At 38.4% G+C, this 72,089-nt stretch overlaps 1 protein-coding gene across 3 annotated transcripts; it reads left to right on the top strand.

Annotated features, from left to right (window-relative positions):
• Positions 1-54,824: 54,824 nt before the first annotated feature.
• LOC143032021 (uncharacterized) lies at positions 54,825-64,628 on the top strand. Of its 3 annotated transcripts, none has more exons than XM_076196490.1 (2): positions 54,825-55,706; positions 61,873-64,628. In XM_076196490.1, exon 2 carries the CDS (start codon positions 62,061-62,063, stop codon positions 63,045-63,047), a length of 987 nt encoding a protein of 328 aa, XP_076052605.1. In that variant the 5' UTR covers positions 54,825-55,706; positions 61,873-62,060; the 3' UTR covers positions 63,048-64,628. The 3 variants fall into 3 exon arrangements, with proteins under 3 accessions (XP_076052605.1, XP_076052606.1, XP_076052607.1); XM_076196491.1 differs by lacking the exon at positions 54,825-55,706 and adding an exon at positions 55,768-56,222; XM_076196492.1 differs by lacking the exon at positions 54,825-55,706 and adding an exon at positions 56,233-56,509.
• The last annotated feature ends 7,461 nt before the right edge of the window (positions 64,629-72,089 follow it).

The raw sequence follows: 72,089 nt of genomic DNA, 5'->3' as shown, positions 1-72,089 counted from the left end.
TATGATTGAAGCCAGTTTACAGAGTATGGGGGTCATGGAGGTATATGACTCTCAATAAATACTAATTACAGATTGCCGACATCGGCATCCTTCTCATACCCACTTGCTCCTCATGACGCTCGTATGTAGGCGGCACCGTATGGAAGGGGTATCAACATTGTCATTAAACCTACATTAGTTTTTGACTTCGATCGTCAAGGAAAACTAAATTGGAAATCTATCATCAGAGATGCTAAAATCGAATATCATTTTAGAAAGTAACCGTTTGATAAATGATAGCCAACATGGTTTCAGGACGGAAACGGTCTCTTTGCGTGACTGAACTTACTCTCGAATTCTACAACACAGTTGTCTCGAATTACTTGACAAAAGAAACAATATAGATTTAATATATCTCAAGACTTTGCAAAAGCTTTTGATACCGTCCCACAATCGAAATGTACTACTTACTAAATTAGCTTTGCAAGGAAAAAGTGGTAGCCTATTAAGAGTTGGACTAGTAATTGGTTGAAAAGGTCGAATCAACAGAGAGTTGTTTTACAATGGAATCAAACTTCTACTGGATGGAAAAGTTCTGCAAGTGGACTGTCTTCCTCCAGGGGTTTCCGTTCTAGGGCCACTTCTAATAAAATATCCATAGTATTATATCAATGATATCAGAGCCCCACCCATGAGACTAAAATGCTACTTGTTACGCAAATTTGCTGATGATACAAAGACTGTATCGGAGATGGCAAAATGAGATCACTCAAACCAAATTAGATTATTCAAGAAGATTTTAGATAAATTACAGCAATGGTCCTGAAAAGTGTGCTAATGAAATTTTAACACAAGTAAAGATGCAAGGTGAATGCACAGACTGGATAAAAATAACAGCAAGTACGATTACAAGTTATTTTTGGAAATTCCGTTCTATCAAAAGTGGTCATATTGAAAAAGATCTTCGGCGTAATTATCAGTAGCGACCTCAAATCCTCCAAGCAAGTGTATTTCAGCCTCTGAGAAAGCAAATAAGATTCAGGGACTAGATTGCGCGATCTTTCTTGATTTTCAAAAGTCCATCACTCATTAACAAGCTATATAAAATGCTTTAGTATTCGTACACGATTTGAGTGGAATATGCTGTTTATTTTCCGTATGGTCACCGAAATCTCATAATAAGACATTGACAGACTGGACAAAGTACAACGGCGAGCCACAAAACTGATTCCAACTAGCAACCAAAATAAATCATAGAGTCGAAAATTTCGACTTAGAACACATGAATCTGTGTATTTCCCTATCAAAAGCGTAGACTCAGAGGTTGACATTATGATAACAGGTCTTTAAGATTTTAAAGGGAATTAGACATACTATCAATTATGTCACCCAAATTTTCACATTGAGATGAAGAAGTCAGACAAGAAACAATGTGTCTCAAACGGTATCCGGAAGTAGATCTCTCACTTATTAGGACGTTCTATAGTAGGTCTAACGACTCGACCGTGTTTGTGCTCAATCGCGTTTTGTAGATTTAATCTATGACAAGGGAATGTCGAGCACTGACCTTCAGCTAGTCTAGTTTATGGCGATGATGTAGCAGTTACAGGGGTGGTCATAGTGTAGATCTTCAAGAATCATGTTAGCGAGCGTAAAGTGGAGCCACTACGTAAGGTGACATGCTTGTACTTATTATAATTCATGTTATATTATTTGTTTTTTGTTTTTTTTATAATTTGTCCTGTCTGATTTTCATTTAGTTAATTAGTTATATGTTCAATTTTTATTTATCAGTTACTATTTACCTGAGTTTGTTTGTTATTCAACTATACGCAATGCATTTATTTTATGTAATTTAATTGTTATTAGCATTGTTATAGTTTTTAAAATTTATTTATTATAATAAGGCATTTTATTTTTTTTTTTTTTTTTTTTTTTTTTTTTTTCTTTTTTTTTTTTTTTTTTGCTATGTCCGACCTAAATATGGATCAAAAGGTCTCCTGTCGGCATGCTTTTGCCTTTGTTAATCCTTTGTAACCCTATCTCCCAACCCCCCTCCATCGCCGCGCTCTTTTCCGTCAACACGACATTTCTCACTCGTATCCAAGCCGGCCTACACCAACTCCCACCATTACTTCTCAGGCATTTTCATCTCAAACACATTTAAACTCTTTCTCACTTATATTCCTTGTGTTTTCGTACCCCACACAGAGCTGTCACCCCACGACCACCACCATTCATACAGTCGCATCCCTGCATCGCACTTTTCCAAATGTCCCACCTCCCATCCTCACTCCCCAATCTCCCAATGGCATTTACTTTCTTCTCGCTCAATCTACATTCTATCTATCCACCTCCACTCCTCCCATTCCTGCCATATTCAACCCCCAAGTATGCTATCCACTTCCTCCAGTTCTATCCCCGATTAATAGTCATTTCCAATTTGCTGCCATCCTCTCCCCTTCTATCCATCTCCTGATATTACTTGTACTCTTATCTTCAACTTTCTTCTTCTCAACACCTTCCCAAACTCCATCAACTAAGTTCCTTAATCCCATTTTTGATCCAAGGCAGTGTTGTCAGCAAATAACAACTAGCTTATCTCTCATTTTTCACCATTTCCTTAACCACCAACACCAATCTCATACCCATTACCCGAGCATTAACCACTCGTGCCTACCCATCTGTGTATAAATTGAGAGAACAAGACTCATGGCAACATGACACATCACTGGTGGAGGTCCCACCTTTATCTCAAACTGAGTTTCACCTCTCGCCAGTTTCTTAATTCTAACACAGGCTCTACTACTTCAAAAAAAAAAAACCTCTTGACTGCTCTTAACAGGCTTTCCTTCCCTGTTCCTTCATATATCTGCAGTACCTCGCACAGTACCTTTCTGTCCTACCCTGTCATAAGCCCTTTTTCAAATCTCATTTAAAAGCCCACAATAAATCCTTTACCTTTTCCTAAAGCTTTCTCACATAATCTGGCCTTAACCTTGTAAATCGGAACCCACGTACAACCCGTACCTTTCCTAAACCTACATACATTGTTCCTCTCTCCACCATTTACCAGAGCTGGGTGCATTACCCTCGGACAGGTATTGCATTAACAAAAAATCTGGGGTACATATCTGACAGTGCATATTATATACATATATATGTAAGATACATATGTATATACAATGTGTAATATGTGCATACAACATATACTAGATTTATTGGTAACACACTACCTGTCCGGCGGTAGCGCCCCCCACCTCTGGCCAATTACATCTCTCTAATTCTTCTCCAAAACCTCCTAATCAATCCCTCTCATAAGCCATCACAGCTACCAAAGCCAGCAAACTGAATATCCCTCTGAAACTACTACACTCATACTTGTCCTCCCCTTTCCCTAATAAAGAGTGGAATTATAACAGATGCTCCCTCCAGTCCCTTTGGAACATTATCCGTCCTCATTCATCACAGGTCATTTCCTTAGCATTTCCCACTGCAACTGCCTTTCCTTCCTTATCCTCATTCATATTTAGCAACTCTCTAAAAGACTCAGCCCAGTCTTCCTCTTACTGCCATCTCTGTCTATTATCATCTCTATTTACCACCTTTTACCTTTTCTTCTCTACTTGAATCTTTGCTCCTCATATGGCAAGGTAACATATACAATTTCTTTTCTTAGACCGATATATATTATGTTTTGCTAAAATAATAACACAGGTACACCACGTACCAGTGTATCTTAAATGATGTGACTTGCAGTGGTGGATCCAGGATCAAAATTTTGGGGGGAGTGGTGCCTAACCATGAATTTGGTAAATGTAGATGACACTTGAGGTTGGGTGGCTAATCTTGAATTTTGTAAATATAGGATGACACTTTTAAAGAGAGTATACTCTGCAAGCACAAATAAAATGATTTTGAATATAAATTGCAGTATACCCTCCTCTTTTTTTTTTCAAAATTGGTGGGACAAAATAGTAATACAACAACTTACATTTTAAAGATTTACCCTCAATATGATGTATTGAATGTACTTCTGAGCCACTGTAATACTGCTTTGTGCCATGTACTGGTGTCCACATGGTAGGGGATATCTCAATCTCTGCAATGAGCCATGAAAATAGACTGAATAGAGTAGGTCCATATTTAGATTGCAAGTGTCATGTGAGTCAAAATGTGGGTATGTTACGAGGAGTTCTATTAAAATGTGACAGCTGTGGCCGTTTGGGCCTATTCCTTACTTCCAAATCTCATGATTCTGAGGAAAAATTTTTGAGCAGTCATTTTTTTGGGTCTAAGGTTGGTGAGTGCTACATGGTAGGCCGGTTGGATTGGTTTTTCGCTAGTGGCAGCGCTGTCTCTATGTATCTGAAAAAGAAGAATAACACTGTATCAGATCAGCATTTCTTCTACCTATATTATGTTAGTACCTGATGGCATGTACAAAGGGACTTGAGTATGGAAGAGAGTTTATTGTACAAAATATCCATAATCCTAATTACAATGTATTATACACATATTATGTATATATATATATATATAACTATATTTTTTCCAGGATGAAGGTAACTAACTCAACATATCATTGGAAGAGTAATCCATAGATTCCATACATAGTGTTTTGAATGAAAAGGACCTGGTGTTATATCTTGTGGCATAGCTATATCACAAGTCATCCTTGATATTGCATGGTGACCTACATAGGAGAGAAGCCTTTCCAGTGTGACCTGAGCAATTCTGCTTTACTTTTAAAAGGGTTCTCTTCACACAGCATAAGAATGACTCACATAGGATCCTTTTCCAATGTGACCTGTGTAATGCAGCTTTCTCACAAAATAATCACCTCAGATTTCATACAATGACCCACACTGGATAGAATCCCAATCTAGTTGTGACCTGTGGGATAACATTTACACAAAAAGAGTGTTTCTTCAAAGAAACACATGATGACCCACACAAGCAGAAAATCCATTCCAGTGTGACTTGTGTGATTCTGCTTTCTCAGTAGAAGAGTTCTCTCATCACAGCATATGAGAATCCACACAGTAGAGAAAGCCTTTATCCAATGTGATCATTGTTGATTATGCCTTCTCAAAAAAGGATAATCTCACACAGCATACGAGGACCCATACAGGAGAGAAGAGCCCCTTTTCATTGTGACCTTGTGTGGATTCTGTCTTTCTCACGAAAGGATTATCTTGCACAGCAATATGAGGACCCATACAGGAGAGATGTCCTTTCCAAGTGTGACTTGTGCAATTCTGCTTTCCCTCACAAAAGAGTAAATCTCAACAAGCAGCATTATGAAGACCCACACAGGAAACAAGCCATTTCAATGAGACCTTTGTGAAACTGCTTTCCTCACAAAAGAGTACCTCTCACGCACAGCATATAAGGATCCACACACTGGAGAGAAGCCTTTCCATTGTGACCTGTGTGATTATGCTTTCTACACAAAAGAGTTCTCTCACAGCAGCATATGAGGACTCCTACAGGAAGAGAAAGCCTTGGTCCAATGTGACCTGTGTGATTCTTGCTTTCTCAAAAAAGAGTTCTCTCATAGAACATATGAAGACCCACACAGGAGAGAAGGCTTTTCAGTGTGACACATTTGCGATACTGCGTTTTCTCACTAAAGTGGTTTAATCTCAACAATACATATGAAGACCCACACAGGAGAGGAACCCTTTCCAGTGTGACCTCTGCAATTCTGCTTTCTCACCGGAAAGTAGAGGTACTCTTCACATGAGGGCATATGAAGACCCACACAAGAGAGAAAGCCATTATCCAGTGTGGCCTTTGTGATAAAGCTTTTGCAACGAAATGGTTATCTCCCAAAGTATATAGCAACCCACACAAGAGAGAAGCCTTTCCAGTGTGACCTGAGTGATTATGCTTTTTCACAAAAGTTGTAAATTCTCACACAGCATATTGATGACCCATAACAGGAGACTGAAGCCTCACCAATGATGAACCTGTGTTGATTCGTATGCTTCTCTCACAAAAGAGTAATCTCACAAAGCAATATGAGGAGAACCCCCCACACAGGAAAGAAGGTCACTTTATCCAGTGTGACCTGTTGCCATAGAGCTTTCTCACAAAAGAGTTGTCCTCATAAAGCATATGGGGACCGCACAAAGAGGACTAAGAAGTCATATCTGGTGTGATGCAGCTTTTCTCACAAAAGAAGTGCCTGAAATATCACTTGACCCAACACAGGAGAGTAGCCTTTTCCTGTTCTTGACCTGTGCATTCCTGCTATTCCTCACAAAAGGGTTTCTCTCAATCAAATCATCCATCAATCATTCACATGGTGATCTCACACTGGAGAGAAGCCATTCCATGTGTGACGACCTGTGAAAGGAAAAGTGGTTGCCTGTAATTTTTATGTATGATGCAGACACACACAACGTTTTGCAATGAGTCACCCCAAGGGAAAAAAATGTGGGCACACTATAGTTTTCAAGATGAAATTAGGAAAATGTTTTAATTCAAATTCAAAAAATTGAATTGTATAAATTTCATAATGATGAAATTCAAAATGAAAGATGTGATTTTTGAGAATTTGTCTATGACCTATTGAAATGGAAGTGAACAATTTCATTATTTTACATGTAGTTTTGAGATTGTCAACTGTGTTCCAGCACAGCCATTTATCAACCGTAATTGTTCATTCAAGTGAAATGAAAATCAAGGTAGCTATGTTATCATTCACTCCCTCTGCCTCAACTTAAATGCAGTCCAGATGAGGCCTGATTAACAGCACAAATCTAATAAGAAAAAAAAAGAAAAGAAACAGTGGTTATGTTGCTATACAGACCTACTCTTCAAAGGAATAATGAAAAAAAAAAAAAGAAATAGAAAAAGGCTACTAAAAGAGCTTTGGAGTCGACCAAATTTTATGATAAAAAGTGGAACGCTGAAACAAAGCCAAAGCAAAGATCAGAAGTTGAAATTTATGATTAAAGGAAAAGGGAGCTATTGGAAAGGCCCATTCTGATTTTCATACTTGCCTTTTAATACCTAAAAATAAAACAAGTGCAAACAACCATAATCAATGAATACAAGCACACAGACCTGGCCAATTCTTTAATCTGTAGCCATTATCTAAATATTACAAAACAAACACAATGCTAATAAAATTGCAAAAAACTGATGCATGCCATGTCAAATTTCAAAAGGAATGTGAAGGCATAAACAAGCTGGTAGTGCTGCTAGGGAATAGCTAGATGAAATCATGAAAACTGGTTTTTTTTATAAATTTTTTTTTTTTAATTTTTTTATTTTTTACCTATACCCATCTTACAAGACAGATTTCCCTAAGGATGAAGCTACAAGAATGGTCAGTGTTTGTATATCTCGTCCTATTTTACATGATTTTTCATTTGGTAGGTCTGAATCATGTTAAGAGCCCTTTGTCTTGAGTATTAATGATTTTCCTGGTGCCGATACGAACAGAAATAATTGAATAATTTTCCAATTTTCATGTGCAAAGACTACAGATCAATCCATAATCATAGAAAAAATTTATACAAATGGAGGAACGTGCCTCAAGAATGGACACGTCTCATGTGATCTTGGCAAAGTTTGATGGATATTGGAGGAACCTTTCTTGAGTCTAGTACTGACTATGAAGTTTTAGTCAAATGAAAAACAAGCTAAGAAACCGCATAGGGTAGAATGTAAGTTTGGGGATGATTATAAGAATGAAAAGCTACAAACTAATTATGGAAATTCAATCTATTTAAATAACGTTGTATAAAGAGTGGGTAAGAGCCAAAGACAAAAATCAGAAGAAATAAGAAATATGACAGCTAGAACTAAACAAAGTGAGCATATGTAATGGACTTATTTTCATATGTATAAGGATATGTATATACCTATCTTGTATTACATAGGGAAGGGAACTATGCTTGTGTGTGACCTGTCTTTGTATCTCGTCATATCTAGTATGTTCTGAAATTAATGTATGGTGTTTGCACACACAAGTGTTGCGTCCAAATTTGTTTTCCCAACATCCTCTCACTGTGCGTGGAAAGCTTTTTTTTTTTCATTTAAGATTTTTCTATTACTGATGAGCCATGATTTTAGTTTCTTCTCATATTCCCTTGTTTTTCTTCCATCCCAATTTAATCAAGCTCTTATATCAAGGACTTTTCATGCCTTTCATAATTTCTGTACATGGACAATATATCCCTTCTTTCTCTTCTTTGTTCTAGGGTAGGTAGTATCTAGTTTAAACAATCTTTGCTCATATGTTAGTTTTGACAATGTTGGGGGCATTTTTGTCATTGCTCTTTGGATTCTTTCTTAGTCTTCCTTATATTCTTTTTTGAGTACTGGGTGTCCATAGTGGTGATTGCTGCATGGCTCCAATGTTGGTCTTATCAGTGTAACTAATATTTTTCTCCTCGCCCATTACCTCACTCCAAGTAATTAAAAGCCAACCTTTTTTTATCTTGATAAATTGTAAGGTTTACCCTGACAATTTTTGTTTATATCTGCTTGTCAGGGGACATGTCATAGGTGATAATTACTCCTAGGGATTCCTTTTTCATAACCAACTTCCTGTACTTCCTGTGCACTCACAACCAAGAACGCATTAAAACAACACCCAATCTGACCCTGTATCACAGCACAGATACTCTCCTCACTTCTTCCACATCCACCAAATACCAGCCTCCGGAAACATATACTCATAATCATATCACTCACCGAGCTCCATTAACACACTGAAAGACAACACACCAGCTGCATGCCAGACCCCCTGATAGCCACTCCTTCTGAATCCTCTCTCCCACGAAAGGACAGAGTCCACCTGGGCCAGACTGTGGTGCGGGCAGCACCTCGCACTTCTAAGCTACCAGAAGAGGGTGGATGACCACATTGTTGAACAGCTGCCCAGGATGTAACACTTCACCTCCATACCATACAACACAATGGAAGACTGCATTAAACACAATCAACGCACGCAAACAACACATACATACACTCAATAAAAGGATTTGTGAGAAAAACCCAGTTTACGAGCTGTGGACATTCCTTGGGGAGACGGGACTGCGCTCAGGAGCTCGGACAGACAGTCTAAGGGAACGACAAAACACAACAGTCCTTTCCCCCCTCCCTGCGACTCCTCCTTCCCCATATAGCAACTCCCCTAAAATACTCTGTTCATCTTCCTCTTATTGCTGTCTCCTTCCATTATTATCTCCAACCTGCACCTTTTTACATTTTCCTTCTCTCCTTGATTCTCCTCCTCTTCCACTCTAAATTTTCTTTCCAAAACTATCTTTTTAAATATACTTATTCACATTTTTCTGGTCACATCTCTCACTCTTTGCCCCCTTCATCTTATGCTTTACTTCATTTTTTTCTTTTCCTTGTACCTCTCATATGATGCTCTCTATCCTATTTTGGGAACCAGTATGTTGATTACTTGCTGCTTCTTTACTACAACCTTCTTTGCTTCCTCAACACCACCACTCACAGCCCTTTAGTTCCCGTCCTGCCCTCCTTGTGCCACAAACCATCCTTGCACACCTCTTGTGAACGTCCCTACTTGAACCATCCCCCATGGCCTCCACTATCCAATGTTCTACTCTATCCATCACTTCCACTTCTCTTTCGACTGCTTTTTCCTGTACTCCTTTTCTTGATCTCGCTAGGTTTAAGCTTTCATTTACTTTAAAGCACCATTATCCGCTGCGCCGGGTTGCTCTTGTTCCTTTTATCGGTCTCTTCTCTCTATTACTACACTTCTCTGTGTGCGGCTGCTCACTCTCAACTTGCGCGCGATCCACAAAAAAATGATCTGATAATCTCCCAACTCGTCCTAGTGTGAATGAATATGTACATCGCTAAGCAGAGCTCCCTGGGTCAAACCACTAAATTGAATATACAATATGAAAGAGAAAAAAATAAGTGGTGAAAATATGAACATCCTATCTACCGACCCCTGTCCATCCACCACCTCTCGTCCCCAGTGTACTTGATTGATTGACTTTCTTCGCTACGCGCACTATATTTGACTATCATGCAACTCTCTCGACACGCATATCGACGAACCATCAACTCTGCCACTTCGAAGAATTTCCTGGAGCTCCACACTGAGCCCAACCACTCTGTCTTTTGTGTTCCTTTCCTACCGCGTAGGTAATAGAGGTCGTCGCATGATACCACCACCTTTAGAGTCGATTTCTCCCTAGAACGCCTCTATGCACTCATGTTAAAATCTATTCATAAACCCTCGCCTTTGCTCTACACTCTTCTCAGCTACCAGGCCCATATGCAACTTACAAAAACCCACATCTCCTCCTTCCCAGTTTCACTAGTTCCATCCCGCATTCAGCCTTGAGGAAAGCCTCCTTCCACTCCACCACTACACTTACCTATCTATTCAATTACCAGTTTATATGCCACCTCTTCTCTCCCTTGTCCTCTCTTCACGGGGTGACCTGAGGCCCTCCCCGAACTACGACTCCGCAAACTGCAAACTCTCGCCGCTCTCTTTCGCGACGAGTTGTTCCACTGCCATAGCCGAGACACATCCATTTGTTTTCTCACAAACATGACTGTCTATCACTTATCCCTGTTACTCTCATGGCTTATAGCACCACATCCACACACGATTTGCAGAGAAGACCACGCTATGCAGGCTTTTTCCTTGTATTTACTAGACACTTTTTCTTCCCTTTTCATTTAAATATTATTTCGTCTAGAGCTCCGTCCCCCATCCTCTGATTCCTTTTCCTCTCTCTGACATCTAGCTCCTACACTCTCGACTTACCTTTTCACCAAACAAAGCGAATTATCTGATATTCCCAAACCTCCCACCTCCTCAGAATAATTACATCCAAAATTCTCCCAATTTGTTCCTCCTGGTGTACCACTAAAGAGTAGAAATAGAATTTGAAGAGATAAAAAATATGAGGATATGAGATCAAAAAATAAATATAAGTTAAGAGGATAACGACGAAAGAGATAAATGAAATTGAATATAAGCTATAAATATAGGAAAATATAGATATAGTAAGTAAAGTGTGAAACAGAAATTAGCAAAATTACGATGAACATGTAAAACAAATTGGTAAATTATGAAAAGATACGGAGTAGAAAGCGACTATGGAATTTAGAAAGAAAAAATAAAAAAACAAAAAAAAAAGAACAGGAAACTAAAATTATTGAAAATGGAAAACTTACGTCTCCACAGGTTTGGTGTTAGATATGTATTGCCTGAAACTCATTTACATAAGCTCACACTGGTCCCAGACTTTTCCTCATCAAAGCAGTGAACTATACAGGTGCTGCCTCCAATCCACTCTGGTTAGTCCAATAGCCCTCTTTATAGACAAACATTAATCAAACCCTCACCAGCCAGTCCCCACCATCCACTGTACCTCCCCTTTTAGCAGACACTTTACATGACAACCCTCTAATCCAGTTGTCCGTTACCTGCTCTCTATCACTTTTAATAATTGGTTTCACACCACAATCTTTGACTTCACATTTTCCCTTAGCGCACGTTTGAGCCTCATTCATCGACTGCCCATTTTTATTTTAGAGTTGTCCTACTGCAGACTACCTTTATCTTCCCCATGCTCGCTCTCATATTTTGCGCGACTCTCTAAAATACTCTTAGCCATCTCCGTCTGACTCGCCGTCTCTGCTTCAATTATTATCCTCTCTGTCTGCACCATTTACATTTTCTTCACTGCCTGAGATCTCTGATCCTCATATGGCAAAGTACAGCTACGAATGTTCTTAGATCAATTTTATTTATTCTGTTTTGCTAAAAATGCATAACACTGATTTACTCATCACTTACCCTAGTTTATCTTTAATAATGTATGACATGTGCAGTAGTGGCAGATCAAGGATCAAAATTGGGGGGGAGGGGAGCTAAACCTGAACATTTTGTAAATGTAGATGACATTTGTGGGTTGGGGGGGTGCCTATCCCTAAATTTTGTAATATATGATACTTTTAAAGAGGAGTGAAATCTGCAAGCATCATGAAAAAAAAATTATTTTGAAATATGAATTGAAGTATAGGTCTTCTCACTTTATATTTTTCACCCAGAATATTGGGCAAAAAGTAATACAAAGATCTATTACAGTGTTAAATTAAAGATTTACCCTCAATTATGAGAGTTGAAATCTACTTAAACATGAGTGCCACTCGTGAATACTACTTCTTCTGCCATATACCAGTGTACAACATGACCGGTTTCTCAGCCCACTTCAAAAGAGGTAAAGAAAGAACAAAATAGGGGGCTAGAGGGGGGGGCGGGATTCAGCCTCCTCAGCCCACCCCTTTTGGATCCACAATTGGTGACTTGCATCACTTTGTTTGAGTCGATCTATGAGTGAGATGAACTGAATAAACCTTCCCTGTTTAGATTGAGGTTGTTTGTGAGCCCAATCATGGAATTGTTATGGAGATGTATTCACAATGTGACTGCTGTGGCCAGTTGGGGACAGCGCTTCCGTTACTTCCAAATCTCATAATGTGCAGAAAATATATCAGTAATTTTGGTCATGGTGGAGAGTATATGCATTTAGCTGATTGGATGGTTTTCAGCACACATTTCTGATGAGAAAAAGAGTAGACTACAGCGACCATATCTGTTAGTATTTCTACCTAATTTTATTTTATGAGATGGATATGTACTAAAGGGTCTGTTAGAGTACAAAGGGACTTCTGAGTATGAAATAAAGATTTGTGTATCACAATATCTACAGTCCCATTACAATGTATTACACAATATTATATAGATTTTCGCAGGATGAGGGTAACTATCAACATTTCTTTGGAAGATAATTCTATCCATAGACTCCATACATGACATAGTGATGAAAAGGACCCAGGTGTGATTTTCTGCAGCAGTAGCTTCAATCACAAGTCATCTTGGATGTTTTGTGTGGTGACCCACACTGGAGAGAAAGCCTTTCCAATGTGACCTCCAGTGCAATTCTGCTGCTTTCCTACGTGGGGAAAGGTTTCTCCTCGCACAGCGTATGATGACCCACATGAGGAGAGAATCCTTTTCCAATGTGACCTATGTAATGCAGCTCCTTCAGATTTCATATGTATGACACCATACTGGAGAGAATCCATTCCAGTGTGGCCTGTATGATAAAGAGCTTTCACAAAATAAAAAAGTGTTTCTCTCAAAGAACACATAATGACCCACACAGGATAAAAACGCTTTCCAGAGTGACCTGTTTCATTCTGTTTTATTAGTAAAAAGTTCTCTCATCACAGCATATGAGCATACACACAGAGGAGATGAAGACTTTCCATTGTAGTAATTAGTGATTATCCTTTCTCTCAATAAACTGGGTAATCGAGCACAACACAGCATAGGATGACCCCACCCATGACAGAAGAGAAGACCTTTCCAATGTGTGACCTGTGTGCTTATGGTGCCTCTAAGTGCTGCCCCAGGGTTAGTGTCCCCCCTTCCCAGTGGCGGGTATGAATAAAAGGTTCTCTGTTCTAACAGACGGATCGTGAATATGTAAAGATGACATCTGGGGATTTTCATGTTTGTAGAGTTTTTGTGGGTGGAGGTGTAAGTGGGTTGATTTTATTAATTTCATAATCATTTTTTTGCTGACAGGCTAGAAGAAATGATGGCTTTCCCTTTTTGTGTCATTTTGCGAGAAAAAAATGGGCGTAGACGGAGGATCCCTGCTCAAGGTCTGTCCGTGACCTTGGTAACAGAAAGGTCAGCTAACGTTGGGAGTTTTGCCATTGAGTATTGGTAGTAGTCTCCATAGAGGGCTGCCAGTGAGATTTTGGCTCACTATTCTAGCATAATAGCTTAAGTGCCGCCCCCTAAATGTTCCGCCCCAAGCAATTGCCTCCCCCCCCTCTCCCCCATGCTGAGGGTCATGCCTGTGTTGATTTTTGTGCTTAACGAAAAAAAAAAATTCAGCTCAGTATATAAGGAACTCCACACAGGAGACAAACCATTCCCAATGTCGCCTACTGCATATAAAGCCTTCACACCGAAAAGTGTCGCCCACAAAAATCATGAGATGACTCACACTTGGAAGGAGGAGCCATTCCAGTGTGACTTGTGTGGTAAGAGCATCACTCGACAAAAGTGTTTTCCCCTCAAAAATCAGATACATGACATCACACACGGCATGAAGCCTTACGCTAGTGTAACCTGGTGCGACTCCTTGCTTTCTCAAGAAAAGAATTCCTCTCACACAGCACATGAGGACCCACACAGGAGAGAAGTTGCCTTCTTCCAGTGTGACCTATATGATTCTCCATTTCTCTACAAAATGGGTGAGGTCTCTACAAAGCATATGAGGACCCACACAGTGAGAGAAACCTTCTTCTTCCAGAGTTAACCTGTGTGATTCTGCTTTTCTTCTCACATAAGGGTTCTCTTACACAGCAAATGAGGATACCCACCACAGGAGAGAAGATGCCCTATACCACTCGTGAACCCTATGGAACTCTGTGATTCTTGCTTTCCTCAAGAAAGTGTTATCTCACACAGCATATCTAGGACCCATCACAGGAGAGAAGCCATTCCAGTGGTGGACTATGCAATATTAAGCTTTCACACACAAGTTGTCTCACCTCAAAAAATCGATGGGATGTGATGTACTCACACTGGGAGAGGAGTCCATTCCCAATAGTGATGCTGTGGTGGATAAAGATTCAACTGAACATACAATATTGTTTCTTCAAAAATCACATGATGAACGTCACACAGGAGAGAAGCCTTTCCAGTGTGACCTGTAGGTGACTCTGTTGCTTACTCAATGGAAAAGATTCTCACTCAGGTCACACAGGCATATGAATGGTCACCCACGAACAGGAGAGAAGCTCTATTCCAAATGTGACTTTTGTGACATTCCTGCTTTTATCTCTACAAAAGGGGTGGGCTCACTAACTCAGCCTATGATGACGTGCCTTCACACCAGGAGAGATGAAAGCCTTTTCAGAGTGACCTTTGGTGATTCTACTTTCACACAAAAGGAGTGGTCTTGTAATGCCTTATGAGGAATCACACAGCATAGAGAGAAGCCTTTACCATTGTGACCTGTTGTGATTTTGCTTCTTTCTTCACAAAAGGATGGTCTTAAAAACAGCATTATTAGATGAACCCACACAGGAGAGAAGCCTTTCCAGTGTGATCTGTGTCTGATTCTGCTTTCTCGCAGAAAGGTTCTCTTTACACAGCATATGAGGACCCACACAGGCGAGCAAGCCTTACCAGTAGTGAGACTTGGTGATACTTGCTTTCTCAAAAAAGGGTAATCACACCACAGCAAATGAGGACTTCCATACATGAGGGAAGCCATGTCCTGGACAATTTGTTTTTTTTTATGGCGGCTTATAAAAGTAGTTCTCTCACAAAGCATATCATGAGGACACAATGGAGGAGAAGCCGATTCCTGTGGATGCAGTTTTCTTGCTAAAAGAATCACCTTAAATATAATGTGATGACCCCCACATAAAGTAGCCTTATCCAACGGTGATCTGTGCAATTCTGCGTTCTCCCAAAAGAGGTCCTCATCAGTCAACACCATCGTATGATTCACACTGGAAAATCACCATTTGTCCAGTGTGACCTGTGAGATGAAGAATTTTTGCTCCAAGTCTTTGTTGCATGTGTGTCATATACATGATTTACAACTAGTTTGCCATATACAATAATATGAAATGACATGGATGAAGGACTTGGAGTGTTTATATAAATTTCTTTAGTAGATGACACAAAAGGTACAAAAGGTAAGTAAAAATAAAGAGGAAGAATATGGAATCATTACAGTTAGACCTTAATACAAATCTGGAAATGTGACCTCAAAAGTGGGTAAGTAAACTTTAGTATCAAGAAGTGTAGTAAAATGGAGGTTTGGAAAAAAGTAAAAATAGAATATCAAAATTTATAAAAATTGGTGTAGTATAAAGTCAAATAAGTGCACTCGGAAAGAGCCCCTTGGAGTATTGATCAGCAAAGACATGACACCCGGACAAACACATTCAATAACAATAGTCCAGAGAAAACCTTCCAAACCTATTAAGGAGTCAATGGAAGTGAGCCTTGACTACTTGGATGAGGAAATTATTAAAAAATATTAGTTTACACTAATAAGTACAAGCACACCGGAGTATGCTAGCAAGCAACACAATGGACAGCCCAGAGATTTAAAAACTCAAAAAAAAAGATCGTATAAAGAAATTAGCAGGAATACACAGAGCAACTACAAAGTATTGGCACCAACTCTCCAAATTTAACCTATGAAACAAAGAATTGTCCAAATTGGAGCTACCAACTCTGGATACAAAGAAGAATAAAGAGGAGATCCTACTGACTATATATAGAATCAAGGAAATCGAATGGTAAATTCCCTAGATAGAGATGATTTATTAAAATGGGACAATGGAAAAAGGCAAAAAGGTATAAGAATAATAAGACTAAAAAACGAATCAACTATAGAAGAGATCTGAAAAAAAAAAAAAAATAAAAGAAAATATTATATATATATATCATATATTTATATTATTATATATATATATATATAATATATAGTATATATATATATTATTTAATATAATATATATATAGCATCCCACCAAGAAGTGGAGGATACCTGGAGTAAATTAGATAAGGAACCCAGAGTATTCAAACACTATTCAAGATTTTAATGAATAAACCTTCTCCATCATACTATAACTAGTAAAATACATGGTGGATTTCTCAACCTCTTTAATTAGGGAAATGAACATCTTTGGAGGGGTGGGGAAGCTTCGGCCCCCTCAGCACACCCCCCACCACCCGATCCACTGGTGAGGTTCCATCACTTTTCACAAGTCCTTATTTAGTGTGAGGTTTGTGAGTGAGCCCAATACATAGAATTTTTATGGCGTGATATCAAAAGATATAACTGTTTTGGCTAGTTTGAGGACCATTCCCTTACTTTCCCAATCTCATAATGTGAAGAAAAATTTATAGAGTTCACTGGTTGTGGGTGGGATGAATATAGATGTCTAGATGTTGAGGATGGTTCTTAAAGCACAAATCTGACATAAATAAGTAGATCCTAGCATCTATATCTGATTAATATCACTCTACTCCTATTCTATGTTAATGTGATGGCATGTCTACACAAGGGTCTGTTTAGGTACATAAGGGACTTGAGTTAACTTGAAGTGGGTTTGTGTGTCAAAATATCCCACAAGTCCCATTACATTGTATTACACATTAATATATATATTTTCTCTTTCTCCCAAGGATGATAACTATCAATATTTCTTTGGAAGAGATTATCTGTAGATTCCATATGATGTCATATGCTTAAAAGGATCCAGTGTGACAATCTGTAGCATATGGCTATATCACAGTTTCATCTTAGACATTGACATGATGACCCTCACAGGAGAGAAACCTTTCCCAATGGGACCTTGTGCAATTCTGCTTTCTATCAAGAACAGATTGCTCCTGCACAGCATATGAGGACCCACACAGGTCAAGAAGCCTTTCCAGTGTGACCTGTGCGATCCTGCTTTCCTCACGAAAAGAGTAACTCTCACAGAGCATCTCTTGAAGACCTCCACACAGGAGAGAAGCCAGTTCCAGTGTGGAGGTTGTGTGATAAAACTTCAACGAAAAAAGGGTTATCTCCCAAAGAGCATATAAGGACCCACACTGGAGAGAAGCCTTATTCAGTGTGACCAGTGTGATTGTGCTTTCTTCACAAAATAAGTGTTATTCTCACAAATGCATAAGAGGATCTACCACACGAGGAGAAAAGCCTTATCCGAGTTGAGACCTGTGAGAAATCATCTGCTTATCTCAGTGAAGGAGTTCTCTCCTCATGCAGCATATGAGAATACACATCAGGAGAGAAGCTCTTTCCAGGTTGATAATTGTGACTATAGCTTTCTCACGCAAACTGAGTGCTCTCACACAGCAAATGGAAGACCCATACAGGAGAGAAGCCTGTATAAAGATGTGACCTGTGCAATTCTGCTTTCTCACGACAAATAGTTATTCCTCAAACGGCATCTGAAAACCCACCACAGGAGAGAAGCCATTCCAATGTAGATCTTTGTGATACTACTGCTTCTTCTCAAAAATGGGTACTCTCACACAGGAGAGAAGAGCCTTTACAGTGTGACGCTGTGTGCTTAGTTGCTTTCTCTCACAAAAGGAGAATCCTCTACACAGCATATGAGGGACGCATACAAAAGTGAAGAAACCTTTCCACGTTGTGCACTGTGCAATTACTGCTTTTTCAAAAGAGAGTTCTCTCGAACAACATTCAAGTTTAAGGCGCATATGAGGACCCACACCGGAGAGAAGCCTTCCTCTAGTGTGACCTGTGCGATTCCCGGCTTTCTCACAAAAAGAGTACTGTCTGCACACAGCATATGAAGACCAAACACAGGAGGGAAGCCATTCCAGTGTGGCTTGTGTGATAAAACTTTGCATAAAAAAGACGTTATCTCCCGAAAGCATATAAGGATCCACACTGTGTAGATAAGCCTTTCCAGTGTTAGACCTGATGTGATTAATAGCTTCCTCACAAAAGAGAGTAATCTCACAAAGCACTTATGAGGATGCGCAGACACAAGTAGAGAAGCCTTTCCAGTTATGACCTTGTGCAGTTCCCTGCTTTTTCAAAAAAGAAAGATCTCACACAGCAGATGAAGATCCACAACATGAGAGAAGGCTTTCTAGTGTGACCATTGTGATTCTACTGTCTCACTAGAGAGTAATCTCACAAAGGATAATGAGGAGCCACACAGGAGAGAACCCTTTCCAGTGTAACATGTGTGACATTGCTTTCTCAATAAAGAGTTCTCTCAAAAACCAAGGTGATGACCCACCCACACAAGGGAGAAGACTTTCCAGTGTGACCTGTGTGATTCTGCTTTTCTTAGAAAGGATATTCTCACACACCATATGAAGACCCACACAAGAAAGAAGCCATTCCAGTTTGGCCTGTGTAAATGAAAGGTTTTCTCATGAACGGGTTATCACCCAAAGCATATGATGGAACCCACACAGGAGAGAAGCCTTCTCCAGTGTGACTCTATGTGATTATGCTTTCTCACAAAAGGGTGATCACAGCATAATAATAAATTTACTTGGGAGAGATCTCGTTCTAGTGTGATCCTTTGTGATACTTGGTTTTTTTTTTTTTCACGCAAAGGTTATCTCACACAGCATATGAGGACTCCACTCAGGAGACAAGCCTCTCCATGTTTGACTTTTGAGATTCTGCTTTCCTTGTCCTCAAAAAAGGGTCATCTTACACAACATATGAGGACCCACACAGGAGAGTTAGAGCCTTTCCAGTGTTTACCTGCACACAACTTCTATATCTGTCTTTCTCTTAAAAGGGTAATCCCTACCAGCAGTATTAGGACCGCACACAGTTGAGGTCGACACCATTTTGTGTGTGACCTGTGTACTGAAGCTTTCTCGCAAATTATCCATTCACAAAGCAAGTCGGACTGAGCACAATTTGATAAAAGCCATTCCCATGGAACCTGTGCAATAGGAGCTTTCTCAAAAAGTAGCTTCTCTCACAAAGCGTATGAAGAACCCCCAATAGGACAGAAGTACTTCTGTGTGATGCAGCCTTTCTCTCACAAAAGAATTGCCTGAAATATCACCTGACCCTCACAGCGAGACACAGTAGTCTTACCAGTCTGTTGGACCAGTTGTGCAATTCTACTTCTTCTCCTCTCTCATCTAAGGGGTATCTCCTCAACACATGGCTGACTCTGCTACATGGAGATTCTCTGCCATTCCACTGTGACCAGTAAGGTGAAACATTTTTCCTCTAAGGTTTTGTTCACATGTGTAGGCGCACACACAGTTTTCTCTATCAATTAGCACACAAAGGAAAACTCATGGTGAGCAGACACAAAATTTTGAAATAGTAAGTGTACAAATTTCAATCATTTTACTGATGTAGTTTTGAGATAATTTGACACTGTGTTTGGGCCTTCATCACTTGTTCAAGTGCTTCCAAGTGAAATAAATCAAAGAAGCATGTTAGCATTGATATTACCCCCCTCAAAATATATTGTCCTGAGGGCCTTGATAACTGAAATTGGTTTATATATAATATAAATCTTTATATGACGTATATATATATATATATATAGTAGGAATATAAATTATAGCAGAAGTAAAACAAAATAAAGAAACAGATGGAATCTTGCTACTCAATACCTACTCTTCAAGAATAATGTAAGCAAATAGCGAGATACTAATTGACAAAAAAAAGCTGCAGGAAGAACCTTAGCAGAGTAGAAATACTGAGAACTTAAAAGAGGCAACACTGAAACAAAAGTCACTCGCAGAGATCAGACACATTTCAAAATTTATGAAAATGGAAAAGGGATAGGCCATTCGAAAGGCCCATTCTGACTATCTGACATTGATTATACATTGAAAATAAAACAAGGCAACAACCATGATCAGTAAATATGCACATAGACATGGTCTATTTTGTAATGTGTAGCCATTTGTTAAATTTACAAAACAAAAAAAAGCAAAACCAGTAGGCTGCTAGTGAATGGCTACAGTATGAAATAGATGAAAACTTAGCCACCACATTTACAGGATAGTCATTCCTCTGAGAATCAAATAACAAGAATAGGTCAGTGTTTTGATAGCTCAGTCTATTTTACATTTTAATTTTTTTTCATTTGATAGTGACCATGTTAATGCGCTTTGTCTTGAGTATCATGATTTTCTGTCTGATGCTACAGAAATTAATTATTTTAATTGCTTTCTCCACAATTTCTGTTGTATAGAAAAAATAAATTTAAAAATAATTGTCAATTTTCTCTACAAGTGGTGGAATTCTGCTCCATTAGAATGCAGGAATAGACCATCTTCTGGTAAAATTCAGCGGCATACTAACGGACTGGTACATTAATATTTGTGAAGCTTATGTGGTACTTGGGTTTAGATCCATGTCGTGTCCGCTAAATTATATCCTTTAATGTTTCTCTTTAACTGCTTTCAAGAACTTAAAAAAAAAAAAAAAAATTACATCATTTGCGAAGGCAGAGAAGAAAGCGAATCTTGCAGAATCCTTTGCATAGTTATCAAATTATGGACCACTTAGAGATGAAAGAACATTATTAATGTGTCTCTGAAGGAAAATAATCGAAAATCTTGTAAGAATTCACTCAGAGAAATTGACTGATACGAGGGATTTTAAATAAGAACCTTAAAAGCCTCTTTTAGAAGGATAACAATCGATTTGATTAAAAATATGTGTACAATGTGTCTCCTTCACCTTCCGTATAAACCGTATGTATGGTTTAATTGAAAACCATAAAGTGAATAATCCAGTCCATCCTCCATCACTTGGTACAATTTGGTCATGCAGCCTAAATGTTAATCACTAAACTGGCATAGTAATCCAATTTTTAGGTCTTTCTGGTTGGAACAATGTCCCATTTGCACATTAAAGATACTATGAGTTGTTGTTTGTTGTATCCCTAGACTGTCCGAGCAGACCTCGTCACCCCAAGGAATGCCAAATACAGAAACTGGGTTTTCCCTACAAATCCTTTATAATAGTGTATGTTGTGTTTGTTTAGCGTGTGCATGCAGTTGTGTAAAATGCAGTCTTCCATTATGTGTTGTATGGTATGAAGAGAAGTGTTACATAATCCCAGGGCAGCTGTTCACAATGCGTTACCATGTGTTCTTCCAGCCTCATCTAGTAGCAAGAAGTGCTGGGTGCTGGCCGCCTACCACAGTCGGGCCAGGTGGACTCTGATTCCTTGTTTCGTGGGAGAGAGGTATTCAGACGGACGGGATATCAGGGGGTCTGGAGCATCAAGCAATGTGTATGTCTTTCAGTGTGTTAATGGAGTGTGTGAGTTGATATGATTATGAATATGTTTCATCGAGGCTGGTTATGTTGATGGTCTGTGGAAGAACTAAGAAGAGAGTATCTGTGTGTGATACAGGTGCATTGGTGTTTTCTGGGTTTTTAAATGTTATCTTGGTGTGGGAGGTGGGTGAATCTGCTCTAGTCAGTTGATAGCGGGTGTGAGATGTGTATTGTTGATTAGCTCTGCGGCAAGTGTTTGTGACGTGCCTCTCATGTCGAGGTGGTCCTCTGACTTTGAGGACTTATTTTTGTTTCACTGGTGTAAATGGTCTGGTAAGGTGTTGTCAAGATTATGCATACCATGCAATTGTTTTTAGAGGGTTTCCTTTATGTAATTATTTTTGTAAGGGTGTTGTGGTGAGTGCTCACTGAGATTAGGAGCCCCATACGCAGGACTCGCATAATTCATCACTGAGTCGTTAATGCCATTGTTTGTATATTGTTGTATTAGTTTGTTTTGTCGCAAAAGTTTGTTACCAGTGAATTGACTCGTAAGTGCGTTTAATGTCTAGGTGATGCATTTGTATTTTTATGTTTGTGATTGTGTTTGTTTGAAAGACATGGATAGTATCATATGTTACACCAAGAATTTTATGTGTTCTTTTGTGTGTGGTTGTTACGAGTGTTTGTTTGATGTAGAGATGGAGGTATGTATTTTGTGTTTCTCTTTTGTCCAGTTGTGCTGAAAAGTGTTGCTGAGTAGATTTCTGGTATTGGCGCTATTTTGAGCCAGTCTTTGTATTGAAGCCCTGCATTGAGTGTATATACAAGGTATTGAGCTGGATTTATTTCTGCAGTCTTTGTACTGTGATATGATGTGTAGCAATTGTGATTGAGTTATGTTCGTCCACTGTAGGTAAGAGATTTAGAGTATTTCTGAGGGTGTATCTGGGGTGGGTAATTCATTGCATGTATAGATTAAAGAGCGTGGGGGATAGCACAGAGCCCTTTGGTACTACCCATTCTTAATATTTTCTGATGTGCGATGATTGGCCATTATAACGACATCATATAGCATTTCTACCTGACCAGATAATTGAGCCAACACAACTTTTGGTGTTATTGATGCATGTCTGTTGTTTATATATTTAATTTGTTAGGTTTGGGAGCGGGATGGATCAGCATCTAATGCAGTCAGCAAAAATGTCTAAAGTGAATATAAGACTATGTGTTCACTTGGTAGAGGGGCCTAAACTGAATTGATGCCATCATAAAATTCTTTACTGTGTGAGGTTTATCAACAAAAGAGTGTTTTTGTGGAGTGATAGTGGGCCTAGATAACCATGTTCCGAGTCAGCAAGGGGAATTATGTTGGACTGTGACAAGTTTGAATGTATTTAGGCATTACATGACTTTAGAGGTGGTGTAAGAGAAGTGTGATTGGGCGGTGCGAATGTTGGGTCTTTGCTCGGTTTTGGAGATGAGTGAGTGGACTATTTTTACACCTGCATCCAGATGCCGGGTAATCTAGAGTTTTAGTGAATCGTGCTGTAGTTTGCACAATGTTTGTGAGTGCGTGGTATACCTTGAGGACCACTAGTGATTTAGTGTGAGATGTTAGCTTATACTATAGATCAGGAGGCCACAGTGCAGATGAGATGCATTGATGATTATGTATTATGTGTTTTTTGTCCAACTATGTTTACTATGAACGGTGTATAGTCTGAGTCTGTTGGAGGAAAGTCTTCCTTACGATGAATAGTGCGTCGGTCGTCAGGGTGGAGAAGATAGATGGCATATGAGTCTGATGACAGAGACAGATTTATGAGTGTGCTTGTTGTCTGTTATGAGGTTAGATGTATGCCTGTTGTTGAGAGTTATTGCTTGTGTGAGAGCATGTTTGTGTATAACTGGTTATGGGAATAGTGTAAGAATGCTGTTGAGATGTTTTTGTACAGGTTGCCACCGGCATCTACGCATGGTGGCACTGATCCCCAAGAGGAGCAGACAACAGCCTTGGGGGAGTCCCACCCTCCGTTTTATTGAACAGATAAAATGATTAGGGTGGAAGAGTGTAGTGTGAGTGATCTCTTGAGAGGTGAGGTTATTCTGTGATGCGATAGTCCTATGCGGTTTCGCCGAACGTGAGCATGGAGAGGCTGTCCAAGCAAGGTCCCGTCTCCCCAAGGAATGCCATAGCCGATATGCTAGGGTTTATTCCCACTAAATCCTGTTATAGAGTGTATGTATTGTTGTTGTTTTGGCGAGCATGATTGTGTATAAATGTCAGTTCAACCATTATGTGTTGTATTGTATGGGGTGAAGTGTTACATCCTGGGCAGCTGTTCACAATGCGGGTCATCCAGCCTTCTTCTGGTAGCTTTAGAAGATGATCTGGGTGAGGTGACCGGCATCAAAAGCTTTACTAATGTCTAATGTGTATGGATGAAGTGTACTTTGGTGGGAGCCTAACAGAAATTGGTTTGACCATCTTAAAATTCTTTGAGTATGTAGGGTGTAGTGTGTCGTCAAGGCGGAGACACAGTAGTGTGACTTGTGGATGACATGTTCGATGTGTGCGATGGAGACCTTAGTCGCGACAACCCGGTAGGTGAATAGTTCGAAGTCAGGCATGATAGTGGGGGCGATACTATAGGAGTGAGTGTTCTGTTGAGGAGCAAGTTTAGATTATTAGGCGTTCAATTCGAATGGGAGCTATTTAGAGGGGGTGCAGATAGAAGTGTGAATTGAGGGCGGCGGTGGTGGCCATGTTGGGATTGTTTGTTCATTGTTCGGTTATGGAATGGTGATTATCTGTTTACCAAGGCTTCCAAGATGTCGGGTATAGGTGTGGTGTGAATAGCAGTAGTTAGCGAAGTTGTTTGTGAGAGTGCGTGTATACCTTGTGGATCACTAATGCGTTTTAGGTGGATGATGCTTATGTTATCATGGGCCACAGGCAGATGAGTGCTGTGAGACTATGCGATTATGAGTTTTGTCTGTACTGTCTATGAAAGGGTATATAGTTCTGAGTCTGTGAGAAATTCTTTCTTACGTCGAATGGTGCGTCGGTCGTCAGGGTGAGAAGTGAGATGGCTTGTCATGTGGCAAAATGACGTATGAGTGCGTTTGCTTGTTGTTGTCTGTTTGAGGGTAGATAATCTGTTTATGTTGTGATTATTGCTCGCGTTATAGAGAGCGTGTAAGTGTGACTGTATCGATAGCTATAGAAGTAAATGCTGTTGAGTGTTTTGTACAATTTTGCTGGTGTATTGTTTTCGTGTATCAAGTGTAGTGGATAAAGTTTTGCCAATTTTGAGTTTTTTGTTCATGTATAAAATACATGCACAAAAAACACAAAATTGGCAAAACTTTATCAATACACTTGATCACGAAACAAACACCAGCAAATTGTACAAAACACTCAACAGCATTACACTATCCAACAGTAACACTACACGCTCTCACGCAGCAATAATCACAACAACACATAATCTACCCTCAAACAGACAACAAGCAAACGCACTCATACGTCATTTTGCACAGACAAGCCATCTCACTTCTCACCCTGACGACCGACGCACCATTCGACGTAAGAAAGACTTTCTCACAGACTCAGACTATATACCCTTCATAGACAGTCAGACAAAACTCATAATACATAGTATCAAGCACTCATCTGCCTGTGGCCCTGATAACATAAGCAACATCCACCTAAAACGCATTGGACCACAAGGTATACACGCACTCACAAACATTGCAAACTAGAGCTATTCTCACAACACTATACCAGTCATCTTGGAAGCATGGTAAAATAATCACCATTCCAAAACCGAACAAAGACCCAACAATCCCAACATGGCACCGTCCAATCACACTTCTCTTGCACCCCCTCTAAAGTCATTGAAACGCCTAAATAATTAAACTTGTCACACCACATATTCCCTTTGCTGACTCACAACACGGTTTTAGGTCACTACACTCCACAAACACTCTTCTGACAAACCTCATACAAAGAATTTTAGATGGCAATAATTCAGATAGGCCCCACCAAAGAACACTTCTTATAACATTAGACATTAGTAAAGCTTTTGATGCGGTCACCACCCAGCACTTCTAAGCTACCAGAAGAGGCTGGATGACCGCATTGTGAACAGCTGCCCAGGATGTAACACTTCACCCCATACCATACAACACATAATGGAAGACTGCATTATACACAATCATGCACGCAAACAACACAACATACACTCTATAAAGGATTTGTGGGAAAACCCAGTTTCGGCTATGGCATTCCTTGGGGAGACGGGACTGCTCGGACAGACAGTCTAGGGAACGAGAACGACGACAACAACAACAACAACAACATTATCTTTAAAAAAGGATTGTGGTACTCCCCAAGGCAGTTGTAGCTCCTCTTGGGGATCAGTGCCACCTGCGTAGAGCCGGTGGCACAGACAAAACACTCAACAGCATTACACTATCCAACAGTAACACAACATGCTCTCACACAGCAATAATCACAACAACAGGCAATCTACCCTCAAACAGACAACAAGCACACTCATAAATCATCTTGCACAGACAAGCCATCTCACTTCTCACCCTGACGACCGACGCACTATTCAACGTAAGGAAGACTTTCCCACAGACTCAGACTATACACCGTTCATAAACAGTTGGACAAAACACATAATACATAATCTCAAGCACTCATCTGCCTGTGGCCCTGATAATATAAGCAACATCCACCTAAAACACATTGGACCTCAAGGTATACACGCACTCACAAACATTGCAAACTACAGCTATTCACAAAACACTATACCCGGCATCTGGAAGCATGGTAAAATAGTCACCATTCCAAAACCGAGCAAAGACCCAACATCGCACCGCCCAATCACACTTCTCTACACCACCTCTAAAGTCATTGAATGCCTAATACTTCAACTTGTCACACCACATATTCCCCTTGCTGACTCGAAACATGGTTTTAGGCCACTACACTCCACAAACACTCTTCTGATAAACCTCACACAAAGAATTTTAGATGGCATCAATTCAGATAGGCCCCACCAAAGAACACTTCTTATAACATTAGACATTAGTAAAGCTTTAGATGCTATCCCCCGCCACAACCTAACAAATAAAATATATAACACAGACATGCACAATAACACCAAAAGATGGTTGGCCAATTATCTGGCAGGTAGAAATGCTTATGTGTCGTATAATGGCCAATCATCGCACATCAGAAATATTAAGAATGGAGTACCAAAGGGCTCTGTTCTATCCCCCACGCTCTTTAATCTATACATGCATGACATACCCACACCAGACACCTCAGAAATACAAATCTCTTCCTACGTGGACGACATAACAATCACATGCACACATCATAACACAGACAAAGCTGCAGAAATAATCCAGCCATACCTTGATACACTCAACACATGGTTCATCACAAACAGGCTCAAAATAGCTCCAACCAAATCTACAGCAACACTTCTCACCAACTGGACAAAAGAACACAAATACATACCTCATCTCTACATCAACAACACTCTAACACCACACACAAACACATATGATACATCCATGTCTTTCAAACAACACATCACAAACATAAAAAACAAATGCACACCTAGACTTAACGCACTTAAGTCAATCACTGGAACAACATTTGGACAAAACAAACTAATACAACAATATACAAACAATGCATACGCTCAGTGATGAATTATGCGAGTCCTGCATGGGCTCCTAATCTCAGTGAGACACACCACAACACCCTTCAAATAATACAAAAGAAACCCCTAAAAACAATTGCAGGCTGCATAAATACAACACCTACAGACCATTTACACCATGAAACAAAAGTCCTCAAAGTCAAGGACCACCTCGACATGAGAGGCACACAAACACTTGCCGCAGCTATCACAAACACATCACACCCGCTACACTACAGAGCAGAACACCCACACACACCAAGAAACATTAAAACAACACCCAAAGACCTGTATCACACACAGATACTCTCTTCTCTTCTTCCACAACCATCAAATACCAGCCTCCGGAAACATATTCATAATCATATCACTCACCACTCCATTAACACACTGAAAGACAACACACTGCTGCATGCCAGACCCCCTGATATCCACCCTTCTGAATCCTCTCTCCCACGAAAGGACAGAGTCCACCTGGCCAGACTGTGGTGCGGCCAGCACCCAGCACTTCTAAGCTACTAGAAGAGGCTGGATGACCGCATTGTGAACAGCTGCCTGGGATGTAACACTTCACCTCATACCATACAACACATAATGGAAGACTGCATTATACACAATCATGCACGCAAACAACACAACATACACTTTATAAAGGATTTGTGGGAAAACCCAGTTTCTGTTGTGGCATTCCTTGGGGAGACGGGACTGCTCGGACAGTCTAGGGAACAACAACAACAACATTATCTTTAATGTGCAAATGGGACATTGTTCCAACCAGAAGACCTAAAATTGATACTAGCCATTTTGATAACATTTAGGTGCATGACCCAATTGTACAAGTGATGGGTCTGACTGGATTATTCACTTTATGGTTTTCAATTAAACCATACATACGGTATACGGAAGTGAAGGAGACACATTGACACATATTTTAATCAAATCGATGTTTCCTTCTAAAGAGGCTTTAAGGTTCTTATTAAAATCCCTATCAACAATTTCTAGAGGATTCTTACAGATTTTCGTATTTCTTCATCACTTAATAATGTTTTCATCTCTAAGTGGTCATTTTGTTAACTATGACTGCAATTGCTTTTCTCTGCCTTCGCAATGTGTAATTTTTTTTTTTTTTTTAAGTTCTTGAAAGCAGTAAAGAAACATTTAGGTATATTTAGAGGACACGACATGGATAAACCCAAGTACACATAACCTTCACAAATATTAATGTCCTGTGTTAGTATGCCGCTGAATTTTCCCAGTGGTTTCAGCATTCTAATGAGCAAATTCCACCACTTGTAGAAAAATTGACATTATTTTTAATTTATTTTTTCTTACACAGAAATTGTGAAAGCATTAAACTAATTATTTCTGTAGCATCAGCCAGAAAATCATGATACTCAAGACAAAGAGCATTAACATGTTCACTATCAAAATGAAAAAATAAAAATGTAAAATAGACGAGCTATCAAACACTGACCATTCTTGTACTTGATTCTCAGAGAATCTATCCTGTAAATGTGTAGCAGTTTTCATTATTTCATCTAGCCATTCACTAGCAGCTACCAGTTTGTTTTTTATTTTTGTAAATTTACAAATGGCTACACATTACAAAATAGACCATGTCTATGTGCATATTTACTGATCATGGTTGTTGCCTTGTTTTATTTTCATGTAAACTCAAGTAGAAAGTCAGAATGGGCCTTTCGAATGGCTCCCTTTTCCATTATCATAAATTTTAATGTCTGATCTCTGCTTTGACTTTGTTTCAGTGTTGCACTTTTATCTCAGTATTTCTACTCTGCTAAGGTTCTTCCAGCAGCTTTTTTTTCATTAGTATCTTTTTTGCTTACATTATTCTTGAAGAGTAGGTTTGAGTAGCAAATTCCACTGTTTCTTTATTTTTTTTTCTTCTAAATATATATACATATATATATATATATATATATATATATATATAAACAATTCAGTTATCAGGCCATCAGGACAATATAATTTGAGGGGGGTAATATCAATGCTAACATGCTTCTTGATTTATTTCACTTGACTGAACAAGTGATGAAGGCCAAACACAGTACAAATTATCTCAAAACTACAAGTAAAATGATGAAATTGTACACTTCTATTTCAAAATCTTGTGTGCTCACATTTTTTCCTTTGTGTGCTAATTGTAAAATGTGTGTGCGCACACATGTACAAAACTTAGAGGGAACATTTTTCACCTTACTGGTCACAGTGGAATGGCTTATCTCCAGTGCGAGTCACCATGTGTTGATTGAGATACCCCTTTTGAGAGAAAGTAGAATTGCACATGTCACACTGGAAAGACTACTCTCCTGTGTGGGTCAGGTGATATTTCAGGCAATTCTTTTGTGAGAAAGCTGCATCACACAGGTACTTCTTTCCTTTGTGGGTCTTCATACGCTTTGTGAGAGAGCTCTTTTTTGAGAAAGCTCTATTGCACAGGTTCCATGGGAATGGCTTTTTCTCAATTGTGCATCCTCATGCTTTGTGAATTCTGCGAGAAAGCTTCAGTACACAGGTCACACACAAATGGTGTGACCTCATGTGTGGGTCCTAATATGCTGTTAGGGATTACCCTTTTAAGAGAAAGCAGAGTTGTGCAGGTAACACTGGAAAGGCTACTCTCCTGTGTGGGTCCTCATATGTTGTGTAAGATGACCCTTTTTTGAGGAAGCAGAATCACACAAGTCACACTGGAGAGGCTTGTCTCCTGAGTGGGTCCTCATATGCTGTGTGAGATAACCCTTTTGTGAAAAAAAAAACCAGTATCACAAAGGTCACACTAGAACGAGATCTCTCCCAAGTAATTTATTATATGCTGTGATCACCCTTTTGTGAGAAAGCATAATCACACAGGTCACACTGGAAAGGCTTCTCTCCTGTGTGGGTCCTCATATGCTTTGGGTGATAACCCTTTCATGTGAAACCTTTATTACACAGGCCAAACTGGAATGGCTTCTTTCTTGTGTGGGTCTTCATATGGTGTGTGAGAATATCCTTTCTAAGAAAGCAGAATCACACAGGTCACACTGGAAAGTCTTCTCCCTTGTGTGGGTGGGTCATCACTTGGTTTTTGAGAGAACTCTTTATTGAGAAAGCAAAGTCACACATGTTACACTGGAAAGGGTTCTCTCCTGTGTGGCTCCTCATATCCTTTGTGAGATTACTCTCTAGTGAGAAAGTAGAATCACAATGGTCACACTAGAAAGCCTTCTCTCATGTGTGGATCTTCATATGCTGTGTGAGATCATTCTTTTTTGAAAAAGCAGAACTGCACAGGTCACACTGGAAAGGCTTCTCTCCTGTGTGGCTCCTCATATGCTTTTTGAGATTACTCTTTTGTGAGGAAGCATAATCACACAGGTCACACTGGAAAGGCTTCTCTCCAGTGTGGATCCTTATATGCTTTGGGAGATAACTCTTTTTTGTCAAAGTTTTATCACACAAGCCACACTGGAATGGCTTCTCTCCTGTGTGGGTCTTCATATGCTGTGTGAGAGTACTCTTTTGTGAGAAAGCGGAATCGCACAGGTCACACTGGAAAGGCTTCTCTCCTGTGTGGGTCCTCATATGCTGTGTGAGAGAACTCTCTTTTGAAAAAGCAGAATTGCACAGGCCACATTGGAAAGGTTTCTCTTTTGTATGCGTCCTCATATGCTGTGTGAGATTACCCTTTTGTGAGAAAGCATAAGCACACAAGTCACACTGTAAAGGCTTCTCTCCTGTGTGAGAGTACCCATTTTTGAGAAAGCAGTATCACAAAGATCACATTGGAATGGCTTCTCTCCTGTGTGGGTTTTCATATGCCGTTTGAGATTACTATTTCGTGAGAAAGCAGAATTGCACAGGTCACATTTTACAGGCTTCTCTCCTGTATGGGTCCTCATATGCTGTGTGAGAGCACTCTTTTGTGAGAAAGCATAGTCACAATTATCACACTGGAAAGGCTTCTCTCCTGTGTGTATTCTCATATGCTGCATGAGAGAACTCCTTACTGAGAAAGCAGATTTACACAGGTCACACTGGAAAGGCTTCTCTCCTGTGTGGTTCCTCATATGCTTTGTGAGATTACTCTTTTTTGAGAAAGTAGAATCACACAGGTCACACTGGAAAGGCTTCTCTCCAGTGTGGGTCCTTATATGCTTTGGGAGATAACCCTTTTTTGTGAAAGTTTTATCACACAGGCCACACAGGAATGGCTTCTCTCCAGTGTGGGTCCTCATGTGCTTTGTGAGAGTACTCTTTCGTGTGAAACCAGAATCACAGAGGTCACACTGGAAAGGCTTCTCTCCTGTGTGGGTCCTCATATGCTGTATGAGAGAATCCTTCAGTGAGAAAACAGAATTGCACAGGTCACAATGGAAAGGCTTCTCTCCAGTGTGGGTCACCACGCAATATCTAAAATGACTTATAATATAGCTGTGCTGCAGATGTCACATTGGATCCTTTTCACTATATGACACATATGGAATCTATGGATAACTCTTCCAAAGAAATATTGATAGTTATCATCCTTGGGAGAAAAAAAATATATATTACTGTGTAATACATTGTAATGGGATTGTGGATATTTTGCACACAAACCACTTCATACTCGAGTCCCTTTGTACCTAAACAGACCCTTTGTATTTGCCATCACCTAACATAAAATAGGTAGAGATATTAACAGATATAGTGCTATTCTACTTTTCATCAGATTTGTGCTTAAAACCATCCAACATCTACATCTATATTCATCCCACCACAACCAGTGACTCAAATTTTTCTTCACATTATGAGATTTGGAAGTAAGGAATGGTCCAACTAGCCAAAACAGTTATATTTTGATATAACGCCATAACATTCTATGTTTGGGCTCACAAAACCTCAATCTAAACATGACTTATAAGTGATGGAACTCACCAGTGGATCGGGGGGGGGGGTGCTGAGGGGGCCGAAGCTTTCCCCCCCCCAAGTTGTTCTTTCCCTCATTAAAGAGGTTGAGAAATCCACCATGTATTTACCTAGTTATAGTATATGGGAAGGTTTTTTTCTTAAAATCTTGAATAGTGTTTGCATACTCTGTTTCCCTATCTAATTTATTCCAGGTATCCACCACTCTATGTGGGAAGCTATATATATATATATATATATATATATATATATATATATATATATATATATATATATATATATATATATATATATATATATTTTTTTTTTTTTTTTTTTCAGATCTCTTCTATAGTTATCCTTTTTGAGTTTATTTTCATATCCTCTTGTTTTTCCATTGTCCCATTTTAATAAATCATTCCTATCTAGGATTTCCATTCCTTTCATGATTCTATAAATAGTCAGTAGATCTCCTCTTTCTCTTCTTTGTTCCAGAGTTGGTAGTTCCAATTTGGACAATCTTTGTTCATATGTTAATTTGGAGAGTTGGTGCCAACTTTGTCATTGCTCTTTGTATTCTTTCTAATTTCTTTATATTCTTTTTAGTACTGGGTGTCCATAGTGTTGCTGCATACTCCAGTTTTGGTCTTATTAGTGTAACTAATATTTTTTAATAATTTCCTCATCCAAGTAGTCAAATGCCACTTCCATTGACCTTAATAGGTTGAAGGTTTCTCTGACTATTTTATTGATGTGTTTGTCCGGTGTCATGTCTTTGCTGATCAATACTCCAAGGGCTCTTTCCGAGTTCACTTTTTTGACTTCTACACCAATTTTAAAATTTGATATTCTATTTTTACTTTTTCCAAACTCCATTATACTACACTTCTTGATACTGAAGTTTACTTCCCACTTTTGAGTCCATTTCCAGAATTTGTTTAGGTCTAACTGTAATGATTCATAATCTTCCTCTATTTTTACTTACTTTAGTATTTTTGTGTCATCTACAAAGAAATTTATATAACACTCCAGTCCTTCATCCATGTCATTTATATACTGTATATGGCAAACTAGTTGTAAATCATGTATATGCACACATGCAACAAACTTGGAGCAAAAATTCTTCATCTCACAGGTCACACTGGAATGGTGATTCCAGTGTGAATCACGATGTGTTGACTGAGAGACTTTTGGGAGAAAGCAGAATTGCACAGATCACGTTGGAAAGGCTACTTTTCTGTGGGGGTCATCACATTATATTTAAGGTGATTCTTTTGCAAGAAAACTGCATCACAGGAATGGCTTCTCTCCATTGTGTCCTCATATGCTTTGTGAGAGAACTCTTTTATAAGCCGCATAAAAAAAAAAATTGTCCAGGAATGGCTTCCCTCATGTATGAGTCCTCATATGCTGTGTGAGATTACCCTTTTTTGAGAAAGCAGAATCACAAAGGTCACACTGGTAAGGCTTCTCGCCTGTGTGGGTCCTCATATGCTGTGTAAGAGAACCTTTCTGCGAGAAAGCAGAATCACACAGATCACACTGGAAAGGCTTCTCTCCTGTGTGGGTCCTAATATGCTTTTTAAGACCATCCTTTTGTGAGAAAGCAAAATCACAAAGGTCACACTGGAAAGGCTTCTCTCCTGTGTGAGTCCTCATATGCATTACAAGACCACTCTTTTGTGTGAAAGTAGAATCACAAAGGTCACACTGAAAAGGCTTCTCTCCTGTGTGAGTCCTCATATGCTTTGTGAGCCCACCCTTTTGTGAGAAAGCAGAATCACAAAAGTCACATTGGAAAGGCTTCTCTCCTGTGTGGGTCCTCATATGCTGTGTGAGAGAATCTTTTCTTGAGAAAGCAGAGTCACACAGGTCACACTGGAAAGGCTTCTCTCCTGTGTGAGTCATCATGTGATTTTTGAAGAAACACTTTTGTGTGAAACCTTTATCACACAGATCACATTGGAATGGCTCCTCTCCAGTGTGAGTCATCACATGATTTTTGAGGTGACACTTTTGTGTGAAAGCTTTATTGCATAGTCCACACTGGAATGGCTTCTCTCCTGTGTGGGTCCTTATATGCTGTGTGAGATAACACTTTCTTGAGAAAGCAGAATCACAAAGGTCACAGTGGAAGGGCTTCTCTCCTGTGTGGGTCCTCATATGCTGTGTAAGAGAACCCTTCTGTGAGAAAGCAGAATCACACAGGTTACACTGGAAAGGTTTCTCTCCTGTGTGGGTCCTCATATGCTTTGTGAGACCACCCTTTTGTGAGAAAGGAGAATCACATAGGTCACACTGGAAAGGCTTCTCTCCTGTGTGGGTCCTCATGTGCTGTGTGAGAGAATCTTTTCTTGAGAAAGCAGAGTCACACAGGTTACACTGGTAAGGCTTCATGCCTGTGTGAGTCATTATCTGATTTTTGAGGAAACACTTTTGTGTGAAACTTTACCACACAAGTCACACTGGAATGGCTCCTCTCCAGTGTGTCATCACATGATTTTTGAGGCGACACTTTTGTGTGAAAGCTTTATTGCATAGGCGACATTAGAATGGTTTGTCTCCTGTGTGGATCCTTATATACTGAGTGATTTTTTTTTTTCTTTAAGCAAAATCACACAGGCATGCCCCTCACATGGGGGGGGGGGCATATGCTCTGTGGCAGCACATTTAGGGGGCGGCACTGAAGTTTTTGTACCAGAATAGTGCCAAATCACTGGCACCCTCTATGAACTACAACACACAATGGCAAAACTCCCTGTAGCTGGCCTCTCCGTTCCTGAGGTCACAGACAATCTTGAGCAGGTTTTCTTCACCTCCATTTTCTTCTCTCAAAATGACACGAAAAAGAAGCCCCATTTCTTCAGCCTGCAACAGAAAATGATGATGAAAAATAATAAACAACCCACTTACACCCCCCCCCACAAAAAAAATAAACATGAAAATCCCCAGATGTCATCTTTACATATTCACGCCGTCTGTCACAGAGAACCTTTACTCATCACCGCCATGGGAAGGGGGGCACATACCCTGGGGCAGCACTTAGGCACATAAGCACACAGGTCACATTGGAAAGGCTTCTCTTCTGTATGGGTGGGTCCTCATATGCTGTGTGAGATTACCCTTTATTGAGAAAGGATAATCACAATTACTACAATGGAAAGACTTCTCTCCTGTGTGAATGCTCATATGCTGTATGAGAGAACTTTTTACTAAAAAACAGAATGACACAGGTCACACTGGAAAGGTTTTTATCCTGTGTGGGTCATCATGTGTTCTTTGAGGAAACACTTTTTATTTTGTGAAAGCTTTATCATACAGGCCACACTGGAATGGATTCTCTCCAGTATGGGTCATCATATGAAATCTGAGAGAGCTGCATTACATAGGTCACATTGGAAAAGGTTCTCTCCTATGTGGGTCATCATACGCTGTGCGAGAGAACCCTTTTACGAGAAAGCAGCAGAATTGCACAGGAGGTCACATTGGAAAGGCTTCTCTCCAGTGTGGGTCACCACACAACATCCAAGATGACTTGTGATATAGCTATGCTGCAGAAATCACACTGGGTCCTTTTCATCATATGACATGTATGGAGTCTATGGATAACTCTTCCAAAGAAATGTTGAGTTACCCTCATCCTGGAAAAATATATATAATATTGTGTAATACATTGTAATGGGACTGTAGATATTTTGTACACAAATCTTTTCATACTCAAGTCCCTTTGTACCTAACAGACCCTTTGTACATACCATCACATAACATAAAATAGGTAGAAATACTAACAGATATGGTGCTATTCTACTTTTTCATCAGAAATGTGCTGAAAACCATCCAACAGCTACATGCATATACTCTCCACCATGACCAAAATTACTAATATTTTCTTCACATTATGAGATTTGGAAGTAAGGAAGGGTCCAACTGGCCACAGCAGTCACATTTTAATACATCTCCATAACATTCCATGATTGGGCTCACAAAACCTCAATCTAAACAGGAAGGTTTATTCAGTTCATCTCACTCATATGACTCAAACAAGTGATGCAAGTCACCAATTGTGGATCCAAAGGGGTGGGCTGAGGAGGCTGAATCCCGCCCCCCCTCTACCCCCAATTTTGTTCTTTCATTACCTCTTTGAAGAGGTTGAGAAACCTGTCATGTGTACACTGGTATATGGCAGAAAGTAGTATTACAGTGGCACAAGTTTAAGTATATTCAACACATAATTGAGGGTAAATCTTTAAAATGTAAGATTATGTATTACTTTTGCCCAATATTCTGGGTGAAAAAAATAAAGTGAGAAGACATACTTCAATTCATATTCAAAATATTTTTTTTCATGCTGCAGATTTCACCTCTTTAAAAGAATCATATATACAAAATTTAGGTTAGGCACCCCCCCCACCCAAATGTCATCTACATTTACAAAATTCAGGTTAGCTCCCCTCCCCCCCAATTTTGATCCTTGATCTGCCACTGCAAGTCACATTATTAAAGATAAACTGGTAAGTGGTGTAACAGTGTTATCATTTTAGCAAAACAGAATAAATAAAATTGATCTAAGAAATTGTAGCTGTACTTTCCATATGAGGATCAGAGATCAAGCAGAGAAGAAAATGTAAAAGGTGCAGACAGAGAGATAATAATTGAAGAGACGGCAGTAAGAGGAAGATGGGCAGAGTATTTTAGAGAGTTGCTAAATATGAAGGAGGATGGGGAAGAAAAGGTAGTTGCAGTAGGAAACTAAAAAAAATGGCAGTGATGAATGAGGTAAATGGAAGGGAAATAAGAAAAGATGTGGTGAAACCAATTATTAAAATGATGAGAGCAGGTAAGGCACCTGGATTAGATGGGTGTCATGTAAAGTGTCTTAAAAAGGGAGGTACAGTGATGGTGGACTGGCTGGTGAGGTTGATTAATGTTTGTCTATAAGAGGGTAGACTGCCAGAGGATTGGAGGAGCACCTGTATAGTTTTGCTTTATGAGGAAAAAGGGGACCAGTGTGAGTGTAATAGTTTCAGGCAATACATATCAAACCCAAACCTGTGGAGACGTAAGTTTTCCATTTTCAATATTTTAGTTTCCTGTTGTTGTTTTTTTTTGTTTTTTTTTCTTCTAAATTCCATAGTTTTATACTTTATCTTTTATAATTTACAATTTGTTTTACATGTTATGTATTTTTCTATTTCTGTTACATTTACTTATATATCTATATTTTCATATATTTATAGCTTATATTCAATTTCATTTATCTTTTATCTAAACTTATATTTATTTTTCTATATCCATATTTTTTCTATTCACATTCTATTTTAATTTAGTGGTACCCAGGAGAAAAATTGGGAGAATTTTGGATGTACATATTCTGAGGAGAGAGAGTTGGGGAATATCAGATAATTTTTTGTTTGGTGAAAGGTAAGTCGAGAGTGAAGGATAGATGTAGAGAGAGGAAAAGGACAGAGGATAGGGAGGAGCTCAGAGAAAAATATTTAAATGAAAAGGGAAGAAAAAGTAGTACAAGAAAAAGCCTAAGGCTGGGTCTTTTAATGTGTGTGGATGTGGTATAGATGAGAGTAACAGGGAAGTGATAGACAGTATGTTTGTGAGAAAACCAATGGATGTGTTGGCATTGAGTGGAACAAAGTTGAAAGAGAGGGGAGAGTTTGAGTTTGGGAGTGTAGTTGGGAGGGCCTCAGGAGTGAAGAGAGGACGAGGGAGAGAAGAGGTGGATAAACTGGTAATTGAATAGATAGGTAAGTGTGTGGTGGAGTGGAAGGAGGTTTCTTCAAGGTTAATGTGGATGAAAGTGAAACTGGGAAGGGAGATGTGGGTTTTTGTAAGTGCATATGGGCCTGGTAGTGAGAAGAGTGTAGAGCAAAGGGAGGCTTTTTGAATAGATTTAAATGAGTGCATAGAGGGTTTAGGGAGAAATGTCAATGTGGTGGTATATGGAGACCTTAATACTAGGGTAGGAAAGGAACCAAAAGACAGTGGTTGGGAAGTGTGGAGCTCCAGGAAAAAATTGAAGTGGAGAGTTGATGGTGATGTGTCTAGAGCGTTGATGATAGCAAATATAGTGTTTAGGAAGAAAGTCAAGCATAAGTACACTGGGGAGAGGGTGGTGGATGGAAGGGTGGTAGATAGGATGTTATATTTCCATATATTTTTTTCATTTATATTGTATATTCAATTTAGTGGTACCCAGGGAGAATTTTGGATGTACATATTCTTAGGAGAGTGGGAGAATATCAGATCATTTTTTTGTGGAATGTAAGTTGAGAGTGAAGGACAGAAGTAGAAAGAGGAAAAGGACAGAAGGTAGGGAGGTGCTTAAAGTAAAATGCTTAAATGAGAAAGAAAAGGAGTACAAGAAAAAGCTGAAAGAGAAGTGGAAGTGAAGGATAGAGTAGAACTAGGAGTGGAGGAATGGGGATGGTTCAAGTAGGGAGTCACAAGGTGTGCAAGGATGGTTTGTGGAACAAGGAGGGCAGGAGGAATAAAAGGGCAGTGAGTGGTGGGATGAGGAAGCAAAGAAGGTTGTAGAAAAGAAGCAAGAATCAACATACTGGTTCCAAAATAGGATGAGAGAATCATATGAGAGGTACAAGGAAAAGAAAAAAAGAAGTAAAGCATAAGATGAAGGGGGCAAAGAGGAGAGATGTGACAGAAAAATGTGAAAGTAATAAAAAGATGTTTTGGAAAGAAATTAAGAGTGGAAGAGGAGGAGAATCAAGTAGAGAAGAAAATGTAAAAGGTGCAGGTGGAGATAATAATGGAAGAGACAGCAATAAGAGGAAGATGAACAGAGTATTTTAGGGAGTTGCTAAATGGGAAGGAGGATAGGGAGGGAAAGGCTGTTGTTGTTGTCGTTCCCTAGACTGTCTGTCCGAGCAGTCCCGTCTCCCCAAGGAATGCCACAGCCGAAACTGGGTTTTTCTCACAAATCCTTTATAGAGTGTATGTTGTGTTGTTTGCGTGCATGATTGTGTATAATGCAGTCTTCCATTGTGTTGTATGGTATGGGGTGAAGTGTTACATCCTGGGCAGCTGTTCACAATGTGGTCATCCACCCTCTTCTGGTAGCTTAGAAGTGCTGGGTGCTGGCCGCACCACAGTCTGGCCAGGTGGACTCTGTCCTTTCGTGGGAGAGAGGATTCAGAAGGGTGGATATCAGGGGGTCTGGCATGCAGCAGTGTGTTGTCTTTCAGTGTGTTAATGGAGCGGTGAGTGATATGATTATGAATATGTTTCCGGAGGCTGGTATTTGGTGGTTGTGGAAGAAGAGAGGAGAGTATCTGTGTGTGATACAGGTCTTTGGGTGTTGTTTTAATGTTTCTTGGTGTGAGTGCACAGGAAGTACAGGAAGTTGGTTCTGAAAAGGACCTAGGCGTAATTATCACCAATGACATGTCCCCTGACAAGCAGATAAACAAAATTGTCAGAGAAACCTACAATTTATCAAGATAAAAAAAGGTGGCTTTTAATTACTTGGATGAGGTAATGGTGGGAGAAAATATTAGTTACACTGATAAGACCAACATTGGAGCATGCAGCAACACTATGGACACCCAGTACAAAAAAGAATATAAGGAAGACAGAAAGAATCCAAAGAGCAATGACAAAAATGGCCCCAACACTTTCAAAACTAACATATGAGCAAAGATTGTTTAAACTAGAACTACCAACCCTAGAACAAAGAAGAGAAAGAAGGGATATATTGACCATTACAGATTATGAAAGGCATGAAAGTCCTTGATAGAGAAGCTTTATTAAATTGGGATGGAAGAAAAACAAGGGAATATGAGAAGAAACTAAAAATGGACAGTAATAGAAAAATCTTAAAAGAAAAAAAAAAAGCTTTCCACGCACAGTGGAGGATGTTGGGAACAAATTGGACGAAACAATAGTGTGTGCAAACACCATACATTAATTTCAGAACATACTAGATATCACGAGATACAAAGACAGGTCACCACAAGCATAGCTCCCCTTCCTATGTAATACAATTAGGTAAATACATAACTATACATAGAAAATAAGACCATTACATATGCTCAATTTGTTTAGTTCTAGCTTCATATTTCTTATTTCTTCTCTTTTGTCTTTGGCACTTACCCACTCTTTATACACGTTATTTAAATAGATTGAATTTCCATATAGTTTGTAGCTTTTCATTCTTATAAACATACCCAAATTACATTCTCCCCTATGGTTTCTTAGCTTGTTTTTCATTTGACTAAAACTTCATAGTCAGTACTAGACTCAAGAAAGGTTCCTCCAATATCCATCAACTTTGCCAAGTCACAGAGTTATCCATTCTGAGCAAGTTCCACCATTTGTATAAATTTTTCTATGATTATGGATTTATCTGTTCTTGCACAGAAAATTGGAAATTATTCAATTATTTCTGTAGTATCAGCCAGAAAATCATAATACTCAAGACAAAGGGCATTAACATGTTCACTACCAAATGAAAAATCATGTAAAATAGACGAGATATCAAACACTGACCATTCTTGTACTTCATCCTTAGGGAATCTGTCTTGTAAATGGGTATAGCAGTTTTCATGATTTCATCTAGCTATTCCCTAGCAGCTACCAGCTTGTTTATGCTTCACATCCTTTGAATTTGACATGGTGCATCAGTTTTTTGCAATTTTATTAGAATGTGTTTGTTTTGTAAATTTAGAAATGGCTACAGATTAAAGAATTGGCCATGTCTGTGTGCTGTATTCATTGATTATGGTTGTTGCCTTGTTTTATTTTTAGGTAAAGGCAAGTAGAAAATCAGAATGGGCCTTTCCAATAGCTCCCTTTTCCTTTATCATAAATTTCAACTTCTGATCTTTGCTTTGGCTTTGTTTCAGTGTTGCACTTTTATCATAAAATTTGTACGACTCCAAAGCTCTTTTAGTAGCCTTTTTCCATTTCTTTTTTTTTTTTCATTATTCTTGAAGAGTAGGTCTGTATAGCAAATACCACTGTTTCTTTTTTTCTTATTATTAGTTCAGTTAATCAGGCCATCTGGACTATTTAAGTTGAGGGGGTGATATTGATAACATGCTACTTGATTCATTTCACTTGACTGAACAAATACGGTTGATAAATGGCTGCTGAACACAGTACAATCTCAAAACTACATGTAAAATAATGAAATTGTACACTTCCATTTCAAAGGTCATAGACAAATTCTCAAAATCACATCTTTCATTTTGAATTCATCATTATGAAATTATACAATTAATTTCTTGAATTAAAACATTTCAATTTCATCTTGAAAACCTTGTGTGCCCACATTTTTTCCCCTTGGGTGCTCATTGCAAAACGTGTGTGTGCACACATACATAAAACTTACAGGCAACACTTTTCATTTCACAGGTCGTCACACTGGAATGGCTTCTCTCCAGTGTGAGTCACCATGTGATGATTGATGGATTGATTGATTGAGAGAACCCTTTTGTGAGAAAGCAGAATTGCACAGGTCAAACAGGAAAGGCTACTCTCCTGTGTGGGTCAAGTGATATTTCAGGCAATTCTTTTGTGAGAAAGCTGCATCACACAGATATGACTTCTTTCCTTTTGTGGGTCCCCATATGCTTTATGAGACAACTCTTTTGTGAGAAAGCTCTATGGCACAGGTCACACTGGAAAGACTTCTTTCCTGTGTGGGTCCTCATATGCTTTGTGAGATTACTCTTTAGTGAGAAAGCAGAATCACACAGGTCACATTGGTGAGGCTTCTCTCCTGTATGGGTCCTCATATGCTGTGTGAGATTACACTTTTGTGAAAAAGCATAATCACACAGGTCACACTGGAAAGGCTTCTCTCCTGTGTGGGTTGCTATATGCTTTGGGAGATAACCCTTTCGTGCAAAAGCTTTATCACACAGGCCACACTGGAATGGCTTCTCTCTTGTGTGGGTCTTCATATGCCGTGTGAGAGTACCCTTTCGTGAGAAAGCAGAATTGCAGAGGTCACACTGGAAAGGCTTCTCTCCTGTGTGGGTCTTCATATGTTTTGTGAGATAACCCTTTAGTGAGAAAGCAGAATCGCAATGGTCACACTGAAAAGCCTTCTCTCCTGTGTGGGTCTTCATATGTTCTATGAGAGAACTCTTTTTTGAGAAAGCAGAATCACACAGGTCACATTGGAAAGGCTTCTCTCCTGTATGAGTCCTCATATGCTGTGTGAGAGAACTCTTTTGTGAGAAAGCATAATCACACAGGTCACAATGGAAAGGCTTCTCTCCTGTGTGGATCCTTATATGCTGTGTGAGAGTACTCTTTTGTGAGAAAGCAGTATCACAAAGGTCACATTGAAATGGCTTGTTTCCTGTGTGGGTCTTCATATGCTGTGTGAGAGTACTCTTTTGTGAGAAAGCAGAATTGCACAAGTCACACTGGAAAGGCATCTCTCCTGTATGGGTCCTCATATGCTGTGCAAGATAATCCTTTCGTGAGAAAGCAGAATCACACAGGTCACATTGAAAAGGCTTCTCTCCTGTATGGGTCCTCGTATGCTGTGTGAGATTATCCTTTTTTGAGAAGGCATAATCACAATGATCACATTGAAAAGGCTTCTCTACTGTGTGGATTCTCATATGCTGTATGAGAGAACTCTTTACTGAGAAAGCAGAATCACACAAGTCACACTGGAAAGGATTTTCTCTTGTGTGGGTCATCATGTGTTCTTTGAAGAAACACTCTTTTGTGAAAATGTTATCCCACAGGTCAAACTAGAATGGATTCTATCCAGTGTGGGTCATTGTATGAAATCTGAGGTGATTATTTTGTGAGAAAGCTGCATTACACAGGTCACATTGGAAAGGCTCCTATGTGAGTCATCATATGCTGTGTGAGAGAACCCTTTTAAAAGTAAGCAGAATTGCACAGGTCACACTGGAAAGGCTTCTCTCCAATGTAGGTCACCATGCAATATCAAGATGACTTGTGATATAGCTATGCCACAGATATCACACCAGGTCCTTTTCATCATATCACATGTATGGAATCTATGGATAACTCTTCCAAAGAAATGTTGATAGTTACCTTCATCCTGGAAAAAATATATATATATATATATAATATTGTATAATACATTGTAATAGGATTATGGATATTTTGTACATAAACTACTTCATACTCAAGTCCCTTTGTACATGCCATCATATAACATAAAATAGGTAGAAATGCTGACAGATACAGTGTTATTCTTCTTTTTCATCAGAAATGTGCTGAAAACCATCCAACAGCTACATGTACACTCACCCCACCTTGACCAAAATGACTCAAATTTTTCCTCACATCATGAGATTTGGAAGTAAGGAAAGGCCCAACTGGCCACAGCAGTCACATTTTAATAGAACTCCGTAACTTACCCACATTTTGACTCACATGACCTCAATCTAAATATGACCTACTCTATTCATTTATTTCATGGCTCATTGCAGAGATTGAGAAACCTACCATGTGTACACCAGTACATGGCACAAAGCAGTATTACAGTGGCAGAAGTACATTCAATACATCATTGAGGGTAAATCTTTAAAATGTAAGATTTTGTATTACTTTTGTCCCACAATTTGAAAAAAAAGAGAGGGTATACTGCAATTTATATTCAAAAACATTGTATTTGTGCTGCAGAGTATATCTCTTTAAAAGTGTCATCTATATTTACAAAATTCAGATTAGCCACCCCACCTCAAGTGTCATCTACATTTACAAAATTCAGGTTAGGCACCACTCCCCCCAAAATTTTGATCCTGGATCCACCACTGCAAGTCACATCATTTAAGATACACTGGTAAGTGGTGTACCTGTGTTATTATTTTAGCAAAACATAATAAATCGGTCTAAGAAATTGTAGATGTACTTGCCATATGAGGATCAAAGATCAAGTAGAGAAGAAAAGGTAAAAGGTGTAGATAGAGATGATAATAGAAGAGATGGCAGTAAGAGGAAGATGGGCAGAGTATTTTAGAGAGTTGCTAAATGTGAAGGAGGATAGGGAGGGAAAGGCAGTTGCAGTGGGAAATGCTAAGAAAATGACCTGTGATGAATGAGGAAAATGTTCCAAAGGACTGGAGGAGCATCTGTATAATTCCACTTTATTAGGGAAAGGGGGACAAGTATGAGTGTAGTAGTTTCAGAGGGATCATCAGTTTGCTGAGTGTAGCTGTGATGGCTTATGAGAGGGCTTGATTAGGAGGTTTAGGAGAAGAATAGAGAGAGTAATTGGCAGAGGTGGGGGGCGCTACCGCCGGACAGGTAGTGTGTTACCAAAAAATCTATATATGTGTATACATATACACATTGTATATACATATGTATTCATATATATGTATATAATATGCACTGACAGATATGTACCCCAGATTTTTTGGTAATGCACTACCTGTCCGAGGGTAATGCACCCAGCTCTGGTAAATGGTGAGGAGGAACAATGTATGTAGGTTTAGGAAAGGTACGGGTTGTGTGGGTCAGATTTACAAGGTAAGGCAGATATGTGAGAAAGCTTTAGGAAAAGGTAAGGATATTTTTTGGGCTTTTATGGATTTGGAAAAGGCTTATGACAGGGTAGACAGAAAGGTACTGTGAGAGGTACTGCAGATATATGGGAAAGGAGGAAAGCTGTTAAGAGCAGTCAAGAGGTTTTTTTTTTTGAAGTAGTAGAGCCTGTGTTAGAATTAGAACTGGCGAGAGTGAACAGTTTGAGATAAAGGTGGGACTCCACCAGTGATGTGTCATGTTGCCATGGCTGTTCAATTTATACACTGATGGGGAGGCAAGAGTGGTAAATGCTAGGGTAATGGGTATGAGATTGGAGATGGTTAAAGGAAATGGAGAAAAATGAGAGATAAGCCAGTTGTTATTTGCTGACAACACTGCAGGATCAAAAATGGGATTAAGGAACTTAGTGATGGAGTTTGGGAAGGTGTGCAGAAGAAGAAAGTTGAAGATAAGAGTACAAGTAAGATCATGAGATGTATAAGGGGAGAGGATGGCAGCAAATTGGAAATGAATATTAAGGGGATAGACTGGAGGAAGTGGATAGCATACTTGGGGGTGAATATGGCAGGAATGGGAGGAGTGGAGGTGGAGATAGAATGTAGATTGAGAGAAGAAAGTAAATGCCTTGGGAGATTGGGGAGTGTGATGGGAGGTGGACATTTGAAAGTGGATGCAGGGATGCGACTGTATGATGGGGTGGTCGTGGTGACAGCTCTGTGTGGGGTAGAAACAAGGAATATAAGTGAGAAAGAGTTTAAATGTGTTTGAGATGAAATGCCTGAGAAGTATGGTGGGAGTTGGTGGGCCGGCTGGATAGAGTGAGAAATGTCGAGTTGAGGAAAAGAGCGGCGATGGAGGGGGGTTGGGAGATAGGGTTTACAAAGGATTACAAAGGCAAAGCATGCCGACAGGAGACCTTTTGATCCATATCTAGGTCGGATGCAAAAAAAAAAAAAATAAATAAAAAAAAATAAAAAAAAAATAAAAAATCATATTAATAATAAATTAAAACTATAACAATGTAAATAACAATTAAAATACATAAATAAATGCATTGGTATAGTTGAATAACAAACAAACAGGTAAATAGTAAATGATAATAAATTGACATATAACTAATAATAAATGAAAATCAGACAGACAAATTATAACAAAAACAAAAACAAATAATATAACATGAATTATAATAATTACAGCATCTTACTTAGGTATTTATCTAAATGATTCTTAAAGCTTCGAACTGAACTACATTGCACTACCTGTGCAGGAAGTTTATTCCATTCATTAACTACACGGTTGGCAAAGTTGTTTCTACCTACTTCCAAATTGAATCTATTTCCGGACAGTTTGAGACCATTGTTTCTTGTCTGATTCTCATTCAATGTGAAAATTTGGTCACTTTTGATGTTGTCAATTCCCTTTAAAATCTTAAAGACCTGTATCAAGTCACCTCTGAGTCTACGCTTTTTTAGGGAAAACAGATTCATGTGTTCTAGTCGATTTTCGTATGATTTATTTTTGATATTTGGAATCAGTTTTGTGGCTCGCCGTTGTACTTTTTCCAGTCTGTCAATGTCTTTAATGAGATTCGGTGACCATACGGAAACAGCATATTCCAAATGTGGACGAACTAACGATTTATATAGCTTGTTAATGAGTGATGGACTTTTGAAATCAAAAGATCGCGCAATCAGTCCCAGAATCTTATTTGCTTTCTCAGAGGCTGAAATACACTGCTTGGATGATTTGAGGTCGTTACTGATAATTACGCCGAGATCTTTTTCACTATCCACTTTTGTTAACGAATTTCCAAATAACTTGTAATCGTACTTGCTGTTATTTTTACCTATGTGCATTACCTTGCATTTACTTGTGTTAAATTTCATTAGCCACTTTTCAGACCATTGCTGTAATTTATCTAAATCTTCTTGAATATCTAATTGGTTTGAGTGATCATTTGCCACTCCGCACAGTTTTGTATCATCAGCAAATTTGGAAACAGTAGATTTTAGTCCATGGTCTATATCATTTATATATACTATGAATAGAAGTGGCCCAAGAACGGAACCCTGAGGAACTCCACTTGCAACACTTTTCCATCCAGAAGTTTTTCCATTTAAAACAACTCTCTGTTTTCGACCTTTCAACCAATTACTAGTCCAACCTAATAGGCTACCACTTATTCCATGCAAAGCTAATTTAGTAAGTAGTCTTTCGTGTGGGACGGTATCAAAAGCTTTTGCAAAGTCTAGATATATTAAATCTATATTGTTTCTTTTGTCATAATTCGAGACAACTGTGTTGTAGAATTCGAGTAAGTTAGTCACGCAAGAACGTTTCCGTCTGAAACCATGTTGGCTATCATTTATCAAACGGTTACTTTCTAAATGATATTCGATAGCATCTCTGATGATAGTTTCCATTATTTTTCCTACGATCGAAGTCAAACTAATAGGGTTAATGACAGTGTTAACCCCTTCCATACGGTGACGCCTACATAGGCGTCATGAGGAGCAAGTGGGTATGAGAGGATGCCGATGTCGGCATCTTAATTATATTTATTGTAGTCGTACCTGTGTGACCCACATACTCTGTAAACTGGCTTCATCATATTTTCTATGGCTATCAAAATTCACAGGTGAAAGAAAATGAGCGATAGAGCAGTGACTTTATTTTTTATAATATGAGTATTATGATGCAACATAGCACATCTGGCAGCTAATGCTGCCAGACATGCGATGTGGCCTGTATTGAAGGGGTTAAAATGGTTTGGGTACATGGATGGAATGATTGAAGAAAGATTAGTGGGGAAGGTTTGGAAGGCAGAGGTGGAGGGAGTAGACATGAAATGAAAGGGCAACCAAGGATGGGATGGATGGAGGAATGAGGTATGCATTGGGGATTAAAGATGGTTAAAGGAAATAGAGAAAAGTGGAAGATAAACCAGTGGTTGTTTGCTGATGACACTGTACTCATGGTAAGATCAGGGGAGGGATTGAGAAAGTTAATGACAGAGTTTTGGAAGGTGTGCATAAAAAGCAAGTTAAAGATAAAGAGTGGCAGCAGATTGGAAGAGAGTATTAAGGGGGAGAGAGGCTGGAGGAAATGGTAGTTTTAGATATTTGGGTGCAAATGTGGCGGGAAAGGAAGGAGTCAAAGTGGAGGCAGAATATAGACTGAGAGAAGCAAGAAAATGCCTTGGGGGATTAAAAAGTGTAATGAGAAAGACATTTAGGAATGGATGCTAAGAGGAAATTGTATGAAGGAGTGATTGTGCCAACAGCACTGTATGGGGCAGAAACATGGAACATATGAGAGGAAGAGAGGAGGAGCTTGAATGTGTTTGAGATGAGGTGCCTAAGAAGTATGATACGGGTTATTAGGCTAGACAGAGTGAGGAACAAGGAGGTAAGGAGGAGGAGAACGGGGGTGGAAAGGGAGTTGGGAGGTAGGGTTGATGAAAGAGTATTGAGATAGTTTGGACACATGGAAAGAATGAGTGAAGAAAGATTAGTAAAAGAAGTGTGGAAGGTAGAGGTGGAAGGAGTGAACATGAGGGGACGACCAAGGATGAGATGGATGGATGGATGGATGGGGTAAGATGGGCATTGGGAAAGAGGGGAATATCTGTTGAGGAAGGACAGGAGAAGACAGAAAATAGAGGTGAATGGAGAATGGTTGTGTATGGATGATGCTGTGATGCATGAAAGGGAGTGTGTGTGTATTGGGGGGTATGGGAGTATGTGTGAAAAAATAACTTGATGCAGCCTGAAAGGATTCTCCCCATTTTCTCTTTTTCTGCATGAGGGGACGGAGAGGGGGGATCGCCGAGTTAATGAAGCAATCTTGCTGTGGATGTGCTGTGTCTTGCGACACTACTTCTGAGCAGGGAGGTAACAAAGTCAAAAGGCACACAACCACTCCCACCCATTCTACTCCCCTCCACCACCATTTCCTCCCTCTTATGATTATAGCTCCTCATAGATGATGGGTTATCCCTGTATCCCAGTCATTGATGGGTCAGACACATTGCATCAAGACACAGTCCATCCACAGGAAGGCAGCTTCATTTAAACCATTCAACTCCGATGACAAGATGTCTTGTCATTTGGTCAAATAAAACAAAAAATCATAAAACACCAACATGTTTGATCAAACAGCACCAGAAAAAAATATGACGTCAGTCCTCCTCGCTTCGTGCGAGGACTGACGTCATATTTTTCTGGTGTTTGATCAAACATTTTGGTGTTTTATGATTTTTTGTTTTATTTGACCAAATGACAAGACATCTTGTCATCGGAGTTGAATGGGTTAATCGATGACCACCCCCTCTCTCTGTCCACTCTCATGTAGAAAACGAGATGACAGGGAGATCCGTTCAAGCTGCATAAAATTGCCACACCCACACACACATATATATATATATATACATATATATCTATATATATATGCACTTAATTATGCACACATTCTCTGGAAATTTTTATCCTTGCAAATTTTTGTGCTTAAATGTTTTTAGAATATGTTTAAAAAGTGTTTAAGTTAGTTTGAATGTGTTTCAAGAGTTTGGGAGGGTATTCTTAGGTTTAGACTATAAAAACTAATGTTTTTGGGCATCCTCTCTATATTGCAGATTTTCTCCTATTGCAGTCTTAGACCATGAAACCTGGTATTATTGGGGGAGGACTGTAAATAATGAAATATGCTTCTTTTAATGGAATTATGTTCACTAATTCAAGCTTTCTAAGATACTCCCCCCAGTTATTTTAAACTTCCATTAAATCTGGCCTCTGCTAAATAGCGACTTGTTAATCAGGCTTCTAAAGTAATACAATTCAAAAAGACTTGATCACTTCTGGGCAAATCAGGAGAGTAAATTTAATTTTGAAGACCATCTTAAACTAACAGTTGAGGTCAATTGGGGGAGGACACAGAGGACATAAATCAGAGGCCTAACCTACCCAAGCTGGAAGTGATCTGTACATATAGGTCATATAATCTGTAGCCAGTATCTATGTAAGATAATGTAAAGGAAGGTATAACTGCTCATACTATAATGCAATGACTTGTAATTAATGTAAAATGAACTTGTGGAGTGAATACCAAGATTTTACTCACAAGAGTATCATAATCAGTGCACATTGAATCAAGAGTGAACTTCATAGATTCTTGATTTTCATACTGAGAAAAGAGGCAAGATGGACTACTATTCCCCAATAAGAATGTAAGAACAATGTATGCAAACAGGATACACACATTGATAATCATAGGTGCTTGCCAGTCTCAAAATATTTTCTAAACTGCTAATGTCATTAATATTATTTACAGTATTATATGGGGCTTAAAATTATCAGTTAGAATTGCAGCTGAGAGACCTGGCCTGACCTGACCTAACCTACCCTAATCTATTCCCATGGTAAATATAAAGATGTACACCCATTTCAATTTATTTTTAATAGCTACTAACATTACTATTAGTTTTCAGTACTTCAGTTGGGGTTCAAAATACTCAGAATGATGAGAGCTAGCCAAAGATATAGGTAACTGTAGCTGTGAGACTGGCAAACATCTTGAGGAAGACAAGATGGACAACTATCTCCCACATGTTTACTCCTGCTCAGAATGCCAAATACACTACCACGATGGAAATAAGTTTCATATGCTTTATTGTGTTATCCTCACAATTTCATGCATTGCATTTTTATCTCTGTACATCCAACTGCCGTAAACCTATCTACTACCAAAGTTCCAAACGGGAATTGAAGTGTAGCAAATGCCAGCGGCGAACACACTACGCATGCACTATGCCACCTTACCATTTAACTTACAAATTCAAGAAGAAGGCGCACTTGTTTGTTCTGAACAAAGCACAACTAAGAAAACAAATTCTTCAAATAGCTGAGAATGTGTAACTCAAGGCTTGACGGGCCATGACGTTATATGTAAATATAGGGATAAATGGTACAAGAAAATATAGCGCGGGAAAATACAGCACATTTTTCGGCATAGGAAAAAAATAGTACACAAAAATATTTGCATGTTACAGTATGGTTTTCAGTAATTATAGGTATCATTTGGGTTTCGAGTATTTCGCTGTCATGAAACTACACTAACAATCGGAACCATTCTTTCGAACATTTCGTCATCAATTTTTCCTACATTCACTATATTGACTGGGCCGGTTCCAAGCTGACCATGCTACTAAAGCTACTCAGATGTTGCAAGAATCTCGTGGTGAGCTTCCCAAGAAACGCCAGAAAAGGGTCTACATGACTCTACACAGGCACGAATGAAGAACCTCTACCTAGACCGCCGGGCTGGTCGTAAATCTGCTGAGAATTTTTTACAGGGAGCTGGCGTCTCACCCAATTACCTAATTGACTTCCTTTTCATGTACTTTGCACTGAGGCGCTTTGGTTCCTTTAGTTTTCATTTCCCAGCGATCATTCTTGAATAACTGAACACAAGTTACCAGTGTTTCTTGTTAGCATATATAATTACACACACACACACAGAAGATTGGAAAAGAGCAAATATAGTACCTATATATAAAGGGGGAAATAAGGAAGACCCTAACAACTATAGACCAGTCTCTCTAACAAGTACAATAGCAAAAATTTGTGAAAGAATTGTCAAAAGTAGATGGGTAAAATATTTAGAAAAAAACAACGTGCTAAATAAAAGGCAATTTGGATTCAGACAAGGACGATCATGCGTCACCAATTTGATATGTTTCTATTCAAGGCTAATAGACATAATACAAGAAAGAGATGGATGGGCTGATTGTGCATTTCTGGACTTGAAAAAGGCTTTTGACAAAGTACCACACAAAAAGTTGCTTAAGAAATTAGAGACTGAAGGAGGAATACAGGGCAAATTGCTTAAATGGATGGAAAACTTTTTGCAAGAAAGAAAAATGAGAGTGGTGATAAGAGATAAACACTCAGAATGGGATGAAGTAATAAGCGGTGTCCCACAAGGAACAGTTCTGGCCCCAATAATGTTTGCTATATATATTAATGATATGGATGAAGGAGTTAAAAGTTATATGAGCTTCTTTGCAGATGATGCAAAACTGTTGAAAAAAGTGAAAACGGATGAAGATTGTGAGTCACTACAGAATGATCTGAACAAAGTACAGGAATGGAGTAGGAAGTGGGAGATGGAGTTCAACACTAAAAAGTGTAGTATAATGGAATTTGGAAAAAGCAAAAACAGAATAATAGGATCATATAAATTGGGAGAAGAAGGAATAAAAAAAGTAGAGAATGAGAAGGACCTGGGAGTCATTGTTATGAATAATATGTCACCTGAGAAACATATAAATAAGATTTTTGGAGAAACTTATAATTTGATAAGAACAATCAAAGTGGCATTTACATACCTGGATGAAGAAATGGTGAAGAAAATTCTAACCACTCTGATAAGACCAAAATTGGAATATGCAGCAACAGTATGGTCACCAAATACAAAAAAAAAAAATGTATAAAAAAACTTGAAAGAATACAAAGAGCAATTACAAAATTGGCACCAACACTCTCAAAACTATCATATGAAGAGAGACTAGCAAAACTTGAACTACAGACATTAGAGCAAAGAAGAGAGAGAGGAGATTTGATAGCTATTTACAGAATCATGAAAGGCATAGAAGTTATTGATAGAGAGAATCTGATAAAATGGGATGATGGAAACACAAGAGGACATGGAAGGAAAATCAAGAAGGACAGCTATAGAAGAGATCTGAAAAAGAACAGCTTTCCTCACAGAGTAATAGACAGTTGGAACAAGTTGGATGAAAAAATAGTGTGTGCAAGAACAATACATGAATTTAAAAATAGTTTAGATAAAATGAGATATGGAGACGGGACCCCACGAGCGTAGCTCTCCTTCCCGTGAAATACAACTAGGTAAATACTAGGTAAATACACACACAGCATGACAGTGCAAGGAGGAGATGACTCGTGGGGCAATATACTGCTACACATGACCATGGAGTACACAATGACCCAATGGGTCCGTGAAAACACAAGGTACAGAAACAATGAAGAGCCATCGAAACTAGATCTAATATTTACAACAGAACCTGAAATAGTGGATAAAGTCCAGTACGAGACACCAATTGGAAAGAGTGACCATGTACTCATCGAAACTGTACTAAAGGAAGAATCAGACATGGAGAGGAACGAAAAGCATAGGAAAGGAAGATTGATGTACAACAAAACAGACTTTGCAAAACTAAAGACATTCTTCCGAAATGCAAACTGGGAAAAAAATTATAGGGAAGAGACAACAGTGGAAGAGAAATTGAATATATTGATGGATAATTACAATGAAGGGGTAAACAGGCATGTACCAAGACAAAAGCGAGAGAGTGAGTACATTAAATGTTGATTCAGGTAGACAGTTAGGGTCAGGGCCCTTGAGAAAAAAAAAAAAAAAAAAAGATGACGTGCTGGTGCAAGACCTTTCCCCCCCCGGGGGGGGCAGAATAGGTCTAGATTGCAATGATTAATTTGTTATACAAATATTTAATTCAGATAACCAATAATATTTACATAGAAATTGTATGTATTTGAATGTGAAATCGCAATTTGAACAGTGTTTCATACATCGATAGATTCGTCATTAATTAAGGACGCGCGTGTATGTGGGCAGCAGAAATTATCTCTCACCTAGCAGCAATGTTATGGGTGCGCTGAGCGATATTTTGGAGCGTCCCTAGGTTGTGTTTATGGACAACCGCTAGGGACTTATTATTTACTTTGCAAAATCCTTCTGAATCCAGTGCTACAAACCTGAGGTTGTTTAAGACAAGTACTAACTACAGCCAATTTTTATATTTTCATTGGAAATTAATTTATATTAGAGAAGTATATTTTAGAGGCCGATACGCCACACATAATTGCCAATTTCAGTTTTGAACTTTCATATTTATGGGCTCCCTAGACTCTTATGGTCCCTTGTGCGGCGCACCGGCTGCACCCCTCTCTCGTGGGGCCTGGTTAGGGTAGGTGTAGTGACGCAGCCACAGGCGGTCACACACTTCCCATAGTTGGCAAGAGGTGAATATGAGCTAGCCAATCAGGAGCCAGCAAATGGTTCTCGAGCGGCTAGCGACCTCTCTTGCCAACTACGCTGAGCCGCGAGCGACCCTTAAATAGGGCAGCGGCGGCTAGTCAGGACAGAATGGTAATAGCCACGGCAGCAGCAACAACATCTCGTCCAGTCTTGTAGCAGTTCCATCGAGCCTCGCCGTCATCAGCCGCCACCGCCTCTGACGTTAGGCTCACCGTCCAGCTACGACTGATCAGATCCACTAACCAGTGGCTATTACTTGTGGTTTTACCAAAGAGATTAGAATAAGAGACCAAAGTGAATTTCATTTTCCCTGGCTTGTTCGAACCAAACCACTACATAGGAAACGGTTATATATATATATATATATATATATATATATATATATATATATATATATATATATATATATATATATATATCTTTCCATCCTATGTTTTGTTTCTATAATTTGTTGTTTTATATCTTATATCTCATATATCTTACTTGATATTTTCTATTTTTCTAGCAATATTTAGTATTCATTTAAATCTATATATTTATTTTCCATATATATTTTGTATTTATATCATACATTTCTGTTTACATTATACATTTATATTTCATATTTTGTCCATATCGTATTTCATATTTGTTTCTGTTTTCCATTTTAATTTTCCGTTTCTTTTTCGTCTATGCCATTTCTAATTCCATTTCTTTTTTCATTTTTTCCATTTTCTATTTCTGGTTCTATGTTGTATAATTGTTCACACGACAGAGCAACTCCAGGAGAGATGGAGAGTTAGAACACAAAACTAGAAAGAAAAAAAAAGTCAAGAAACGAACAAAACCAAAGTGATGTTTTATGATGCAGAAAGGACATATTTATAAGAGCTGAATTTTCAAATACCAAAAGAGAATACTTCAATGAAGAGTGACGTATAACTTCAAGAATAGTCAGAGGTTATTCCCAACTTCAATCTTTATTCAACTTTTCCCAACATCAATGGCGTACAGAATTTGCAAAAGACGAACCAACGCCAACATTACTGTCATATAGTGGGCTGGAGTCGAAGATGTTTAGATTAAACGTGATTTCACCTTCAAGCTGAATACTACAAAAACATGATCGGTCGGGTGATCGACCTATACAGAGCCATCTGGCTGACCAGATTTTTAAAATAGGAATACGGGAGATCTAAAATCATCATAGGTAGTGACCATAGAATGGTATGTTGCACAGCAAAATACAATTTCAGAGCCGAGAGAAATAAACTAGTTTTAAAAAAGAAGATAACCCTTGAAAAGGTTGAGGATAATATGAAGGAATTTCAGTTAGAAATTAAAAATAGATTCGAAGCTCTTGGAACTAACGAGGACACCAAGCCTACTCTTTTGTCACCTAGGGCGGGCCACGCCAAAGGGATTACGTTATATCACAATAGCGTTGGTAACCTTGCTCTTGTGTCCAACTATTTCAGTCTTTCAACTTCGTTTTAGTGTGATATTTTATCGCCATGGCTCCCATCCGACCGATTAGGCTTCATAGACGACAAATAAATTTCATTCATCACAATTCATCAACTTTCATCATTTGCTGGCCTGCCAAGGATTGAGGACATTAATATACAATATACTACATTATCAGGATATTATACTGTACATACTTTACTGAGGATGCTTCACTAATGAAATCGTAAGTTTACTATTTCTTTTTCACTCATTATTACTTATATTCTTATATTTTTTGTACATCTATTTAGCATACTATGTAAAGGAAATATTACTTTTATATTCAAAAGTACATTTGAATTTAACATACTTTGACCTTTGACAAGGTCGACCGTATAGGTATCGTCGGCCATTTGAAGAACGCAACCCCCCGTCAATAACGAGGTGCAACTAAGAACAGAATGTCATTAGCCAAGCAACAACGCAACATTATTAAATAATTCTGAATCTTCAAGTCCACTAGGTTACTCCAAAAATCAGGAAATAATCAGAGATAGGCACAATGAAGCTAGACACACAAGTTAATCACCCTTCTTAAAAAAAAAAAAAATCCTACTCGGAAGACAAATGATGTAATCGTAATTAAACGAGCCATAGTATTGGAGGACAAACCATGAGCGTGAAGTATCTGCTGCTAATTATTTCCTGTTTTTCACCCGTAAGAATCCATTACAAAGATTAAAACATATTTCAAAAGAAGGTAACAGAGCTGCATTGTTGTTGGAGTGAATTGTTTGTTTAAGTGATGTAAACCAGAATAAAACATCATGAGTCTTTAGTATTTTTAAATATCAGGAGGCATATTTTCTCCTGAACAGAGGTAGAAGTTTACCATAAGGACAACCGCAAACTGCCAATTGGTGGTCCAGACATTGGGAGTATACTGTATATCTCAATCTGATTATTCACCAGTTTGATTACACACTTTAGCAATAGTATACTCATATTAGCCCGAAAGAACTGCAAGTCCTCAAATGGCATTCTCAGGTCAGAACAGGCAACATTATTTGATATATTGTTGATAATATTTTTTAGTCATTGTCAAGAGTATGAGTTTATTTTTTTCTATCTATCAATGGACTTTCATTTCATGATATTAAGAGTGTCCTTTTTCTGGTGAAGCATTAAGCCTGGTTTAGATTAATTCCATGGCATCAGAATTAGATAATTAGTTACCAATCCAACTTAGATCTAACCTAACTAAACCCTCTACTCCAGTAGAAATACATTTTTTCCCTTCCACCTACAAGCATCTTTCATGCTACTCCTTTCATTCAGGGAAACATTATTTACCTAATATTAGGTCAATACAATACAGGCACAGTGGCAGTAGCTTAACACAGGAACATAAAGATAAAATTAGGGACTATTTTGTCACCCATTACATGCATTTTACCTTTTTTACATTTTTGCTCTTAAGATATATTTCCAGTGAAATTTAAATACAAAATCACCTCTAACAAATTATAACCTCAGATGCAAACCAAAATACATTTGAGGAGGAGTGAAGATGCCTGAGGGATACCAGTTCATGCCTACCAAAAAACTAGAAAGAATTTGCAAAGAATATAAGTCTTAGAGATCTATAGCACTACTAAACACAATTGTTAAATTATATATAATCTTGCAGTAATCTAGAGTAGCTGTATACCTATATTAAAAATCTACCTTGTTAGCTTAGCTGCTGGACCTTGTATGCACTCACCTTGTGCAAAATATTCTAGGACCTAACCCAGCTAAAATCTAGCAATGAAGGGATAGAATGTTTATATGCAGCTCCCCATCCATGTACTAGTACATCATACATATACCAAAGGCTTTTTCCCCCTAAACGGGGGGTAGCTAAAAGAAAAATGCATAGAAACCACTCCCACCCATTCCATTTCCTATATATTCCACTCCCCGCCACCCTCCTCCCTCCCTCTTATCTTGGCACCTCCTGGATGACGGGTCATCCCCGCATCCTGTCCACTGCCCTGGGTCAGAAGCAGTGTCACAAGACACAGCACATCCACAGCAAGGCTGCTTCATAAATTCGATGACCCCCCCCCCTCTGTCCCCCCATACAGAAAAGGAGAAGACGGGGAGAAATCCCTTCAGGCTGCGTCAATTTTTATTCTCATACATACTTCCTCATCCCCAATCCCCCACCCACTCCCCCTCATACATCACAGCATCATCTATACACAACCCCTCTCCATTCACCCCTATCTTCTGTCCTCTCCTGTCCTTCCTCCAGAGACATTCCTCTCTTTTGTAATGCCCCCTTCACCCCATCCATCCATCCATCCATCTCATCCTAGGACGCCCCCTCATATTCACTCCTTCGACCTCTGCCTTCCACACTTCTTTTACTAATCTTTCTTCACTCATTCTTTCCATGTGTCCAAACCATCCCAATACTCTTTCATCAACCCTATCTCCCAGTTCCCTTTCCACCCCTGTTCTCCTCCTCCTCACCTCCTCATTTCTCACTCTATCCAGCCTAGTAACCCATATCATACATCTCAGACACCTCATCTCAAACACATTCAAACTCCTTCTCTCTTCCTATCTCATGTTCCATGTCTCTGCCCTGTACATTGCTGTTGGCACAATCACTCCTTCATATAACCTCCTCTTAGCATCCATTCCCAGATGTATATTTCTCATTACACATTTTAATCCACCAAGGTATTTACTCGCTTCTCTCAATCTACATTCTATCTCCATCTCCACTCCTCCCTTCCTGCCACATTCGCACCCAAGTATCTGAAACTATCCACTTCCTCCAGTCTTTCACCCTTGATGCTCACTTCCAGCCTGCTGTCACTCTCTCCCCTTGTACATCTCATCACCTTACTTTTGCCCACATTTATCTACAGCTTCCTTCTTTCACACACCTTCTCAAACTCTGTCACTAACTTCCTCAATCCCTCCTCTGATCCTGCTACAAGTGCAATGTCATCAGCAAACAACTGGCTCACCGCCCACTTTCCTCCATTTTCTTTAATTATCTCCAACCCCTAGTGGAAGACAAAAAAAAAAAAAAAATCTTCTGAAGTAAAACAAGTTTACATAGTTTTTCTTAGACTATGCCCTCTATTGTATAATTCCCTGCAAAATATGGGGGCATGATAACCATTGCTACATACATAGGGACTGCCCATCTGTTATAAAACTGTAAATTGCAACAACATTGTATGGATTAATTTCTGATGCATCTACTTTGCATTGGGATCATCAGGAACATGGGAAGTTAAATGAAAGTTGGCAAAATGGTTCTCCCCTTAAAATTTAGGATTTCCCCAGAGATAATCATTGTGTACAATTCTGTTCTTTCCAGCTGTTCTCAGGGCTATAATTCATTACCTTTCTTGCTGGGCACTGAGATCCTTACAATTTTCTCCCTGGTTGGTTAAAATAGAGGTGATCCTGTAGAAAGATTTCCTTTCACCATGTCCTGCCCTGTTTGAGCAGACTATGACTGTACAAAGTTAATCATAACTACACTTCTCTGCCAATGTCTTATCTCCTTTGAGGTTTGTCCTCCAATATGGCAGTATAAACATGAATTACACAATCCCTGATGTCACATAGCACTGGTCTATAACTCCAGTTCACTTCCAGCTTGGATAGGTCAGGCCTCCCAATCTATCTTGACCAGTTGTGTCTGCTAGTATAAGATTTTCCTCATAATTATATTTAGTCTCCTGATTCGCTCAGACTTTATCAATTTTTCTTTTGAATTGTACTACAGTAGAAGCCCTATATAATGAGTTCCTACATAGCGAAAGCCAGATTTAACAAAAGTTTAAAATAAGTAGGGGAATACCATGGAAAGCTCAAAGTAGTGATTATAATTCCATCAAACCAAGCAAATTCTGTTATTTGCAGTCATACTGATGAATAATCACAGAAGTCTTCTGGAAATAGGCCATAAAATTATTCGGCTTGTGCATCCAGCATTGTGGGTCAGTTTTTCTTAGATTTTCTTAATAGTTACATTTCTGGCCCTGAGTTTCCCATTCTCTAACTTGCATTTTTTTTTTTTTATATTTCATATTTTCTGAGCTTATTGTAGACCCTCTTTAGCCCATTCTATCCATTTACCACTCTGTTACAAATCAAATATTGTTTCATCTAATTTGTTCCAGACATCGACCACTCTGGATTTTTTTTTTTTTTTTTTCTTAGTTGTCCTTTTGAGTTTCTTTTCATGTCCCCTTGTTTTTCTTCTATCCCAATTTAATAAGTCTTCTCTATCAAGGACTTCCATGCCTTTCATAATTCTATAAATGGCCAACAGATCACCTCTTTCTCTTCTTTGTTCCAGGGTTGGTAATTCCAGTTTAGACAATCTTTGCTCATATGTCAGTTTTGAAAGTGTTGGGGCCATCTTTGTCATTGCTCTTTGGATTCTTTCTATTTTCCTTATATTCTTTTTTGTACTGGGTGTCCATAGTGTCACTGCATACTCCAGTCTTGGTCTTATCAGTGTGACTAGTATTTTCTTTACCATTTCCTCATCCAAGTAATTAAACACCACCTTTATTGTTCCGACTATTTTCTTGATCTGCTTGTCTGGGGACATGTCTTTGGCGATGATTACTTCTAGGTCCTTTTTGGAACCAACTTTCTTTACTTTCTTTGCACCAATTTTATATTGTCCTGATTTTTTTTTTTTTTTTTTTCTTAATGTTGAAGTTCACTTCCTACTTATGACTCCTTTCCCAGACCTTGTTCAGATCTCTCTGTATTAATTCACAATCTTTTTCTGTACTTATTTTCTTTAGTAGTTTTGTGTCATCTGCAAAGAAAATCATGTAACATTCTACACCCTCATCCAAGTCATTTACATACAGTATAGCAAACATTATTGGAGCCAGTACTCAACCATGTGGGACTCCACTTATCATTTCTTTCCAAGTAGAATTTTTATCTCTAAACACCATTCTCATTTTTCTTCCATGCAAGAAATCTTCCATCTATTTCAATAGTTTTCCTTGTATACCTCCTGTTGTTTCGAGTTTTCTTAATAAATTTTGTGTGGTACATTATCAAATGAGGAAATGACAATAATAAACCAAAAAGTTAATGGAAAAATAAAAGTAGTAGTTGCAAGAAACCTTTATCACATAGCTTCACAATAAACACATAATGAATTGAACAATTTCCGTATTAAAATGCACATAATAAGATATACACAGAAAAGGGAAAAAATACAATCATTAAAAAAAGAAATGGTAAACATATCACAAAAGTGAGAATTGGTCACAAGGAACCATTTTGGAAGTTTCACAATATTGTTTCACTATTATGTTAATGGAAATTTTCTAGTTTATATAAACCCACACTTACATTCAGATTTTCATCATAATTATTTTTAATAAGACAGGATTCAATAATGTTTATTTGTAAAGTGGAGTGACAAGAAACAATTTCTTGGGGATGGTCCCAATCAATGGAATGGTTGGTATCTCATATGGGCGAATAGGCCACTTGATGCTTGGCCAGTTATAACACTATTTGTGCTGGCTCAACCTAAATTTCAGTTCCTTGCCAGTTTGACTGATGTAACATAAACTACAGTTCTTGCAAGGAATACTGTATAAACTTAGCAGTGTATCTTAAATGATGCGACTTGCATCACTTTTTTGAGTGAAATGAACTGAATGAATATTCCTAGAATAGGTCATGTTTAGATTGAGGTCTTGTGAGCCCAAACATGGAATGTTATAGAGTTATATTAGAATATGGCTGCTGTGGCCAGCTCGGCCATTGCCATCATTTCCAAATCTTGTGATGCGATGAAAAAGCTCAAACAAAAATGGAGTCTTTCTGGTCATGATGGGGTGAGTATGCATGATGTAGCTATTGGATGATTTTCAGCTTCCTCGGCCATTGCCATCATTTCCAAATCTTGTGATGCGATGAAAAAGCTCAAACAAAAATGGAGTCTTTCTGGTCATGATGGGGTGAGTATGCATGATGTAGCTATTGGATGATTTTCAGCTGAAAATCATCCAATAGCTACATCATGCATACTCACCCCATCATGACCAGAAAGACTCCATTTTTGTTTGAGCCTTTTCATCGCATCACAAGATTTGGAAATGATGGCAATGGCCGAGCTGGCCACAGCAGCCATATTCTAATAATTTACAATTATAAGGTCGAGTGCAAGACCACTATATCTGTTAGTGTTTCTACCTATTCTGTGTTAGGTGATGGCATGTACAAAGGATCTGTTCAGGTAAAGAGGGACTTGAGCATGAAACAGTTTGTATATGAAACATTCACAATACTATTACAGTGTATTACACAATTTCAAAGAGATGTCAATCTTTTAATTAAATTTTCTTTTACAGGATGAGGGTAACTATCACCATTTCTTTGGAAGTGCTGTGTGTAGGTTCCATATATGTCATACAATGAAAAGGATCTGGTGTGACATTTGCAGCACTGCTCTTAGACATCATATAATGGTCCACACTAGAGAGAAGCCTTTCCAGTGTAACCTGTGCAATTCTGCTTTCTGACAAAAGGGTGATCTCAAATGGCACAAAAATCACCTCAAACATCATGTGGTGACCCACACAGGAGAAAGCCTTTCCAATGTGACCTGTGTGATTCTGCTTTCTCACAAATGGATGCTCTTACAAAGCATACAAGGACCCACACAGGAGAGAAGCCTTTCCAGTGTGACCTGTGCTATTTTACTTTCTCAAAAAAGGGTCATCTCACACAGCATATTAGGACCCACACAGGAGAGAAGCCTTTCCAGTGTGGCCTGTGCAATTCTGCCTTCTCTATAAAGGGTTCTCTCACAAAGCACATGAGGACCCACACAGGAGAGAAACCTTTCCAGTGTGACCTTTGTGATTCTGCTTTCTCACAAAAGGGTCATCTCACACAGCATATGAGGGCTCACACAGGAGAGAAGCCTTTCCAATGTGTCCTGTGCGGCGATTCTGCTTTCTCGCAAAAGTACTATTTCACAAAGCACATGATGACCCACACAGGAGAGAAGCCTTTCAAGTGTGACCTGTGCGAGTCTGCTTTCTCACAAAAGGGTAATCTCAGAAAGCATATGAGGACCCACACAGGAGAGAAGCCTTTCCATTGTGACCTTTGTGATAATGCTTTCTCACAAAAGGATGGTCTGACAAAGCATATGAGGACTCACACAGGAGAGAAGCCTTTCCAATGTAAGCTTTGTGATTCTGCTTTCTCACAAAGTTATGGTCTCACAAAACATATGAGAACCCACACAGGAGAGAAGCCTTTCCAGTGTGATCTCTGTAATTCTGCTTTCTCACAAAAAGGTACTCTAACACAGCATATGAGGACTCACACAGGAGAGAAGCCTTTCCAGTGTGACCTTTGTGATTTTGCTTTCTCACAAAAGGGTTATCTCACACAGCATATGATGACCCACTCAGGAGAGAAGCCTTTCCAGTGTGACTTGTGCAACTCTGCTTTCTCAAAGAAGGGTCATCTCACACAGCATATGATGATCCACACAGGAGAGAAGCCTTTCTAGCATCACCTGTTTGATTCTGCTTTCTCACAAAAGGGTAATCTCACACAGCATATTGAGACCAACACCTGAGAGAAGCTATTTCTCTCTGACCTGTGTGATGCAGTTTTCTTACAACCAAACTCTCTAACAAAGGATGTGAGGATGCACAATTGAGAAAAGCCATTCCTGAGCGACCTGTGATGGAGGGTTCTCTCAAGAGTTCTCCCACAAAACATATGAGGACCCACTATGGAAAGAAGCCATTCTTGTGGGATGGAGCTTTCTCAGAAAAGAATCGCTTCAAATATTACGTGATGACCCATAAAGGATAGTAACTGCCTTTCCAGTGTGACCAAAGCAATTCAGCTTTCTCACAAGAGAGGTCTCTCAGTGGTTACATGAGGGCTCACTGGTGAGAAGCCATTCCAGTGTGACCTGTGAGATGAAAAAAAGGATTTCCTCCAAGATTTGTGCATGTCTGCGTGCACATATTTTACAAATACCACACAGGGGGAAAATAAAAAAGGGAGCACACGAGGTTTTCAAGATGAAAATGAAATGTTTTAATTAAAGATATTCTATAACTTCATAATAATGAATTCAAAATAAACATGTGATTTTGAGGATCTGTCAGTGACCTTTGAAATGGAAGTGTTTAATTTCATAATTTTACATGTAGTTTTGAGATAATTTGCACTGTGTTTGGCAGCTATTCATCACCAGTAATTGTTCAGTCAGTCAAGTGAAATAAATCAAAATGCATGTCATCAATATCGCCTCACTCAAATTAGATAGTCCTGATGGCCTGATAACTCTAAACACTTGGTACAATTCAATTTTTTTTAATGTATTGAATTTTATTATGAAAGAAAAAATTCAATTGTTTACAACAGAGACCTACTGTTGAAGAATAACATCATAAGCAAAGAAGATACTGATGAAAAAGGCTACTAAAAGAGACTTTAAGTAGTAGATTCTATGATAAAAGCACAACACTGAAACAAAGTAAAGATTTGAAGTTAAAATTTATGATGAAAGAAAAGAGCTGTTGGAAAGGCTCATCCCTACTTTCTGTTTGACTTTGATTGAAATATAAAATTAAACAAAACAAGGCGGCAACCATGTGTGGTAGATAGTGCACATGGACATGGCCTTTAACCAGTAACGATTTGGAAATTTACAAAACAGAAAAAAACATTATTCAAATAACAAAATTGCAAAAAAAAATATCCATAATGTCAAATTGAAGGGAAGCAGAATGAACTGCTAGCTGCCAGTGAATGGGTGGATGAAATAATGGTAGCTGCTATTTCCATTTATCGGACATATTTCCTGCAGATGAGGTACAAGAATGGTCAGTGTTTGATATCTTCTATTTCATATTGTGACTTTTCATTTGTGAGTGAAATTTTAATGACCCTTGTCTTGAATATGATTTTCTGCCTGATATTACAGATCAGTCAGTTTAATGATTTAAAATTTTCTGTGCAAAATATAAACAAATAAAAAATATATAAAATTTTACACAAATGGTGGTTTTTGCTCATCAGTATGAACAGTTCTGTGACTTGTCAAAATTGATGGATATTGAAAGAACCATTCTATGACATTGGTGCAGACAGTGAGTGAATGGGTTAATCTAATGAATCAAAAACAAACTTAGAAACTGCTTGAGAGAATGCCATTTGGATAGGCTTATGAGAATGAAAGGCCACCAATTATATACAAATTCAATAAGTTTAGTGTGTATAAAGAGTTTGAATGCCAAAGACAGAAGTTAGATGAAATAAGGAGTTAGAAGCTAGAACTAAACAAGTTGAGAATTAGTAATGGACTATTATTTATTAAGTATATGTAGAGTTATTTGCAAAGCTACTAATTCTAAATAAAATTTATCAGTTATTAGTGCTATCTATATTCTTATGTACTACTAATCAGGTGAATATAAAATATCAAATATTTTTGTCAGCCCTGTCATTGATGTTACACAAAGGACTTGAAATACAAAATCAGTAGAAAAAATAAAACATACGCCTAATGATTTGTCTTATTTATGGAAAGCCAAATTTATAAGATTTCAAATACATAGGCTAATAAAATATTAAACTAAATAGCACCCAGTGCATACCTCCATCAGCATCTGAGTCACAAAATTGAAAAGTATAATTTTGTCCACATAAATGATAGCAGTGGCCACTTTGTATACAATTCCTGGCATTTGTATACAATTATAAATACAGTAAAAGCTCTTTTATCTGTTATTCTCATATCCGGCTCTTTCATATAACCGGCATATTATTCATGAGGAAATAACAATTTTGTATAAAAATTTGAAAAAATAGAGTTTATAATTCCCGCCGCCGCCGCCAGAGGTAGCGCGCATCTTTCCCGCCATCTCCCACAAATTCCGCCACTCCGTCAGGCAACTCTCTCAACACAAACACATACTGACAGCAAAGGAAGGCAGTGATGGCTGAGTTGAAGGATATGCGTGGTAGTGCTAAGCTTAGCGTCACTGATGAAGCTCTTCAGGAGTGGATGGAGGTCGACAATGACAAACCTATCACCCCCACACTAACCGATGATGAAATCATTCAGGCAGTGATTGAGGAGAAGCATGGTAAGGAAACAGAGGCTGATAGTGAAGAGGAAGATGACCCAGAGCCAAGAGTAACGTGGAAGGATGCCGCTAAAGGATTGGCAACATTTATCAAGTTTGCGGAGCAGTGCACCTACATGGGGACTCACGACGTGATGCCTCTTCACTGTCTTCAAAATTAATTTTTAATGCAGAAAGACAAACATTCTAAACAAAGAGACATATGTGATTTCATGAAAATAAATAAAGATGAAAAAATATGAATATACTGGTAAATAAATAAACAACAAAAGTGAAGCCATTGAATGAAATTTATTTTAAGTACTCTATGAATAAAGGCAATAAATGTATTTTTTGAATATTCCTTCTCGTAACCGGGATTTCCCCTTTCCGGCACGTCTTTGGTCCCACTCCCACCCGTACCGGTTAAAAGAGCTTATACTGTACCATGGTTGCAAATTGGAAAACAGAAGACCTGGATCCACATACATCAAAACCTAATAACTTGTTTATTTGCCTTTCCACAAAATTTTATTGAAATAATTTTACAACTTTTTGACAATAGTTGCAAACAGACAAACCAACTAATACATGCTGGAAAACATAACTTCCTTGATGGAGGAAATAATACACACTTAAGAATGGTGTGCATTTACTTTACAAAGGCAACATTTGCACATTAGCATTTTTTTTTTCCACAGTAAAAAATTAGAGGGATTGTTGGCAATGAAGCTTTTGCACAAAAGTCACCTCAAAGATCATGTGGTGACCCACATAAGAGAGAAGCCTCTCCAGCATGACCCGTACAATTGTGATTTCTCAAGAAAGGGTCATCTCAGGCTCCATATGATGACCCATACTCATGAGAGGCCTTCCCAATGTGACCAGTGTGATGCAGCTTTTGCTCAAAAGGAGCAATCCTGGGCCCACCACAAAATACACATGCCCAACATGCTCTAAACCCATTACTTCGAGCAGACAGACAAAGGGCTCAGTTCAGTGCAATATGTGCAAAAACTGGGCCCACCTCACTTGTACAACACTTGCTGACACAAACCAATACACTAACACTTGGACATGTTCTACCTGCCCTCCAGTAACCCCACTCCCACCTCCCCAACCAGTAACCCCTTACCCACTCCCAATTTCCCTTCGCCCTTATCCCCAATCAGTACTCCCCTTCCTTTGTCCCCGATCTCTCCTTTCCCCCCCTCTAGCCCAGATCCTATATCTTCCCCATTAACACCCCAACCTCAACCCCAAACGGCAACATACAACACATACAAAACACACAACAACAACAACATATCACAACACAACATTGACGGTATTAACACGAAAAAACATGAACTCAAACACTTTCTTAAACAACACAACATACACATTGCAATTATACAAGAAACAAAACTAAGACACTCACACAAAACACCATCATTTCATAATTACACCACCATCAGACAAGACCGGACCAATGGCAATGGCGGTGGACTCATCACCCTGATCCACCTCTCCATCTGTTTTGTGGACACAAGTGCCATAAACAAAATTCTCCTCCCTAACACAGATAACACTACAGAAATCCAATCCATTCGAATCTGCACAGGCAACAAATCAACACTGACAATAGTTAACATGTACATTCCCCCCCCCCCAATCATCCCCCACACTTCCAAACACCTTCAGGCCTCAATTTAGCCAACTAGCCTCAATCCCCAACCTGATCATGGGTGGTGACTTCAATGCCAAGTCGTCTGCCTGGTATGTTGACAACCCTGACACAGACAGAGGGCTTGATATACAAACTCAATTTGACTCATTGACTATCATGAACAACACACATAATCATACACATAATCACACACATAATCAACACACATAATCATACACTAAATAAAAAAAAAAAAAAAAAGTCTTCAAGTCTGTTAAAAAGTCCTAAGGTCTAAAAAAAGTCCTGAAGTCTCTTAAAAACCGTGAAATCTAAACGTCGTGAAGTCTATAAAATTTCTGTAGTTTAAATAAAAAGATCCTGAAGTCTACATAAAAAGTCCTGAATTCTACATAAGTCCTGAAATCTACATAAAAGTCCTGAATTATATATAAAAGCCCTGAAGTCCATACAAAAGTCCTTAAGTCTATCTAAAGTCCTGAAGTGTGTATAAAAAGTCCTGAATTGTGTATAAAAACTCCTGACTTGTATATAAAATGTTCTGAATTATATATTAAAAGTCCTGAAAGTCTAAAGAGTCCTGAAATCTAAAAAGTCCTGAAGTCTAAAAGAATATATATATATATATATATATATATATATATATATATATATATATATTGTAAGGTTATCCCAAACCAATTACGTTTTCTCTGTCGTGTCATTGTATACGTGGCTATTCAATTCTAGCCTCTCCTCATGTTGTATTCATATATCTTTATTATAAAACAAATTATCTTTCAATTATTCTTATTCTTATTTGTCTCCGTTCAGCCATTTCCCTTCCAACCCTTTTGTCAATTACTTCGCCTTCGTTCGTGTCATTTCCTACAACTTGGGTCCATTTCGTTTTCTTGTAACATTTTCCCTTTCTCATTATATTCATATCATGAGAAAATTCAATCATTCAATTAGATATAATGGCGCACTTTATTGCTTTTTATCAATTACACTTGCCCATGAAATCATATATGTAAGAATCGAAGCCTAATTGAAAGGAAACAGATTCATTTTGTGGGATATGCAAAGAATTGGCCCATTTATATTCATTTAGCAATGTTTGCTTATACCCAGTCCTTATTTTCATACTCTGCCTTCTTTATTTGACATAAGGCGTTTTCTTTCCGATATTAGAGACTGAAAACTTGCAAGTTCATTTATTTCACCTGCATGTGTGCACATTCAAGCATCAATAAATCTCGCGCACGCGATGTCAAGTTGTTGTTCATTCAAAGTATATTTTGTATAAATTATCAGTTAATCTCTTACCCCTTCACAAAAGTCCTATAGTCCGTAAAAAGAAGTCCTGAATTCTGTTACAAAATTCCTGCATTCCATAAAAAAAAAAATCTTCAAGTCTGTTAAAAAGTCCTAAGGTCTGAAAAAAGTCCTGAAGTCTCTTAAAAATCGTGAAATCTAAACGTCGTGAAGTCTATAAAATTCCTGGAGTTTAAATAAAAAGTCCTGAAGTCTACATAAGAAGTCCTGAAGTCTACATAAGTCCTGAAATCTACATAAAAGTCCTGAATTATATATAAAAGTCCTGAAGTCTATACAAAAGTCCATCTAAAGTCCTGAAGTGTGTATAAAAATACTGATGTGTGTATAGTCCTCAAGTGTGTATAAAAAGTCCTGAATTGTGTATAAAAAGTCCTGAATTGCGTATAAAAAAAAGTCCTGAAGTGTATATAAAAGAATACTGAAGTGTATATTAAAAGTCCTGAAGTCTAAAGAGTCCTGAAGTCTACAAAGTCCTGATATATATATATATATATATATATATATATATGTATGTATGTATATATTGTAAGGTTATCTCAAACCAATTACGTTTTCGCTGTCGTGTCATTACGGGTATTCAATTTTAGCCTCTGATCATGTTGTATTAATATTTCTTTATTATAAAACAATTTATCTTTTAATTATTATTATTCTTATTTGTCTTCGTTCAGCCATTTCCCTTCCAACCCTTTTGTCAATTACTTCGCCTTCGTTCGTGTCATTTCCGAAAAGTTGGGTCCATTTCCTTTTCTTGTAACATTTTCCCTTTCTCATTATATTCATATCATGAGAAAATTCAATCATTCAATTAGATATAATGGCGCACTTTATTGCTTTTTATCAATTACACTTGCCCATGAAATCATATATGTAAGAATCGAAGCCTAATTGCAAGGAAACAGATTCATTTTGTGGGATATGTAAAGAATTGGCCCATTTATATTCATTTATTCATTTAGCAATGTTTGCTTATACCCAGTCCTTATTTTCATACTCTGCCTTCTTTATTTGACATAAGGCGTTTTCTTTCCGATATTAGAGACTCAAAACTTGCATATTCATTTATTGACCTGCATGTGTGCACATTCAAGCATCAATAAATCTCGCGCATGAATGATTAAAATGATTGTTCATTCAATATATATTTTGTGTATTGAATTATCAGTTAATCTCTTACCCTTTCACAAAAGTCCTATAGTCCGTAAAGAGGTCCTGAATTCTGTTACAAAATTCCTAAATTCTATAAAAAAAAAAGTCTTCAAGTCTGTTAAAAAGTCCTAAGGTCTAAAAAAAGTCCTGAAGTCTCTTAAAAACCGTGAAATCTAAACGTCGTGAAGTCTATAAAAATTTCTGTAGTTTAAATAAAAAGATCCTGAAGTCTACATAAAAAGTCCTGAATTCTACATAAGTCCTGAAATCTACATAAAAGTCCTGAATTATATATAAAAGCCCTGAAGTCCATACAAAAGTCCTTAATTCTATCTAAAGTCCTGAAGTGTGTATAAAAAGTCCTGAATTGTGTATAAAAACTCCTGACTTGTATATAAAATGTTCTGAATTATATATTAAAAGTCCTGAAAGTCTAAAGAGTCCTGAAATCTAAAAAGTCCTGAAGTCTAAAAGAAAATATATATATATATATATATTGTAAGGTTATCCCAAACCAATTACGTTTTCTCTGTCGTGTCATTGTATACGTGGCTATTCAATTCTAGCCTCTCCTCATGTTGTATTCATATATCTTTATTATAAAACAAATTATCTTTCAATTATTCTTATTCTTATTTGTCTCCGTTCAGCCATTTCCCTTCCAACCCTTTTGTCAATTACTTCGCCTTCGTTCGTGTCATTTCCTACAACTTGGGTCCATTTCGTTTTCTTGTAACATTTTCCCTTTCTCATTATATTCATATCATGAGAAAATTCAATCATTCAATTAGATATAATGGCGCACTTTATTGCTTTTTATCAATTACACTTGCCCATGAAATCATATATGTAAGAATCGAAGCCTAATTGAAAGGAAACAGATTCATTTTGTGGGATATGTAAAGAATTGGCCCATTTATATTCATTTATTCATTTAGCAATGTTTGCTTATGCCCAGTCCTTATTTTCATACTCTGCCTTCTTTATTTGACATAAGACGTTTTCTTTCCGATATTAGAGACTCAAAACTTGCATATTCATGTATTCACCTGCGTGTGTGCATATTCAAGCATCAATACATCTCGCGTACTAATTGTTAGTTATATTTATTCATTCAAAGAACATTTTGTGTATTGAGTTATCAGTTAATCTCATACCCCTGCATAAAAGTCCTATAGTCTGTAAAAAGAAGTCCTGAATTCTGTTACAAAATTCCTGAATTCTATAAGAAAAAAAATCTTTAAAGTCTGTTAAAAAGTCCTAAGGTCTGAAAAAAGTCCTGAAGTCTATTAAAAAAAAACTTGAAATCTAAACGTCGTGAAGTCTATAAAATTCCTGGAGTTTAAATAAGTCTTGAAGTGTACATAAAAAGTCCTGAAGTCTACATAAGTCCTGAAATCTACATAAAAGTCCTGAATCATATATAAAAGTCCTGAAGTCTGTACAAAAAGTCCTGAAGTATATATATAAATCCTGAAGTCTATACAAAAAGTCCTTAGGTCTATCTAAAGTCCTCAAGTGTGTATCAAAAGTCCTCAAGTGTGTATCAAAATCATGAAGCGTGTACAAAAATACTCAAGTGTCTATTCAAAAGGCCTCAAGTGTCTTCAAAAGTGATTACAAAAAGTACTTATTTCTATATTAAAAGTCCTCAAGTGTATATTAAGTCCTCAAACTGTATAGTCAAAGTCCTCAACTTTATATGAAAAAGTCCTGTACTCTATATGAAAAAGTCATCAAGTCTATATCAAAAAGTCATCAAACTCACACAAAAAATCAAAAAGTCAAAAGAGTCCTGGGGCCGCCGTATACACAAAACTTCCTAGCACTAACAAATACCTCTTAAGGCTAACAAATTCCTCTTAAGGCTAACATTTACCTCTTTAGCACTAACAGTGGATACACAAAACTTCTTAGGGCCTTAAAAGTACTCTTAGGTCAAAGTGCTCCCGAGGACTATTAAGCTCTTAACAAATTCCTCTTAGTACACAACATGGCGGAGCAACAACAACTACAAAGACCACAGCGAGTTTATCGATAGCAACGGCACATATTTAACCAGTACAATGACGACCAATTCATCAAACGCTTCACAATGAACCGTGCTGGTATAATAACAATGGCTCATTTTGTCAGGCAGGGACAAACTTCAATCCCCAACAGAAAGGAATCGACCAACGAGTCCTGAGACCAAGGTGGCAATTACCCTAGGATATTTAGCCACAGGTCAAATGCGGCAGTGACGACTTTGGGACCTCGCAAGCAACAATCAGCCGTGTCATTACTCAAACAATTGATGTACTATCACAACCAGATATTGTAACTCAAT

This window comes from Oratosquilla oratoria, chromosome 12 (assembly GCF_046742065.1).
Source record: "Oratosquilla oratoria isolate Oo_2021 chromosome 12, ASM4674206v1, whole genome shotgun sequence".
In the NCBI taxonomy this organism is placed as follows: domain Eukaryota; kingdom Metazoa; phylum Arthropoda; class Malacostraca; order Stomatopoda; family Squillidae; genus Oratosquilla; species Oratosquilla oratoria.
The sequence above is the reverse complement of the archived record's forward strand: the minus strand, read 5'-3'. Positions and strand labels throughout refer to the sequence as shown.

Bases quoted from the DNA above. Each gene is read 5' to 3' on its own strand.
- LOC143032021 (XM_076196490.1), top strand. From the start codon at position 62,061: ATGGCACAAAAATCACCTCAAACATCATGTGGTGACCCACACAGGAGA.